At 37.8% G+C, this 59,643-nt stretch overlaps 5 protein-coding genes across 9 annotated transcripts in view; 3 read left to right on the forward strand and 2 right to left on the reverse strand.

Annotated features, from left to right (window-relative positions):
- The window catches only part of LOC111230780 (proprotein convertase subtilisin/kexin type 5-like), a 32,566-nt gene extending 18,029 nt beyond the window's left edge, over positions 1-14,537 (forward strand). The window contains exons 9-16 of the mRNA XM_022757605.1: positions 9,763-9,977; positions 10,598-10,840; positions 10,962-11,195; positions 11,342-11,522; positions 11,617-11,834; positions 12,020-12,120; positions 12,327-12,537; positions 13,008-14,537. Of these exons, the coding sequence (XP_022613326.1) occupies positions 9,763-9,977; positions 10,598-10,840; positions 10,962-11,195; positions 11,342-11,522; positions 11,617-11,834; positions 12,020-12,120; positions 12,327-12,537; positions 13,008-13,423 (1,819 nt within the window). The 3' untranslated portion in view covers positions 13,424-14,537. The remainder of the gene's footprint in view (positions 1-9,762; positions 9,978-10,597; positions 10,841-10,961; positions 11,196-11,341; positions 11,523-11,616; positions 11,835-12,019; positions 12,121-12,326; positions 12,538-13,007) is intronic.
- Positions 14,538-14,866: 329 nt separating this feature from the next.
- Positions 14,867-20,402, reverse strand: rfk (riboflavin kinase). Its single transcript, XM_022757772.1, has 4 exons — positions 19,846-20,402; positions 18,514-18,665; positions 17,422-17,524; positions 14,867-17,266 (listed from the first exon to the last, which is right to left on the reverse strand). Exons 1-4 carry the CDS (start codon positions 19,925-19,927, stop codon positions 17,094-17,096), a joined length of 510 nt encoding a protein of 169 aa, XP_022613493.1. The 5' UTR covers positions 19,928-20,402; the 3' UTR covers positions 14,867-17,093.
- Positions 20,403-23,653: 3,251 nt separating this feature from the next.
- LOC111230818 (beta-1,3-galactosyl-O-glycosyl-glycoprotein beta-1,6-N-acetylglucosaminyltransferase-like) lies at positions 23,654-38,145 on the forward strand. Of its 3 annotated transcripts, XM_022757656.1 has the most exons (6): positions 23,654-23,708; positions 26,406-27,018; positions 27,137-27,230; positions 27,407-27,811; positions 27,913-28,377; positions 38,087-38,145. In XM_022757656.1, exons 2-6 carry the CDS (start codon positions 26,711-26,713, stop codon positions 38,105-38,107), a joined length of 1,293 nt encoding a protein of 430 aa, XP_022613377.1. In that variant the 5' UTR covers positions 23,654-23,708; positions 26,406-26,710; the 3' UTR covers positions 38,108-38,145. The 3 variants fall into 3 exon arrangements, with proteins under 3 accessions (XP_022613377.1, XP_022613378.1, XP_022613379.1); XM_022757657.1 differs by lacking the exon at positions 38,087-38,145 and having other exon boundaries at positions 23,703-23,739; positions 27,913-29,159; XM_022757658.1 differs by lacking the exons at positions 23,654-23,708; positions 38,087-38,145 and adding an exon at positions 25,303-25,320 and having other exon boundaries at positions 27,913-29,159.
- LOC111230816 (beta-1,3-galactosyl-O-glycosyl-glycoprotein beta-1,6-N-acetylglucosaminyltransferase-like) lies at positions 30,957-38,128 on the forward strand. Of its 2 annotated transcripts, none has more exons than XM_022757654.1 (5): positions 30,957-31,014; positions 36,115-36,727; positions 36,846-36,939; positions 37,116-37,520; positions 37,622-38,128. In XM_022757654.1, exons 2-5 carry the CDS (start codon positions 36,420-36,422, stop codon positions 38,105-38,107), a joined length of 1,293 nt encoding a protein of 430 aa, XP_022613375.1. In that variant the 5' UTR covers positions 30,957-31,014; positions 36,115-36,419; the 3' UTR covers positions 38,108-38,128. The 2 variants fall into 2 exon arrangements, with proteins under 2 accessions (XP_022613375.1, XP_022613376.1); XM_022757655.1 differs by lacking the exon at positions 30,957-31,014 and adding an exon at positions 33,275-33,292.
- Positions 38,146-40,583: 2,438 nt separating the features above from the next.
- prune2 (prune homolog 2) lies at positions 40,584-55,246 on the reverse strand. Of its 2 annotated transcripts, XM_022757751.1 has the most exons (11): positions 55,150-55,246; positions 52,429-52,971; positions 51,305-51,393; positions 50,496-50,717; positions 50,022-50,201; positions 49,170-49,269; positions 47,295-47,426; positions 45,651-45,737; positions 45,240-45,338; positions 43,343-43,375; positions 40,584-41,850 (listed from the first exon to the last, which is right to left on the reverse strand). In XM_022757751.1, the coding sequence occupies exons 2-11, from the start codon at positions 52,959-52,961 to the stop codon at positions 41,820-41,822; spliced, it is 1,506 nt and encodes a 501-aa protein (XP_022613472.1). In that variant the 5' UTR covers positions 52,962-52,971; positions 55,150-55,246; the 3' UTR covers positions 40,584-41,819. The 2 variants fall into 2 exon arrangements, with proteins under 2 accessions (XP_022613472.1, XP_022613473.1); XM_022757752.1 differs by lacking the exon at positions 43,343-43,375.
- Positions 55,247-59,643: the final 4,397 nt, after the last annotated feature.

Genomic DNA, 59,643 nt, shown 5'->3' on the forward strand with positions numbered 1-59,643 from the left:
GTCATAAACAATGTCATAGTATAGTAAGGCATAAAAGTGATACCAAATGTGCGAAATAGTAATAGTATGGCCATAAACAGTTCATATTATATGTAAGGCATAAAAGTCACAAAAGGTCATATAGTATAGTAAGGCATGAAAAGCATCGCAGAACTGCATAGCTATAGTTATGGCAAAAACGTCATTTATAGTAAGGCATAAAAGGCATAACAAACCTCATCAGTATAGTGAAGGCATAAAAAGGCATAAGAAAACGTACATAGTATAGTGAACGCATAAAAAGTCATAAAAACGTTCATGGTATAGTTAGGGCATAAAATGTCATAGGTATAGTATGCATAAAAACGCCAATAGTACAGTTAAGGCATAAAAAGTCATAAAAAGTCATAGTAATGGTACCGGCATGAAAGTCAATATAAAAATGTCATTAGTATTAGTAAGGCATAAAAAAGTCATAAAGAATGGTCATAGTATAGTGTAAGGCATAAAAAGGCATAAAAATGTCATAGTATATCGTATGGCATAAAAAGTCATAAAAAAGTCATAGGATAGGTAGAGGCATAAAAGTCATAAAAACGTCATGTATAAATAAAGTATAAAAAGGCATAAACGTCATAGTAATATGTAAGGTATAAAATGTCATAGCATAGTATGGCATAAAAGCCATATTACAGTAAGGCATAAAAAGTCATAAAAAACGTCATAGTATGGTATGGTATGAAAGTCATAAAAACGTCATAGTATAGTAAGGCATAAAAGTCATTAAAAATGTCATAGTAATAGTATGGCATAAAAAGTCATAAAAAGTCATAGTATAGTAAGGCACAAAAGTCATAAAAACGTCATAGTATAATAAAGTAAAATAAAAGGCATAAAACGTCATAGTATAGTAAGGCATAAAAAGTCATAAAAACGTCATGGTATAGAAAGGCATAAAATGTCATGTATAGTATGGCAAAAACGCCTAGTATACAGTAAGGCTTAAAAGTCATAAAACATCATAGTATAAATAAGGCAATAAAAAGTCATAAAAACGTCATAAGTATAATAAGGTATAAAAAAGTCATAAAAACGTCATAGTATAGTAAGGCATATATCATCCTAGTATAGTGAGCCTAAAAAGTCATGAAAACGTCATAGTATCGGGGTATTGGCATGAAAAGTCATGAAAACGTCATAGTATAGGTAAGGCATAAAAACGTCATAGTATAGTAAAGGGCATAAAAAGTCACCAAAGGTCATAGTATAGGTAAGGAATGAAAAGTCACTACAATGTTATAGTAAAGTATGGGCATACTAAACGTCATGTATCAAGTAAGGCAATAAACCAGTTAGTAAGGCATAAAAAGTCATAAAAATGTCATAGTATAGTAAGGCATAAAAAGGCATAAAAACGTCATAGTATAGTAAGGCATAAAAAGGCATAAAAATGTCATAGTATAGTATGGCATAAAAAGTCATAAAAAAGTCATAGTATAGTAAGGTATAAAAAGTCATAAAAACGTCATGGTATAGAAAGGCATAAAATGTCATAGTATAGTATGGCATAAAACGCCATAGTACAGTAAGGCATAAAAAGTCATAAAAACATCATAGCATAATAAGGCATAAAAAGTAATAAAAATGATACATTATAATAAGGCATATATCCATCCTAGTATAGTGAGGCCTAAAAAGTCATGAAAACGTCATAGTATGGTATGGCATGAAAAGTCATAAAAACGTCATAGTATAGTAAGGCATAAAAATGTCATAGCATAGTAAGGCATAAAAAGTCACAAAAGGTCATAGTATAGTAAGGCATGAAAAGTCATACAAATGTCATAGTAAAGTATGGCATAAAACGTCATAGTACAGTAAGGCATAAAAAGTCATAAAAACATCATAGCATAATAAGGCATAAAAAGTAATAAAAATTATATATTATAATAAGGCATATATCCATCCTAGTATAGTGAGGCCTAAAAAGTCATGAAAACGTCATAGTATGGTATGGCATGAAAAGTCATAAAAACGTCATAGTATAGTAAGGCATAAAAACGTCATAGTATAGTAAGGCATAAAAAGTCACAAAAGGTCATACTATTGTAAGGCATGAAAAGTCATACAAATGTCATAGTATAGTATGGCATAAAACGTCATATTATAGTAAGGCATAAAAAGTCATAAAAATGTCATAGTTTAGTAAGGTATAAAAAGGCATAAAAATGTCATAGTATAGTATGGCATAAAAAGTCATAAAAAAGTCATAGTATAATAAGGCATAAAAAGTCATAAAAACGTCATAGTATAGTAAGGCATGAAAAGTGATAAAAACGTCATGGTATAGTAAGGCATAAAATGTCATAGTATAGTATGGCATATAACGCCATAGTACAGTAAGGCATAAAAAGTCATAAAAACAGTAGTAAGACATAAAAATTAATAAAAATGATATACTGTATTATACTAAGGCAGAGAAAGGTATAAAAAGTCATAGAAAATGTCATAGTATAGTAAAGCATAGAAAGTCATAAAAAAATGTCATAGTATAGTAAGACATAAAAAGTCATAAAAAATGTCATAGTAAAGTGAGGCAAAAAAAGTCATAAAAATGGCATAGTAAATATAAGGCATAAAACATCATGCTACAGTCAGGAATAAAAAGGCATCAAAACGTGATACTATAGTAAGGCATAAAAAGTAATAAAAATGATATATTATGGAAAGGCACAGAAAGGCATAAAAGGTCATAGCATAGTAAGGCATAAAATGTCATACAAAATGTCATAGAATAGTAATGCATAAAAAGTCATAAAAAAATGTCATAGTATAGTAAGGCATAAAAAGTCATAAAAAAATGTCATAGCATAGTAAGGCATAAAAGGTCATAAAAAACGTAATAGTATAGTAAGGCATAAAAAGTCACACAAAATGTCATAGTATAGTAAGGCATAAAAAGTCATAAAAAATGTTATCGTATAGTGAGGCATAAAAAGTCATAAAAAAACATCATAGCGTAGTAAGGCATATAAAACATCATTGTATAGGAAGGAATAAAAAGTCATGAAAACTAAAAAGTATGGTAATGCATAGAATGTCATAAAAATGTCATAGTATATTAAAGCATAAAAACGTCATAGTATAGTAAGACATAAAAAGTCACCGTAACGTCATAGTATATTAAGGCGTAAAAAACGTCATAAAACGACATAGTATATAGTAAGGCATAAAAAGTCATAAAAAAGACATAGTATAATATGGTGTATATGGTGTATAATATCATAAAAACGTCAAGTAGGTTTTTCAACATACAGGGAATTTTATTTGGTGTTTTGGTGCATGACAATAAACATATTAAAGAGAAAAGAAATACAAATAAAGATGAAACAAGCAAATACTGCAGGTCAGATATGCTAGATTTAAATAAAAAATTTTAATAATAAGATAAAATATTTACAATAAGAAGTGAAGAAATATTATAGAAAAGAATAAATATAAATATAAATATAAATAAAATATAAATATAAATATAAATACTAATATAAATATAAATATAAATATAAATACAAATATATACAGTGACAGTGGGGGTCTTTAGCCTTGGTAATGAGGCCAACTGCAGTAGGGAAGAAGTTGTTCTTGTGGCGGGAGGTTTTGGTCCTAATGGACCACAGCCTCCTGCCAGAGGGCAGTGGCTCAAACAGTTTGTGTCCAGGGTGGGCTACAATCATTCCTGCTTGCCTCAAGGTCCTGGAGGGGTACATGTCCTGGAGGTTTGCCAGATTGCAGTCAATCACCTTCTCAGCAGAGTGAATACAGATACACTGCAGTCTGCTGTTGTCCTTGGCAGTGCCAGCAGCCTACCTGGTGGTGATGGAAGAGGTGAGGATGGACTCGATGACAGTGGTGCCCAGGAAGTGGAAGTACTCCACTGTGTCCACGGGGGAGTCACACAGGTTGATGGGGTGGGTCGGGCTGGGTTGTCAAACGTCATAGTATAGTAAGGCGTAAAATGTCATAAAAAATGTCGTAGTATAGTCAGGCATAAAAAGTCCTAAAAAATGTCATAGTATAGTAAGGCATAAAAAGGCATGAAAACATCATAGTACAGTAAGGCATAAGGCATAAAAGTCCTAAAAAATGTTGTAGTATAGTAAGGCATAAAATGTCATAAAAAATGTCATAGTATGGTAAGTCATAAAAAAACGTTATAATATAGTAAAGCAAAAAAAGTCATAATATAATAAGGCCTTAAAAATGTAATGCTATAGTAAGGCATAAAAAGTCATGACAAATTTCATAGTATAGTAAGGTATAAAAAATGTCATAATAAGGCATAAAAAACGTCATAGTATATTAAGGCATAAAAAGTCATAAAAAATGTCATAGTATAGTAAGGCATAAAATCTCATAAAAAATGTCATAGTATATTAAGGCATGAAAAGTAATGAAAACGCCATAGTATGGTGAGTCATAAAAAAATGTCATAATATAGTAAGGCAAAAGAAGTCAAAATATAGTAAGGCCTTAAAAATGTCATAGCATAGTAAGGCATAAAAAGTCATTAAAAAAAGGTCATAGTATAGTAAGGCATAAAAAGTCATGAAAAATGTCATAGTATAGTAAGGCATAAAAAGTAATGAAAACGCCATAGTGTGTTAGTCATAAAAAGTCATAAAAAAATGTCATAGTATAGCAAGGCATAAAAAGTCATAAAAAATGTCATATTATAGTAAGGCATAAAAGTCATAAAAAATGTCACAGTATAGTAAGGCATAAAAAACGTCATAGTATAGTAAGTCATAAAAAGTCCTAAAAAATGTCATAGTATAGTAAGGGTTAAAAGTCCTAATAAATGTTGTAGTATAGTAAGGCATAAAATGTCATAAAAAATGTTATAGTATAGTAAGGCCTAAAAAGGCATAAAAACATCATAGTACAGTAAGCATAAGGCATAAAAGTCCTACAAAATGTTGTAGTATAGTAAGGCATAAAATGTCAAAAAAATGTCATAGTATGGTAAGTCATAAAAAAACATCATAATATAGTAAAGCAAAAAAAGTCATAGTATAGTAAGGCCTTAAAAATGTCATGCTATAGTAAGGCATAAAAAGTCATAAAACAAATGTCATAGTATAGTAAGGCATAAAAAGTCATGAAAAATGTCATTGTATAGTAAGGCATAAAATGTCATAAAAAATGTAATTGCTTAGGAAGGCATAAAATGTCATAAAAAAATATAGTATAGTAAGGTATAAAAAATGTCATAATAAGGCATAAAAAACGTCATAGTATAGTAAGGCATAAAATGTCATAAAAAATGTAATTGCTTAGGAAGGCATAAAATGTCATAAAAAATGTAATTGCTTAGGAAGGCATAAAATGTCATAAAAAATGTAATTGCTTAGGAAGGCATAAAATGTCATAAAAAATGTAATTGCTTAGGAAGGCATAAAATGTCATAAAAAATGTAATTGCTTAGGAAGGCATAAAATGTCATAAAAAATGTAATTGCTTAGGAAGGCATAAAATGTCATAAAAAATGTAATTGCTTAGGAAGGCATAAAATGTCATAAAAAATGTAATTGCTTAGGAAGGCATAAAATGTCATAAAAAATGTAATTGCTTAGGAAGGCATAAAATGTCATAAAAAATGTAATTGCTTAGGAAGGCATAAAATGTCATAAAAAATGTAATTGCTTAGGAAGGCATAAAATGTCATAAAAAATGTAATTGCTTAGGAAGGCATAAAATGTCATAAAAAATGTAATTGCTTAGGAAGGCATAAAATGTCATAAAAAATGTAATTGCTTAGGAAGGCATAAAATGTCATAAAAAATGTAATTGCTTAGGAAGGCATAAAATGTCATAAAAAATGTAATTGCTTAGGAAGGCATAAAATGTCATAAAAAATGTAATTGCTTAGGAAGGCATAAAATGTCATAAAAAATGTAATTGCTTAGGAAGGCATAAAATGTCATAAAAAATGTAATTGCTTAGGAAGGCATAAAATGTCATAAAAAATGTAATTGCTTAGGAAGGCATAAAATGTCATAAAAAATGTAATTGCTTAGGAAGGCATAAAATGTCATAAAAAAATAGAGTATAGTAAGGTATAAAAAATGGCATAATAAGGCATAAAAAACGTCATAGAATAGTAAGGCATGAAAAGTCATACAAATGTCATAGTATAGTATGGCATAAAATGTCATTATAGTAAGGCATAAAAAGTGATAAAAATGTCATAGTTTAGTAAGGCATAAAAAGGCATAAAAACGTCATAGTATAGTAAGGCATAAAAAGGCATAAAAATGTCATAGTATAGTATGGCATAAAAAGTCATAAAAAAGTCATAGTATAGTAAGGCATAAAAAGTCATAAAAACGTCATAGTATACTAAGGCATAAAAAGTAATGAAAACGCCATAGTATGGTAAGTCATAAAAAATTTCATAGTAAAGCATAAAAAACGTCATTTTATAGTAAGGCATAAAAAATGTCATAGTAAGGCATAAAAAAATGTCATAGTAAAGTAAGGCATAAAAAGTCACAAAAAAATGTCATATTATAGTGAGGCACAAAATGTCATAAAAAATTTCACCGTATTGGAAGGCATAAAATGTCATAAAAAAATGTCATAGTATAGTAAGGTTTAAAAAATGTTATAGTAAGGCATAAAAAACGTCATAAAAAATTTCATAGTATAGTAAGGCATAAAAAGTCATTAAAAAAAGGTCATAGTATAGTAAGGCATAAAAAGTCATGAAAAATTACATAGTATAGTAAGGCATAAAAAGTAATGAAAACGCCATAGTATGGTAAGTCATAAAAAAACGTCATAATATAGTAAGGCAAAAAAAGTCATAGTATAGTAAGGTCTTTAAAAATGTCATGCTATAGTAAGGCATAAAAAGTCATAAAAAATGTCATACTATAGAAAGGCATAAAATCTCATAAAAAATGTTATAATATAGAAAGGCATAAAAAGTTAAAAAAAAATGTCATACTAAAGTAAGGCATAAAAGGTCATAAAAAATGTTATAGTATAATAAGGCATAAAATGTCATAAAAAAATGTCAAAGTATATTAAGGCATAAAAGTCTTAAAAAATGTCATAGTATAGTAAGGCTTAAATACCTCATAATGTCATATGAAAACGTCATCATATAATATGGCATAAACAAGTCATAGTATGGTAAAGCATAAAAAACGTCATAGTATAGTAAGGCATAAAAAAGTCATAAAAATGTCATACTATAGTAAGACATAAAAAGTAATAAAAATGATATATTATAGTATGGCACAGTAAGGCATAAAAAGTCATGAAAAATGTCATAGTATAGCAAGGCATAAAATGTCATAAAATATGTCATAGTATAGGAAGTCATGAAAAATGTCATAAAAAATGTCATTGTATAGTAAGGCATAAAATGTCATAAAAAATGTCATAGTAAAGTAAGGCATAAAAAGTCATAAAAAATGTCATAGTATAGTAAGGCATAAAAAGTCATAAAAAAATGTTTTAGTATAGTAAGGCATAAAAAATATCATAGTATAGTAAGGCATAAAATGTAATACAAACATCACAGTATAATAAGGCATAGAAAGTAAATAAATGTCATAGTATTGTAAGGCAGAGAATGGCATAAAAAATAGTCATAGTATAGGATGGAATAAAAAGTCATAAAAACGACATAGTATGGTAAGGCATAAAAACGTCCTAGTAACGTACGACATAAAAAGTCATCATAACGTCATAGTACTGTATATTAAGGCGTAAAAAATGTCAGAAAAACAACATAGTATATACTGAGGCATAAAAAGTCATAAAAATGTCAAAGTATAGTAGAGGGTAAAAAACATCATAGTATAGTAGGGTGTAAAAAACTTCATACTATAGTATGGCATAAAAGGCATCATATAAATGATATAGTATATTCTCGCATAAAAAACTTAAAATCGACCTAGTATAGTAATACGTAAGAACTTCATAATGACGTCATGGTATAGTAAGGCATAAAAAAGTCACCATAACGTCATAGTATATTAAGGCGTAAAAAACATCATAAAACGACATAGTATATAGTAAGGCATAAAAAGTCATAAAAAAGACATAGTATAATATGGTGTATATGGTGTATAATGTCATTAAACCGTCATAGAATCTGGTTTATTGGTTTATTGCCAAGTAGGTTTTTCAACATACAGGGAATTTTGTTTGGTGTTTTGGTGTATGACAGTAAACATAATAAGAAGAAAAGAAATATAAACAAAAATGAAACAAGTACTGCAAGTCTGATATGTTAGATTTAAATAGACAATTTTAATAATAAGATAAAATATTTACAATAAAAAGTGAAGAAATATTATAGAAAAGAATAACTATAAATATAAATATATACAATGACAGTGGGGGTCATTAGCCTTGGTAATGAGGCCAACTGCAGTAGGGAAGAAGTTGTTCATGTGGCGGGAGGTTTTGGTCCTGATGGACCATAGCCTCCTGCCAGAGGGCAGTGACTCAAACAGTTTGTGTCCAGGGTGGGAGGGGTCGGCTACAATCTTTCCTGTTTGCCTCAGACACAGCCTTTGGGGGATCCGGTGCTGATGGTCCGGGTGCCGGATATATGCTTCCCCAGCTTTACGTGCTGCTACCTATCGGACAGGAACTCAGTGATCCACCTGCAGGTGGAGTCAGGCATGCTCAGCTGGAGACAACTGGTCAGCACAGTGCTTCAGGGTGGATGTAGAGACAGGTCCTTTTTCTTTGGGGGGTTATTTTATACTTAGGCATAAAAAACATCATAAAAACGTCATAGTATAGTAAGGCGTAAACAACGTTATAAAAACTACATAGTATAATAAGGCATAAAAACTTCATAAAAACGACATAGTATAGTTAGGCTATAGTGAGAATTAAAAAAGTAATAATATAGTAAGGCATTAGAGTGTTAATTAACCTAATGTGCATGTCTTTGGAGGGTGGGTGGGAGGAAGCCGGAGTACCCGGAGAGAACCCACGCAGACACAGGGGGAATATGTGAATTCTGCACAATAATGCACCAGGCCCAGGGTTTAATCTCAAAACCTTCTCACTCCTAGGCGACATTGCTAAGCAATGCACTACCAGTCCGTCCCATACAAAACAATCATAGTATACTAAGGCATTAAAACATCATAGTATAGTAAGACATAGTAATGTCATAGTATAGTAAGTCATAAGAAATGTCATAGTATTCATGCTGACATTTTCATAGGATTTTTCGATGGAGATTAAACTCATACTTTGATATATCCATGATTTAATTTTTACACCTTCTAGCAATCTGACTGCTAGCCTACAGAATACAGAAGCCAGGGTTAGCTTGCTAACACTAACTGCTGTTAACAGTAGCTCATATGGTTAAATAACATCAGTTAACATTTTTCTGGTAAAGTTAGGTACCACTGTGATGTTCCAACATGACGTGAGCCTTCCGATAGGCCCCGCCCTTTTAGTCAATCAAATGCTAGCAAGCCTAAATCGGTTGTCTTGGAGACATAGCCTCTTGGAGGCCACATTGGAATTATCTAATTTTACTTCAATCCAAACAGTGCAAACGACTTCACTCAAATATTGGTAGGGACAATTCTCTCCTCCCAAAATATTAGTAGGGACATGTCCCTACTGTCCGTATGCAAACCTATGCCCTTGCATAAAAGATACCTCATTTACTCCTCTCACTCTAGGTTCCCTTTAGGATTAATAAAGTGTTATCTTATCTCATTACCTCTTTTCCAGAGGGTTTCCTCAAGGTGGCAAATGCCAGCCATGTGCCCCAGAGTGTGCATCCTGCCAGGAAGATTCCTCTCACTGTCTGAGCTGTGAGAAGCAGAACTTCCTGCTGAACCACTCCTGTAGGTCACACTGTCCAGATGGCTATTATACCACAGAGACAGAATGCCGTCGCTGTCCAGCTCACTGTGAAGAATGTAATCATGATGGCCTCTGTAAGAGTAAGTACGATCAGTGTAGCAGTGTTAGTGTTAGCATTGATATGACATAAATAATGATTTTTTATAAATGATGATGTACAGGTGATTTGATTATGTCAGTGTCAGTTGTGTGATTACTACTGAGGTTAAACATAAACAAGCCTCTTATAAGCCAGTGTGGGGAATAGGAAGTGAGGGCTGAGGGGAACAAGGGAAACAGGAAAAAAGGTGACATTTTATAATTTTATGTATAATTTACATAAAATAAATTCATCCTAACTTTCATTCATCATTTTGGAAATCACAACCAGTCATGTAATTGGGCTATGTACATGAAAAGTGAAAAACAAAACAAAAAAACACAGTTAAAAGGCTACTTTTAATACTTAACATATACACACAAATATATTTTAAGTTGAATGGTTCAGTTGAATAAAAATTTCAACTAACATTCATTAAAAATTCATTATTTTTTTAATGATTCATCATAGATTATAACAGTAATTGAAAAAGTCCAGTTTGGAATATTAATAATTTTCACTAACTAGCTTAGATTCCACTACTTGCACTGTGTAAATGATGTAAACAACAGTGTTTTGCCCTTCTTATCTTGCATTACTCTTCATATCTCCCTCTCCCAGAATGTGCTGATTACTACTTCCGCCATGAGGATAAGTGTGTGGATGATTGTCCTGATGGCTACTTTGCCAGCGAGAAGCAACAGGAGTGTGTGCGTTGCCATGCTGATTGTGCCTCGTGTGAAGGACCGGGCTTTGATGACTGTGATGTGTGTCGCAACTCAAAAGCTGTCCGTTACAATGGAGAGTGTCTGGCTCATTGTCCTATGAACGCTTACTATGATAAGACTATCAATGAATGTAGAGGTAAGCAAGTTGGAAACTTAATGTGATATTAAACAAATCAGAAAAAAAATGCAACCATTACAGGATTTTCTACCTTTGCCATGGTTCTAGTTGGCTGTGTCTAATGACTTTATTTTCCCAGAATGTGACAGGTCATGTTTGACCTGCTCAGGCCATGAGCCCTCATCCTGTCTCAGCTGTGACCCCAGCAGGCATAAAGATGCCAGCGGACACTGTGTGTGGTTAAATCAGTGCTCTCTGCGCTCATACATGGACCAGAATGGGAAGTGCCAACAGTGTTACAAACTCTGTCAGCAGTGTTCTGGGCCGGGCAAAGACAACTGCCTCCGCTGCAACGAGCCACACTTCCTACTGAGTAAATAATCAAACTAAGCCAGAATTAGTAGAAAATATTTGATTATTTTATTATATTATTTAATTTTTATATTAAATGTTGTGCTGCTTATCAATCTAAAGCAAACTTCTCCTTTAGTGTTTTTACTCTGTGCCTGTTTCCATCAGACAGCACATGTGTGAAGGAGTGTCCTGTGGGTTACTATGCCGAGGACAAGGATGAACGTGTGTGTGAGCGCTGTCACTTCAGCTGTAAGTCGTGTGTTGGCAGTCACAGTGTGCAGTGTACCACCTGTAAACCTGGATTCTTTAGGCAGGGGAGCAGCTGCGTTGAAACCTGTTCAGAAAGGTAAGATGAACACACAGATACTCACCGATTTATAGATATTCTCCTCTCCTCCCCTAGAGGAATAAACTGAATTGATACCCTCTCTCCTTTTCAGTCACTTTGGCAACACCATCACCATGGTTTGCGAGCACTGTGACCCTTCTTGCAGTCAGTGTTGGGGTCATGGTAACAGAAAGTGCCTGAGTTGCCGGGGGGACTACTTGTATCTGAGCCATTGGGGACAATGCCTGAAGAGCTGCCCTCCGAACTACTACCACGACAGCTGGTCCAAGAACTGTCACAGGTGTCATCCAACCTGCAAGACCTGTAGTGGTAAAGAAAACATGTCATGGCTTATTTCTGTCATATGTTGTTGTTTTTTTCCGACTGTATTTTTGTATGACACACATCAGACAGACAGGATGGAAACTGCTATTTTACTGGTTGATCGAAAGCTCAGCTATGTAATGACATATGACACTATTTCCTATTGTTCCTCTCTGTCTCTCCTCTTCCAGATAAGGGCGCTCTGGCCTGTCAGTCCTGTTATGAAGGCTTCACTTTAATGAGTAGCAGCTGTCAATCCAAGTGTATTATAGGCTTCTATGCTGCTTCTCAGGTGACAGACAGCTTGACAACATTTCACTTCATTTACAAAGAGTGTTTTTGTTTATATTCAACTAACCTTTCATATTTTCCTAATGAAAAAAAACACATAGCTACAACATTTTAGAGCGTTAGCTGCAGTTTGGCATGGCTGTTCAGAGATAAATGTATAAAAGTGATACTTAGACTGCTGTATAACTAATACTTCTGTTGCTCTAGGCCTCTGAGTCCAAAAACGATGAGACAAACTGCCAGGCGTGTGACTCGTCCTGCCTGGACTGCAGAGGTCCCAGCATGTGGAACTGTACTGTGTGCCATGCACGCCAGCTCTTGTCTGATGATGGCCGCTGCTTGAGTTGCTGCGGGAATGAGACACGCCGCGATAATAAGCCAATACCCAGGGAGTGCTGTGACTGCAGTGCCCTAGAAGGTAAAAAAAGAGTGCACACTGGAGGACAGACTTTCCACAAACACACAAAGACCTCTCATGTCATTTTGTCAATGCAAATTGCTCCTCTTGATTTCAGAATACATACTTGTATTCATACTTGTACCTGGAAAATAATGTTTATGTGTATGTGCGTCATCAGTCAGTCTTTCAGGGCATCTGCCATTTGTAATGGTTGCCCTGTATAGTTGATCTAATTAACAGCTTTCCTTCTGTGTAGAGCTAAGTTTCATCTTCTTGCCAAACAGGGGTTTGCAGTATTTTAGAATGATGCTAAATATGTTTCCCGTACCGAGAAATTTCCAAGCTTGTTTGGTCTCTAGCCATCGTAGACAAGACTGCATTTCATTGGAACTAGCATGTTGTAAAATGCACATTGATCAGAAACAATCCCAGTATACAGATAACATTAGTCTAGTGTAATCTAATGGTCTGCTCTATCTCCTTCTCAGATGAGTGCATCATGGGTGTAAACTTTGTGTTGGGGGAAGCCAAGGATTTAGAGGCTCAAGGCCGCACCGCCAAACTCTTTGTTACTGCTTGTGTTCTACTTGTTGTCTCTGTGGGTGGAGGGATATTCCTCTTCCTCAATGCCCGATCTAAATCCCTCACCATTGCACCCACAACCAAAGCAGGTGGCTATGAGAAACTGGACACAAATGGAGGTGTTACCTCACAGCCCACCACCTCCTCATTTAGCGAGTACAGCGACCGGATCATTGGATGTGAGGATGATGAGGAAGACGAGGATGATATTGTCATTGTCATGGGAAAAGATGGGACAGTGTATCACAAGTTCAAGTACGGACTCTTGGATGAAGATGAGATTGAGCTAGAGTACGATGATGAGAGCTACTCGTACAGATGAAAGCATTCAAGTCCTTGACTGGAGAGAAAAAGCTCTTCCTTATGTATCATTGAAGTATAAATAAAAATAAAATCATATTAGTTACAATTTGCAGGTGCAGACTTTATATCAACAGAACTTTGATTTTTCAGAGACAAAACACTCCATACAGCACATTGACCCCTTCAGGTTTCCCAAAGTTTCTCTTAGAATATTTTCTTCTAGTTGTGATTTAATGTTTTGACTTCACTGCTGCACATCTGGCTTGTATCGTCTCACTGAGATAATAGTAGGTCTGCATCGCACTAACTTGTAAGTGTGAAGAGCAAATAATCAGTATTTTTCTCTGTAACCGGTTGAAGTGAAATGTGGTGTGAATGATTGTTTCATAATAAAGTTGGATTTTGATCTGTACTTTGTGAGTGTGCAGTCAAGTTATGAATTAACCTGCAGATGTGTTGTATCGCACGCAAACCAACACAATAACTGAGCTCAGTAATATGTTGAAATTGGCTCTGCTGTATGATTGGGTTATGTAAGAAATCGGGACTATGCTAATTTATAATAAATGCAGTTAATTTTTGAGCCTATTTTGACATATGCAAGTTCGGTATTAATTTAAGTGGCTCCTGATCTGTGTCATAAGTGGGTATACATTTACATTGTGATAGCCAACAAACATACTGGTCTATTTAATATTCAGTAGTCTCACACAAACTGAAAATGAAGTCCCTTTGGAGATATGTTGGAACTATAACCTTTACACTGAACCCCCAGTGGAACAAGTTGAATCCAGCGTCTTATCTCATACTAGACTGAACAAATAGACACAACATTGACTCAGGGACATCTGCCACTGTCCCTCCTTCATACGTTGGTTTAACATCAGCTTGACATTGGCTTTCCCTTCCTGAGCCTTATCATGTAAAGCTACCGCTTCAGGCCTCAGGGCTTGTTGGTGCAGTAGCATTGCGACACCTATAAACAAATTCACATACCCAGTGTGACTGAAGTATGATTTTCAGACCAGATGCATTATAAGGCCTAATCTGAAATTACAGGAAAATATGACATTTACAGAAAATATGAGCCTTAGGCATGCAGCATTCATCAATTTTTGAGGGATTTACTTAACTTTCAGTATTTTACAACACAATAGTTTTAAGTGGAAACAGGGTAGAATGTTAGTTCTGATATAATTTTTTTTAAATTCTTAATTAAATAATTGTTAAGAAATTATTGAATACAGCCAAGTATTTTTTTTTAATCTGTGCATATTTGCAGAAGCTGATATTAGGACAATAAAAACATTCAGGTAGGTATCAGCCAACGATGTCCAAAAAAGAAAAAGGCCAGTCACATGAATATCCTTTTATATAGTTTGCTGGTTTTTAGGTGTTTTTAACATAAATTGTATTTCCATTACCTTTATATGTGAAAATAAAAAATATGACCTTAGAAATATATTTTGATCAAATGATTTATTTGATTAAATTATATAAAACACATGAATGAAAACATAAAGGAGGTCTTGAACCTTTAACTCTACATGCAGTAACCCTGGTCCCAATGTAAACTAGAATAATTACTTGCAACAGCCTGGAAAACATTTCAGCTTCCCTACTAAAATTTTTGATAGGTTTTAAGATGCAGCAACTTCTAGTTACAGTGAGATTTCTACTGCAGAATAAGTGCTTTCGCAGATCAACATAATGGATTATATAGTATACAATATGAAACAAAGGTTTTACATAACTGGGAATCTGTCAATATAATTACAGTGAAGTATTGCTTGCAGGATTTTGGTTCATTCATGCTTTCAGCTAACAATTTTCAAGCTCTACTAAAGAAACTGAACTGATTAAAATGAAATGTAAAAAGACGATCAGACTGAGAATGGGAACGGTTCTGGCAAAAACAGTGACACGCTTCCTGTGAAAGGTTCACAGCTACTGGTACACGGTAAATATCAACATTCATAAAACGCACTCATATATTTTACTCCTGAATAACACTTTAATAAACTAAAATAAAATACGGACTTAAAATCCAAAATCACATAGCTGGACTCATAGAAGTCACTCATTTAAAACAATTATTTACAACGGTTCAAATAATTGTATACACTTAGTAGTTAAATGTTTGACTGTTTCATGTAATTTCCTTTGTAAAGGCTTAACAGACACAGACACACACACACACACAGACACAGACACACACACACACACACACACACACACACTTAAAAACACTGTAAAGGGGTACTCCTCTTACAGGATTTGTCAACAGTTTTTGAAAATATTTAATTGAACTGAATAAATGAAACTGTAATATGTGTATATAGATATGAAGAATTTTATGCATTATATCTTATTATGCATAGGTTTTTCTCTTCAAACTTCTGCATGAGTGTTTGTGTCATATAAATTTGTGCTCAACACTTCAAATGACTGTTGCCCTCTATAAATATCAGAGTAGGGAAGAGGAGGTGTGGACGTTATTCTTCTTCATCTCATCTCACCTATCAATGTTTTACTATCTGTAACAAACCCCACGGAGACTAGTGGACTGTAGGTCTGAGCATCAGGTAAGATGCAGTCCAAAAAAAGAAAAACTTACGAACATGCATAAGAACTTGCTTGCTTCTTTGGCCTTAGTGTTCCTCAGATCATCTGAATATGAATATGAACATGTGAATATGTTGAAATTTAAAAAGCCTATGCTTAAAACAATAATAATAATAAAAATTAAATAAATAACTGTTGCTGGTTATTCAGTCATTCCAATTTACGAGCATTCAGATTTTTTTCTGCATAATGCATCAAAAACCCCAAATTCAATGGTAAAGGGTCATTCATCTATAGGGCAGTGATAAACTGTACAAGACTGGTGTCACACTGGAAAGGAAAGACATTTTCTCAAGAGCAAAATTAAAGAACAAAGGAAGGATACTTTTAACACCTTTTACATAATTTCATTATTTAATCTCCCTGTCTTCATACAGATGCCTTGCACTTAGCCACATTGTTGCATAAAGTCAACTAACTGTGCTACCCGTGTTTTTGTTACAGATAATGATGCCCAGACTGTTTCTCTAACCATCTGACACATAAATGAATCTCAACAGAAAATGACTCAATAAGTGACATATTTACAACCTTGGCTAAATAGTGTTCATAGAGCTGAGTATATACTTGTGTCGTTCCTGAAATACAGATTATTATTACAGCTGTTTGTATTTTCTGGTCACCCTCATCCCAAGATCTGTATTTCATTTTATGTACCTTCTCACACAAAAGATTCCAAACATACAGGAGGAGCAGTCATATTCAAGAGCTGCATGCAGCAATCTGGTGTGAATATAAACAAATGAACATCATCTATTAAGTGACTGTCTGCAACTAACCAGTAGAGGAAGTAAAAAATAAAATTTAAACACAGAATGACTAACAAAGTAAAAGAAAAAAACACAATAAAAAAGATGGTTTGTTTATGATGATGTCTATGTGCAGCCATGACGACAGCTGAGAGATCTCAGAATGAGGCTGTGCATTCTAATGAATAAAAATACACAAACCTGTGTGTATACAGATATCAGTGTGTGTGTGTGTGTGTGTGTGTATGTGTGTGTGTGTTGTGTGTGTGTCTGTGTGTGTGTGTGTACACAAACTGAGGCAGTCACAGCCAGCTGTCAGTGACCATTCATAATAGTCTGTGACGTAGATGCTGTGGTGGAGGGCAGGGCTGAAGATGAGCTGGGAGAGCTGGTGAAGAAGTTGTCGTCTCTCAGTTTGAGATGCTCTGGCAGCTCCAGCTTGACCTTGGCCTCCTCAATGTCGTTGTTGATTGCTGCAATGAGGGCTTCTGTTCAGATATAGATGAAGAAATTAGATCAAATCTGGGAGTATGAAAAAACTTATCATTGAAACTAGGCACACAAAGTTGGTGTGTGTGTGTGTGTGTGTATGTGTGTGTGAGATAGAGAGAGAGAGAGAGAGAGAGAGAGAAAGGTGTCATACCAAGAGAGTCATAGCTTCTCTCTGGTCGGATGTAGCCCACCATGACAACACTGAGAATCTCCCCATAAAAGTCCTCTTTGAACATATGAATCACATGGGTCTCCTAGAATCAAAAACATATTTACATTTATTTTCACAAGAGAACAATAAATGTCAAAATTTACTGCTTTGCTCTTAGTATGTTATCAAGACAGAACGTATAAGAATGGCTTGCCTTGCCTCTGCACCAGAAATGTATAGAATTAAGGATTCCCAAATAAATGCTGAAAATGTGTTATATTGCTGGCTTTAGCCACTACTCTGTTTTCAACACAAAGAGTATTCATTTTATAGTGGACTTTGCACGTTTGCATTGAGATACCATACCTCCATATGTCAAACTGAACCCTGAACTCATTTTGTCTTCTAGCGTCAACTCAACACTGCTTTTTCATTCTTGTACTGTGATAAAAAGCAAAGGTACCCTGTGCAGGTTGTAATTCTTAAAATAATGATGGTATCAAAAAAAATTGGGAAATTAACATTTGTATTTTTTATCAAAATATATTACAATATTGACTGTTACTACAGTACTACTACTACTACAGTTTTCACCGTACAAAAAATTGCTTTTCTCAATATTTTGTCAGCTTTTCTCACAGCAGTCTTTTTGACTCATGTTGCCATGCTTAAATGCTGTGGAGTTGATCACAAGAGTTATAAACAAATTAGACTATTTAATTCAATTTGTTCCAACATTTTTCTCTGTGTTGGTCCTCTGAAAAGACCAATTCAGAGTGACATTTAGACCCCTGGAAACATTGGGCAACCAGCATTCATGTGCAATCATGAATGAAACCACACTGACTTGTCATTCACACTTTAATGAATGCACACATTCATTTAGGATTCTCTTTAGATGTGTGTAGTACAATATAACTTCAACTTTGGTTATTAAATCTTTCTTTTTCTAAATTTGATTTCTATCCAAAGCTGTGGAGGAAGAAGTGGGCTCAACTATGTGACATCTTATAAATAGATTTTAAACTTGTACATTTAATCAAAACAAAACCCCAGACAGTTTGCAGTGAATGGCGCTTTTCTTGAACTTACCATGGACTTCTTGGTATTTTTGTAGTAAGGGTTCCAGCCAATGCTCATCACCATTTTGTGGACATCCCCATTACCCACGCAGGCCCAGCCATAGTAGATTCCTGTGCTGATATCTGTTGGAAGATTGTCCACCACTGAGTCTGGGAAGTTGGCTAAAGATGGGAAGGAGATAGGAAAGAAAAAGATTAGTATGTAAGGTCAGCTAGAGAATTGCTCTGTCTGATATTAAGTCAGTTTCTGCTCAATGGCACTTTTTTAAACCAGAGAACACTATCTATTGGAGAAACCAACTAGCTGTGAAGATAACCAGTGCAAGAAATTCATGCACAAAATGTTCTATTGTATTGTGAGAGATTCATTTGTTACAGTTCTCACTTTTCATGGATACTAGAGGAAAACGTCTTGACCATCCAAAGCTCTGCATGGTTACAAACAATCATCTTTTATAAAGCTGATCTTTTTTTCCAAAAAATGGTTTTATATGGTCTTTCTATATTCAGTGGACTTCTCTGTTCATCTTTCCGGGTATAAATCAAGCGACCTGTCTCTGTTTAAAAGGGATCTTTGTGAATTATTTCAATCAGCAAATAGTGATCACGAACATGGCACTTAGGCAAACTTTCCTTGTGCATCAATAATGTTTGTAGATAATGTTTCAATATCATAAATGAAATTTGAATTATATATAAAATATTCTGAAGCACTATCACAAGGGGTAAAACACACTCTGTGTGAACGGACAACTACTTTCAGTCACTAGTTTAAGGCTTCCCCCTACCAAATGCCTTTAAATACTGCATGTACTATCCGAGGGTAAATGTCAGGGTCATGAAGAGAATAATGGCGATATATTATTAATCATTACAAGTTTAAGATTTGCTTTTCATTGATTTGACAAGGTGGTGACAACGTCGGACAATTAAATTATGCAATATTTATTTGCATATTTTCATCGATAAGATATGCGGCTACTACACATTTCTGGAACAGCCATCGTTACATAATAGCTATTATTTGAGTAAATAACAGTGCTTTCATTATCTGTCAAGTTCAGTTACTCAACTCACATTTACCGCAAAAAAAAAAAAAAAAAAAACATGCGCGCTCATTGCGTAAAAGGCGTCTTCAAGTCATCAATACTGTAAAACCGTTGGGTAGTTAGGAACTAACTAGTTTGCCAGACTGCCAGTGCTGTGTTTATTATCTTACCTCGTCTATCTCCACGTTAATAAGAGTGATTCAGACTGACCTAACGTTATCTACGTAAGATAGGGTACAGTCGTACATGTTACAAAAAAACTACTACAGATTAATGGCACATGATCAACTCACCTGTGGGAATTCCCAGTTCTTTGCTTCCTCTCCCGAAGCCTCTGATGACCTCTCCCCGGCAGAAGAATGGAAGACTTTTCATGACCGATAATAGTTAGCTGTCTTAGATGTACGCTACAGAATGACCTCGAACGACACAAGGAAGTCGGACTGGCTAATCAAACCCCGCTGTACTGACTGCTAGCACCTCGCTGACAGCTAGCAACACTGAAATCTGACCCTTGTGGAGTTCAAAGTACGTCCTTGTATTTGGCTGTAGCTTGACCCGCCTGAATAGTTTCCTCGAGTTGAATAAAGTTCAACCTTAATCACAAAACAGTGGTGGTAACAGTTGAACTATGCTAGCTAAGCTAACTACTGTTAGCTTCATCAGATGCACCCTGTTCCTAAAACGGTTTTAGCCAAATGTGTTGGTTATATAGTACTTGAGAATGACAGTCCCAGTTTCTCTCAGGTCCACTCGCAGTATGACGGTAAAAAATGAAGCCCCGCTGCTCGTAGAGAACCAGTGATGTTTCATGTGTTGAGCTCATCTGCGTCCGAAACGCTTCTGCTGATGTCATTGATCACGTGACCAAAGCCGGACGGGAGTAACGTGTTGCCTTCAAATGTTGTAGGAAATGTAGATATTACAAAATGGTGCATTCCTGACCTACATAAGGAAAGGCGACGCAAATTTACAGCTAGATGATTTAAGAGCCCAAGTTTTGCTCTCGGGGGTGTGAACTAACCTATTTATTGAGTACATTTATTGTATTTTGCTTTTTTTTCAATAAAATATGAGGTCATTCTTTATCAGTCCACAAATTTTCTTATTATAATCATAATATAATATTGAATTGACGGTATAGCCACCCCGTGGATATATCAAGCCTTTTATTGGTTATACCAACAACGCCCATTATTGGTTGTACCAATTACGGGCTAGGTTTGTTGGTATCTTCCTTTGGTGTTTGACTCTAACCAGAAGAGGGTGACATATCCTTTCCCAAGCAACCAAACCATGGCCCAGACAGCCCCTGGATCCCTCCTTATCTTAAAAGAAAGCGTACACAATATCAAAAGACAACATCAGTCACACACATAAGCTACATATGAAACATTGAGAAAACAAAACAGAAAGGGTGTCAAACAGAAAAAGACAAGACAGTTGAAACAAATCTAAAGTAAAATAAATAAAGTAAAAATAAAGAGTGAGTATATGACAATAATTTCATTTAAAAACTTTACAAAATATTAGATACATTCAACGTTTTGATTGCTTTTTTGTTTTGGGAGAGGGAGTAATCATTCCTTCATGCTGTTCTATTTCCTTTATAAATACAAAGAATTTAGTTTTTGTTTGTAAATGTGTTTATGAATGTGGAATTTGGTGAGAAGTTAAATTATATCAAAGGGGTGGTCTATATCACTAGGCTATAGCAACCAAATCAAGTTTCAGGAGTAATTCAGTTTCAAGATGTAATTCAAAGAAAGAGCAGTATAAGTTACTGTTGTTAAGTGTTACTGAATAAAATTTGTAAACTTAGGATCTTCCCGTTTTTGTGTTTTCTGCAAAACGTTGGTTATTATGATGAAGAGTGAAAGATTGGGATATGGGATACTCAAGTATACTATTCCTCAACTAATAATAATTTTATTCTGAAAATCCTGTTAGCAGCAGCCTGAGCAACACAGACAGGTGAGGTGCAGGCTCTCAGGTGAGCTATGATGTCCTAGTGAAAGATCTTGCCATAAGTCCAGGAGCTGAATGAAAATAAAATATATGTTGATGTAGATGAGTTTGAGAGCATTGTTATGACTCTGTCATGAAACTCTTAAATTGTGATGCCAAAATCAGTCTCCAGAATCTAATGTGAGCAGAGAGTTGGTTAAAACACACCATCCATAGGTATGAATTAAAAAATATATATATATATACACACACACACACACACACACACACACACACACACACACACACACACACACACACACACACACACAAACACAAACACACACACATACATGCATATGGTAGTTTCTTGCTCCTTTCATCCAGGCCCAGAGCTGGTGACAGCCGCCACATTGATCTGGCTGGAAAACCTCTGCAGCTGATCTCCACAGGGAAAAGCCATGCCTAACATCCTTATTCCCCGCACTCCTGGACTGAGGGCTGGTACTTGAGGGCCTTTCTCTTGTGAGCTTTAGCAAGAAAACCCATGTAGTTAAACGATTTGGATTTCAAAATAAAAGTGTCTAAAAAATTGTAACGCTCCTGTTAGTGATGTAGCCTACTTATCCCTGTAGCCTAAATAAATAAAAAACTTGCAGGGAAATGCACTGTATTTGTGTGTTTTGCAAATTACAAAACATTTCTTTAAGACATTCTTATGATATTTCGGGGCTATTTGCAGGAGCAGATTTGAGCAAATCTCACGCTTGTTTCACTCTTTAAATAAGTGTGAAACAGATTATTTTTCTCCTCCATTCTTTGTTTAATAAACTCTTTGTTAATCTTTACCAGGCTTAGGTGGATGGTAAATAGTTTTACTTTGAAAAATGCTGACAGGAAGTAGCCTAATGTACCTACTGTACCCCCCTTTGACCATGGATGTATTATAAGAACTGCATACCGGATCAAAAATGGCGCCCGTTCATTTCTATAGAAGTTGCTCGCGTGGCGCATACGCCAAAAAAGTTTCTGGCCTCCGAGTTACTTCAGCATTATACGGCCCACTGAATATGCGCAGGAGTGTCACGCCCATCGTGCCCTTCTGCTATGAGAACGAGCAAACGGCGTACTGGATCTGGCGCTGCGCGTTCATAAATGCTATGCAACCTAGCGGAGTTCATGGAGGAGTAATAAGACTTCTACAGGACTTGCTCGGGGCCTGAAATCATCAATTTATACAAATGACAACAGCAACAAACAATAAAGATAATGTTCTGAAAAGTAAGATTGTGTTAAACCTGCGATCGTTGATATCACGGAAAATTCGTGTTGACAGTTAATTGTGATGTTAAAGGCAAAACGAGTCATTCAGTTAAAAGCTTCAGAGCTTAAAATCACTTTAGATTCAACACAATAAATCATAATCGGACAAAAATATTTAGTTTGAGCTGTTTTCTTTTAGCATTTTTATTAGAAATTGATGCTGCATGTAACAGATATTACAACTTGTCAGATATAATTAGGACTTTCTTACCTTTTTATATTGAAGCATATTCATTTGGCACGTCTTCTAAGTATTCTTATAGGCCTACCACTTATTTATAGTGCAGCATATCAAAATGTGTTGATTTTGGTCATTTTTTATAATGAGATTTTGTCCATGGTGATGTGTTTTTCATGGTCTTACCACTTTGATCCACCAAAGCCTTTTCCGTTTTACTCGTATTTAAATGTGACTGTTATTTCATATTGCATATATAAAATTAGTGCCAGGCTGCATGGTGTGACTCTTTGTTATGAAATAGTTCCATATAATACAATATATCCACAACACTGCAGAATTTCAACGTCCACAAATGTAGCTGTCACAGAAACCAGGTATTTTCAGTACATTACTGTCCCAGATATTTGATTATTTGCAGGAAATAAAATAAAAGCATTTTTTTTAAGATTTCATTTAAATGATAATGAATGCCATTGAACATTTAACATACTGCATACTGAACACAAAATGACGACGTTGGGATTAAGAAGATTAAGAAGACTGTGTTTATAGTCACGCCAAACCAGTTAGTCCATTTATACACCCCCTTTGACATAACAGGTTCAACCAGCTGATCTTAAATCATCAGAGAGCAACAAAGGAAGAAACAGAAAAAGAGATGAAGTGGGAATACTTGAATCTGATCTGCTGCGTGTAAATTCACAGGTAGGGAGCATTTATCTGTTGTGCTGTTTAGGTGAGCAAAAGTTATTATTCAATATTTCAATATTTATGCCAAAATAATGATGCTCTCATTGAATGCCTGTTATTTAACCTCACAGATTTGTCTTGATTTTGTTTAAAGAAAGAAGAGGCATTAGTTTTATTTTCAAGTAGAGGTGGACAAAGTACACAAATCCATTATTTGAGGCAGAGTACAGATACTCCTGGTCAAATATTAGCTACTGCAATACAAGTGAAAGTTGTTCAGTCAAATACCGTACTGGAGTAGGCTACTTGCTTTTAAAAATACTAATGTATTCGAAAGTTTTTTTTTATGTCAACATATTGTTGTATTGTTCCACAGTCCATTTACAAAAACTAATAACTATGGAAAAACCCACTATATGCTGACTTATGCTGAACAGACCTATTCAACTGGCGGCCCGTGGGCCAAATGTTTAATTACAAATACATTTTTTATCCGATAAATCCTCTATACCACATAGAGGCACTAATAACGGAGTAGCATTCTTGGTAAATAGTGTCACCAGTCCTGCGCAGTGACAGCAGTGTCTGTTGTCAAAAATTAAACCAGGTATTAAACGGCCGTTAGTAGGCTATCTATAAGGTACAACGTCTCTCTCTGAAATCTGAAATGGCAAGAGCATCTTGAACTTTTTCATTCTCATGGCTCTTCTGTTGTTTTCCTCTTTTTGTCACTCAAAAAAAGATGTGATGTAGCTTTGTAAGAGATGTCAAAATTAACCAAATTACATCTAAGACAGCTGAAATGATGTGTTGTAGAAAAATGCAGCAAGCACAACATGGCTGACAGCATAGGAGTTGGCTGTGATTGTATTTTCTCCTGTGACGAATTCCTTCATTCATTTCGCTAACTAAAAGCTTTGCTTCAAAGTAAGGAGTACTTCATAGAAATGTAGTGGAGTCAAAGGCACAATATTTGTCTTTTGAGTGTAGTGGAGTAATAGTCATTAGTTTCCAAAACAAATAACACTCAACATATTCTGAAAAAATATACATAAGTACAGTACTCAAGTAAAAGTACTTCATTACTGCCAACCCCTGACTATACAACAATAAATTCTGTTCTGTTATTACATACCCTCACCAAGCACTTTATTAGGAACACTTGTACACTTACTAATTCATGCAATTGTCCAATCTGCCACTAATGTGACAGCAGTACAATGCATAAGATCATGCAGATACAGGTCAGGAACTTCAGTTAATGTTTATATTTCACATGATTATTGGTGCCAGATGGGCTGGTTTGAATATTCCTGCCACTGAATTCTGAAACTTGAGTTTATGCAGAATGGTGCAACAAAAACAAAAAACATCCAGTGAGCGGTAGTTCTGCAGAAGGAAACATCTTGTTGAGGAGAGGGGTCAGAGGAGAATGGCCAGACTGGTCCGAGCTGACAGAAAGGCTACAATAACTCAGATAACCACAGTTGAAGACAGTAAAAACATATCCTGGTGTGATGAATCCGGATTTCTGCTGAGGCACAAAGATGCTAGTGTTAGAAACTTGGCATCAACAGCAGGAAGCAATTGTCCCAACCTTGCCCCAGGTGGTGGGTGTTGTTTAAAGGTGTGGTTTTCTTGGTACCTTGACGCAAATCAGCCATTGCTCGAATTGTTTTCTCAAACTCGTCAACATCAGTTAGTTCTTTGTACTTCACCTCATCAGAATCCAACAAGTTACAGGTGTAATAGATCAGCAGTGGAAGGACAGGTTCTGACATCTTGTGGAATGCTACAGCTCAACTGAGTATTGTTGTCACAAACCTTTCCATGAACATTGTGGTTAATTCAGTGTACTTTCGTAGCCTCCCCAGTCACCTCACCTGAATCCAATAGAACAAATTTGGGATAGATCAGGAGATTGGCAGTACGAATGTACAGGTGACAAGTGAGTAGAAATTATATCTCGTAGGACGGTTTCCAACAACTTGTAGAATCTATGAAGAGTTGAGGCTATTTGAACAAAGGGAGGTCCTACTCAGTATTAGTGTGGTAAGTCTCAGGGCCATAGTGAAATATAGGGAAACTTTCTAAATGTTTTTTATAAAGACAAAAACATCAGCCTTAGAATCCGGTTGAATTTGTATCAATGTGTCTTGGGCTAGAAAACAGAGGTCCAGCAGTTTCAAAGTCCCTTTTAAATATTAAGTTAATATAACTGTTGACAAAAACAGAAGGATTCAAGATATTTAATCTTTTTCTCTTTTTTTCACCTTCTCACAAACATAACAAATCCCTTCAAATGTATTAGCTACTACATTTGCAGAAATTATGTATTATGTTTGTAGTAGGCAACTGCTATTACGTTTGTGAGAAATTTATTATGTTTGTGGTTTATTACGTTGGTGGGTATAACAATTACCTGTACAGATAAAAGACTATTAATAGGAACATTTCTAGTTAATTCATGGCAACAATATCTATAGGGAAACATGTGTTTTATGGTGACTTTTACATTTTACACACAGTTGTCATAGGTGGCACCTGCCAGTTTTACATCCTTATACCTGAAATATAAAATATGACAACAGGCATGGCAACACATGGAACAGGAACTTTGCTTTAAGGCCACTTTTGAATTTTACACTTTGAAATTGTATTTCTGGCTAAAGAATGGATGTATTCATATCTCTTCTCTTATCTTGTTTCCAGGGGCAATAAAATGTAAAGCAACTAATCTGCCTGGATCCAGAAAGACAGGAACTTATCTACACACTGTAAAACATTACTCTATGAAAATCAGTGCAGTAAAGTACAGAATGGAGCAATAACTAGAAAAATGTTTGGTTTATTGTAATGATGACAGGCCTTAATAATTTCAGACGCATAATGTTTCAATGGCAGAAAAAAGTAAATCAGTGAGTATTTGAAAGAAACATAAAGGTGAAGTGCAGGTGAACTACATACAGAACTCACACAGTAAAAGCTCCCTATAGTTAAGTTCCTCCTCTCAAATAATGAGGCTACTGAAAGGAGGTAGGCTTCTACTGTTGCTGAAGATCACTCTTGGACTGGGATCACTATGGATGCTTTCCTTACTCAGTCGCCCAAAAACAAGCTGGGATCCTACCTACTTTCTCAGCTACAGCTGGTTGGAGTATACAGATGCTGATGGCGGCCCAGAGACAGCGTGCAACTGTTCAGAGATCCTGCGTGGAGAGAGGCAGGCACTGGAACAAGCCAAATTACTGACTCTCACTGAAGACTTCCGCAAGAGTGTTCACATCCCTGATGAGTATTACATTAATGCAACCAAAGACTGTAGGTGTGTTGCTTTAAACTACAAGTTTTAGTCATTGTATAATTTTAACTACTATTTAAATGGACTGAATTTAACAGATATTCATTCCTTTTGTTATTTGTTCAATATTGTGTATTTACAGGGAATTCAAGTTAAGCAGAAAATACTTAACACTCCCGTTAAGCCAGGAGGAAGAGGACTTCCCTCTGGCTTACTCTATAGTTGTTCATCATAAGGTATGTAAATTCTAAAGCCTCACTTTAAATTCAAATACATGTTCAAACAGTGTAGTAGGTCTAAACAATTTAATTAAGTCATTAATTAAAAAGGGCATTTCATCAATTTTACAAATGAAATTCAGTTCAGTTGATGTATACACAAAAAGGATCATTTATTTTTTCATATACTCTAGGTGCAGAACTTTGAGCGACTGCTGCGAGCCATCTATGTACCTCATAATATATATTGTATCCATGTGGACAAAAAATCAGATCCCTCAATCTTCTCTACCATTATGGCAATTACTTCCTGTTTCCCGAATATCTTCATGGTCAGCAAGCCTGTGAGCGTGGTCTATGCTGCCTGGCCGCGTGTCCAGGCTGACCTTAACTGTATGGCTGACCTCTATGAAGCCAGCACAAAATGGAAATACTTCATCAACCTTTGTGGCCAGGATTTCCCCCTGAAAACCAACTTGGAGATGGTGAGGATGTTGCGTTCATTGAAGGGCGGGAACAGCTTAGAGTCAGAAAAAATGCCTGAGGGAAAGAAGTCAAGAGTGACAAAATCTTACAAGATAGTTGATGGAAACATCCAGGTACTTCTTTTGAATATCAAAAATTACATATTGATTATTTGCAAATCTTTCTATTCAGATTGACCATAATGAACATAACATAACTGTTTCAACTGTCTCAGGGGTCAGGAAAAGCGAAGGAGCCACCTCCCTTCAACCTGCCCATTCTGTCAGGAAATGCCTATATTGTGGTTAGCCGAGGCTACGTGCGCAGTGTGTTGGAAGACAGCCGAATACAGACACTGATTGAGTGGGCCAAAGACACCTACAGTCCTGATGAATTTCTCTGGGCAACCATTCAGCGAATCCCTGGTGTTCCTGGCTCAGCGAGGCCCCACCCCAAATATGACATGTCAGACATGCATGCCATTGCACGACTGGTGAAGTGGGATGGTCATGAGGGGTCGCTGGGTTCTGTGCACGCAGTGTACCCAGAGTGTCATGGCAACCATGTCAGGTCAATCTGTGTATATGGTGCTGGAGACCTAAAATGGATGCTTAAGCAGCATCACCTCTTTGCCAACAAGTTTGACATGGACACAGATCCCATTGCTATCTACTGCTTGGAGAAGTATCTGAGACAAAAGGTACTGGCTGAGTTGCACTAGGTGCAACTAGATGCAACTCAGCCTTACCCATCAGGGCACAGATCTGTAGAGTGAACCTCTCAAAAGCCACAGTGTCCCCTCGCCTAATGTTTGGAGAATCCATTGCTGTAGAAGAGCTTGGTGCTGTCAACTGGTAGGAGGTTCTCCAAGGTGATTTTGAGTCGTGCAAATTCGCCAGGGTCTCTACAAAATCTGGTATGGTTGGCTTTGGTCCCCGGTAGCTTCTCTTGAAACTTCTTCTTGCAGGATCTTGAAATGGTGACTCAGGGTGAGTGCTCACTCACATCGGATGCTTGCTCTGATGTGCGCTTGACCATGTCACCTTCGAAGGAGTACCTTTCGCACACCTCTATTACAGGCCCATTGGATGCATCGCACAGTTTAAGATCGTGCTCATCCTTTTCCAGTTTGGTCCAAATTTGTTTACAAAGGGTTGACTTCTTTGACTTTGGTGTTCTTTAAAATCATTTTGTTCAGTCATGGAATAACAGGTGAAATCAGTGGGGTTTTAATTGCTGAAAGTATTTAAATATGGTTCAATGATTGCTTGAATCATGTAAGTGATCATCATACACAGTGAATACTGGGTTTGCATTGGGAAACGATTTGTAAAACACAATTTGATTTAAGATGTCCAAATAGAACTGCAGATTACAAAGAGGGGAATCATCTTTGCCAATCGTGCGAATGTCTTTTCATATTGTTTCCTGGTTTTTATGTTTTTTGAAAATAAGTTGTATTTCCATTACCTAAATGTGAAAATAAAAAATATGACCTGAGAAATATATTTTGATCAAATGATTTATTTGATTAAATTATAACCAACACATGAATTAAAATATAAAGGAGATCTTGAACTTTTAACTCTACATGTAGTAACCCTGGTCCCAATGTAAACTAGAATAATTACTTGCAACAGCCTGGAAAGCATTTCACCCATGATATCTTCCCTCATGAAATCTTTGATAGGTTTGAAAATGCAGCAAATTGCAACTTCAAGTTACAGTGAGATTTCTACTGCAGAATAAGTGCTTTCGCATATCAACATAATGGATTAGATAGTATACAATATGAAATAAACACTTTATATAACTGGAAATCTGTCAATATAATTACAGTGAATTACAGCTTGCAGGATTTTGGTTCTTGCCATATAAAAACTGGACATAGCTGGGAGAGCAGTTACTTCTCTAAGATTTCACTACTCAGTTGCTGATACTCTGGTTGCCTGCCTACTTCGATCTCACTCAGTGTCTTGACTCAAACCATGAGATGTGATCTCTGGATCTACTAGATTTATTTGGCTATTTGCAAATTGTGGTGTTTGGGATTATTGATTGTCAGTCATTTGCAATCACCTGCTATAGATAGCAGTTAGCTAGTTAGCTGTGTGTTTCACATAACATAAAACAGTACATGTTCTAGCTTGGAGTCCTAAAAAACACTCATAAAGTAGGCTACCCTAGTAACAAGTCTTGAATCCTTAATGCCCCCAAATCAAAGCAGTATAGAGCAGGGCCAGCTCACAGATTAATGATAGATGAGAATCCCCAGTTCTTTGCTTTCACTCCTGAAGCCTCTGACAACCTCTCCCCAGCAGAAGGCTCAGGGTGACTTCCTAAAACGGTTTTTGTGTTGGTTATACAGTACTTGAGAATTACAGTCCCGGTTTCTCTCAGGTCCACTTGCAGTATGACGGTAATAATGAAGCCCTGGTGCTCGTAGAGAACCAGTGATGTTACATGATGAGTTGAACTGAACTGCATCACAAACGCTTCTGCTGATGCAGTGATCACTTGACCAAAGTCGGCCGGGAGTCACATGTTGCCTTCAATTGTTTTAGGAAATGTAGCAATTACAAAATTATGCATTCCCGACCCACCTAGGGAAGGGCAATACATTTATTGTAGCCCATTTCGTTTATTTTTCAATAAAATATGAGGTAATTTGTTATCAGTCCACAATTTTTCTTCTAATCATATCATAATGTTCAACATTTTAATAGCCAATATATTATAATATTGGATATACGTTGGATATATTAAGCCCGTTATTGGTTATACCTGTGAAGTTTGTTGGTAGCTGACTTTGGTCTTTGACTCCAACCACACGAGGGTGACATATCCTTTCCCAAGCAACCAAACCATGGACCAGACAGCCCCTGGACCTTTATTTCAGTCAGTATACACAGTATCAAATGAAAACATCGGGATACACACACATAGACAACAGATGAAACAATAAAAAAATAAAAAGGAAAAGGGTGTCAAACAGAAAAAAACAACAGACTGGAAACAAATATAAAGTAAAATAAATAAAGATATACAACGCGAGCAGGCTATATGACAATAAGATCACTTGAAAATTAAAAAAAAATATTGCATACATTCAATGTTTTGATAGTTCTTTGTTTTGTTGAGAGAGCATAATGATTGCCGCGTGTTGTTCTATTTCCTTCTTAAATGTAAAGAACTGAATTTTTGTAAAGAAACACCCCCTCGGGTTTATGGTCGGGTTAGTTTCTGTTCAGGTGAAGGTAAGAGGAAACACTTTCGACACAGAAAGAGACTTCGACACAACCCCGGCAGTAGCAGAGTTGGTGATGAATCTGAAACGGTCAGTAATTCCAATTTAAGGCATTAAAATGTTACAGGATTGAAATCATCTTTGAGGCTATATCCTATTTAAATGACAGTGATTAAATGTTCGCTAATTTGTGGATTGAAAGTACCTCCCAAAGCGAATTAAGACATCAGTTCTTTTTAAAGAGCACCGAAGTGTAAGTGACAGCTGAGCTCATCTAATAAGAATATTCTGTCATCATTGCAAACATGTAGGCTACCTTCTTTGAAATTAGTTGGATAAATGTGTAATATCCTCCTCCTTTCCATTATCAAGAGCAGAGTTGTTACTGCATGGGGGTCATTAAGACATAAAAACTATTTATAAAGTCAATTAGCCACCGCTTGTTCAAGGGGTTTCTTCGATAATAACAAGCATGGGAAATTGATGGGAAATTCTTGGTTAATTGTACATTGTAACTGGTGAGAAATTCTTATTAGTTACACAGTAGTCCTTCTTTAGTAAGCAACTGACTCGCTGGTATGATACCATTGTTAAACCATTTATCATAAAATTATTACTTGTCCTTATATATAATATTACAGTTGTTCCAAATATAAAATCTCTGTGGAGAGAAATTGTGCCTGTAAATCAGCGCCCATGCCAAAACAACCTGTTGATGAAAATTATACATTAATTATACAGTATATACACTCAACATAGTTATTCATTTAATTTTCAGTAAAATGTCACCAAGATATATGACAGAGGAACATCTGAAGGAATCTGGAATCAGGCATCTGTCTTTAGATAGTATGTGATATATGAATAATATAATAAAAAATAATATATGAAAAATTATGAGATTATCAAAACTGGTTACCTGTTACACTGAACCAAATTGCACCAAACCTGGGGGAGGTATGAGGCACTGTCAAAGGAAGAACCCATTCAATTTTGGTGCCCATTGGGTTAAAGGGCAGATACAGAATTTTTTTCAGTTTATCAGTATTCTTAAAATTGGGAGATAATAATGTATGGATCTTGATGTAAAAAATAATCATACGTAATCCTAGTGTGGAGATCTATGACTTTGTACAATTTGGTGCAGATTATTATCTTGATCTCACAGACAGATGTAAAATCATTTAGCCTTATAGCAGAGCTATGTCCTGTACTGACTGTCATTCCAGTGTTACAAGCTTTCAACTGCCTGAACATGTTTACCAAACAAGTACAACAACTACAGAGCAACGACGGTAAACATGTCACCCTTATAATTGGCATTAAAAAATACTGGCATGAAAAACCTGCATAGTCTGACAAGTAAAAATCACACATTAATTCCAAGTAGATTTTGGAGAATTTGGATTTCAGAATAAAAGTGTCGAAATGTAACACTCCTGGCAGCTGTAAACTTATCTCTGCAGCCTAAAAAAGTAAAACCTGCAGGGAAATGCACTGCATTTGTCTACTTTGCAAATTCAAATATATTTCATTAATATATTGATATTCAGGGATATTTGCATATTTCATCAGATATCAGGAGTGTTCACACTTTTTGTGTGAAACAGATTCTCTTTTGTCCTCCACTCTATGTTTAACAACACTGCTCATCTGTATCAGGCTGAGAATGATAAATGGTTATACTACTTATCTTGAAGCATACTGTGCCCCCATTGATATACCAGAAGAAGTCCACCCAGCCTGTTATTTCAGCTCAAAGATTTGTCTTGATCTGTTAAAAAAAAAAGATACTGACTTACTTGTAGAACCCGTAGAATAAAAAGCTTTGTTCATTGGGCCACTACCAAATTCAAATTGAGTTGGTCAAAATCCACACTCACTGGGACTCCCCCTGTATTGTCTGGGAGCCTATCAGCTGCCAGCCTGCTCATTCTGCCATACACCTGTTGGTTGTTTGCTCATTTATCCCTCAGTACTTACTATATCAGTCAGTTTGCCTTTGTTGTTTGCCAGATCGTAGTTTGTGCTCCTGGCTGCTTTGTATTTATTGCCTTTTTGGATTTTTGACCTGTGCCTGTTTACCTGATTTGAACCTTTGCCTGATGCCTCTGTGCCTCTCCTGTAGTACTGCAGAAGGAAACATCTTGTTGAGGAGAGGGGTCAGAGGAGAATGGCCAGACTGGTCCGAGCTGACAGAAAGGCTACAATAACTCAGATAACCACAGTTGAAGACAGTAAAAACATATCCTGGTGTGATGAATCCGGATTTCTGCTGAGGCACAAAGATGCTAGTGTTAGAAACTTGGCATCAACAGCAGGAAGCAATTGTCCCAACCTTGCCCCAGGTGGTGGGTGTTGTTTAAAGGTGTGGTTTTCTTGGTACCTTGATGCAAATCAGCCATTGCTCGAATTGTTTTCTCAAACTCGTCAACATCAGTTAGTTCTTTGTACTTCACCTCATCAGAATCCAACAAGTTACAGGTGTAATAGATCAGCAGTGGAAGGACAGGTTCTGACATCTTGTGGAATGCTACAGCTCAACTGAGTATTGTTGTCACAAACCTTTCCATGAACATTGTGGTTAATTCAGTGTACTTTCGTAGCCTCCCCAGTCACCTCACCTGAATCCAATAGAACAAATTTGGGATAGATCAGGAGATTGGCAGTACGAATGTACAGGTGACAAGTGAGTAGAAATTATATCTCGTAGGACGGTTTCCAACAACTTGTAGAATCTATGAAGAGTTGAGGCTATTTGAACAAAGGGAGGTCCTACTCAGTATTAGTGTGGTAAGTCTCAGGGCCATAGTGAAATATAGGGAAACTTTCTAAATGTTTTTTATAAAGACAAAAACATCAGCCTTAGAATCCGGTTGAATTTGTATCAATGTGTCTTGGGCTAGAAAACAGAGGTCCAGCAGTTCCAAAGTACCTTTTAAATATTAACCCTCCTGTTATGTTGCAGGTCAAATTGACCCATTTTAAAGTTAAAAAATAAAAAAAAAATAGTTAAAAGTATTTTTTGGGTATGAAACTTCTTCTGCTTGGCTTAATAAGTTTAATCAACATATAAAATTAAAATGGTTCATTTCGAATATTTGGCAACCCCCCCCTGCATGTTTACATTACATAGATACTGTTCGGGTCAATTTGACCCGGCAGTCAAAGTGGAGGCTAAAAGGGGTCAAAAGTGTCAAATACTATTTGTTTCTTTGCAACTGTGAGACATATTTCACCCCAATCACACACACACACGCACGCACACACACACACACACACACACACACCCTCTCCCTATTCTCTTGACCTCATCTGTAAAGTGCGAGAATGCAGGTGTTGTTATGACTTTTGACGGAAACCTTTTCTGTTCCCGTGGGCAAAGTCCACCCACATTGAGTGGACACTTAGCAGGGGAGGGGCAAAACGTATAAATATTCTCTGCAAGGGAGTCCTACCAACATTACACTCTGCAGCTACATATGATATACTCTCTGTTAGAGCTTTACAAAATGAGCAGCAGAAGTAAACAAGTGACAACCCTGGAGGCTCTGGAACTCATCTTTGATCATGACAGTGAAATAGAGGAGGATGTGTCTGAAGATGAAGACCATCTTGAGGTCAATTCTGAGTCTGATGATTCTGATTATGAACCAAATGAGGAAACTGCTATTCATATTCCTCCAAGCAAGACATTCACATCAAAAAATGGTGAAATACAGTGGTCTTCATCCCCAAATATACTTCAGGCAAAACTGTCTGCAGAAAACATAATAAAGACAGTGCCAGGGCCCACTAGAATGGCAGTGACTCGTGTGACAGACATCAAGTCAGCTTTTGAGCTGGTCATGCCCAACTCAATACAGAAAATCGTTCTCGAAATGAAAGTGGAAGGAGCAGGATAAAATGCATTTACATGCATATCTGGGGGTCCTCATCCTGGCTGGGGTCTATAAGTCAAAGGATGAATTAACAGCCAGTCTGTGGGATGCAGAGACAGGCAGGGCTATATTTCGTGCCACAATGTCTCTGGAGATTTTTCATATTTTCTCCAGAGTAATCCAATTTGATAATCGAGAGACAAGGGCTGTCAGATGGGAGAGAGACAAGAGACAAGCTGGCAGCTATCAGGACAGTGTAGGACAAGTGGGTAGAGCAACTTCCACTACTCTATAACCCAGGCCCTAATGTCACACTGGATGAAGAGAAGAGGTGTCTCGTGTTAATTTATCAACATCACTCCATAAAAAAATTCCAAAATGTAAAATAAAATTTAAAAAAAATTAATGTCATGTAAAACTCTTGTATTTTATATGTAGGTCTTTCCAAAGTACATTAAAAAAAGTTTTAACATGCATTTCTTAATGAAAAACGAGTGAATTATCCTCATTGAACCATGATCTGAGAGGTAAAGAACACCATTACACTAAATATTGATTGAAATGGTTAGTAATGGAGTTAATAATGAGATATAAACAATGTTTATTGGGATTTTTTGGTTTCTGACACTTTTGGATAATTAAACATGCCCTGGGTCAAATTGACCCAGGAACATCATTGCTGTTCCTGAGAAACACATCAGCCAAAAACAAAACATCAGCCTTAGAATCCGTTTGAATTTGTATCAATGTGTCTTGGGCTAGAAAACAGAGGTCCAGCAGTTTCAAAGTACCTTTTAAATATTAAGTTAATATAACTGTTGACAAAAACAGAAGGATTCAAGATATTTAATCTTTTTCTCTTTTTTTCACCTTCTCACAAACATAACAAATCCCTTCAAATGTATTAGCTACTACATTTGCAGAAATTATGTATTATGTTTGTAGTAGGCAACTGCTATTACGTTTGTGAGAAATTTATTATGTTTGTGGTTTATTACGTTGGTGGGTATAACAATTACCTGTACAGATAAAAGACTATTAATAGGAACATTTCTAGTTAATTCATGGCAACAATATCTATAGGGAAACATGTGTTTTATGGTGACTTTTACATTTTACACACAGTTGTCATAGGTGGCACCTGCCAGTTTTACATCCTTATACCTGAAATATAAAATATGACAACAGGCATGGCAACACATGGAACAGGAACTTTGCTTTAAGGCCACTTTTGAATTTTACACTTTGAAATTGTATTTCTGGCTAAAGAATGGATGTATTCATATCTCTTCTCTTATCTTGTTTCCAGGGGCAATAAAATGTAAAGCAACTAATCTGCCTGGATCCAGAAAGACAGGAACTTATCTACACACTGTAAAACATTACTCTATGAAAATCAGTACAGTAAAGTACAGAATGGAGCAATAACTAGAAAAATGTTTGGTTTATTGTAATGATGACAGGCCTTAATAATTTCAGACGCATAATGTTTCAATGGCAGAAAAAAGTAAATCAGTGAGTATTTGAAAGAAACATAAAGGTGAAGTGCAGGTGAACTACATACAGAACTCACACAGTAAAAGCTCCCTATAGTTAAGTTCCTCCTCTCAAATAATGAGGCTACTGAAAGGAGGTAGGCTTCTACTGTTGCTGAAGATCACTCTTGGACTGGGATCACTATGGATGCTTTCCTTACTCAGTCGCCCAAAAACAAGCTGGGATCCTACCTACTTTCTCAGCTACAGCTGGTTGGAGTATACAGATGCTGATGGCGGCCCAGAGACAGCGTGCAACTGTTCAGAGATCCTGCGTGGAGAGAGGCAGGCACTGGAACAAGCCAAATTACTGACTCTCACTGAAGACTTCCGCAAGAGTGTTCACATCCCTGATGAGTATTACATTAATGCAACCAAAGACTGTAGGTGTGTTGCTTTAAACTACAAGTTTTAGTCATTGTATAATTTTAACTACTATTTAAATGGACTGAATTTAACAGATATTCATTCCTTTTGTTATTTGTTCAATATTGTGTATTTACAGGGAATTCAAGTTAAGCAGAAAATACTTAACACTCCCGTTAAGCCAGGAGGAAGAGGACTTCCCTCTGGCTTACTCTATAGTTGTTCATCATAAGGTATGTAAATTCTAAAGCCTCACTTTAAATTCAAATACATGTTCAAACAGTGTAGTAGGTCTAAACAATTTAATTAAGTCATTAATTAAAAAGGGCATTTCATCAATTTTACAAATGAAATTCAGTTCAGTTGATGTATACACAAAAAGGATCATTTATTTTTTCATATACTCTAGGTGCAGAACTTTGAGCGACTGCTGCGAGCCATCTATGTACCTCATAATATATATTGTATCCATGTGGACAAAAAATCAGATCCCTCAATCTTCTCTACCATTATGGCAATTACTTCCTGTTTCCCGAATATCTTCATGGTCAGCAAGCCTGTGAGCGTGGTCTATGCTGCCTGGCCGCGTGTCCAGGCTGACCTTAACTGTATGGCTGACCTCTATGAAGCCAGCACAAAATGGAAATACTTCATCAACCTTTGTGGCCAGGATTTCCCCCTGAAAACCAACTTGGAGATGGTGAGGATGTTGCGTTCATTGAAGGGCGGGAACAGCTTAGAGTCAGAAAAAATGCCTGAGGGAAAGAAGTCAAGAGTGACAAAATCTTACAAGATAGTTGATGGAAACATCCAGGTACTTCTTTTGAATATTAAAAATTACATATTGATTATTTGCAAATCTTTCTATTCAGATTGACCATAATGAACATAACATAACTGTTTCAACTGTCTCAGGGGTCAGGAAAAGCGAAGGAGCCACCTCCCTTCAACCTGCCCATTCTGTCAGGAAATGCCTATATTGTGGTTAGCCGAGGCTACGGGCGCAGTGTGTTGGAAGACAGCCGAATACAGACACTGATTGAGTGGGCCAAAGACACCTACAGTCCTGATGAATTTCTCTGGGCAACCATTCAGCGAATCCCTGGTGTTCCTGGCTCAGCATGGCCCAACACTAAATATGACATGTCAGACATGAATGCAATTGCACGGCTGGTGAAGTGGCAGTGGCATGAGGGGTCACTGGGTTCACTGGAGGCAGTGTACCCAGAGTGTCATGGCAACCATGTCAGGTCAATCTGTGTATATGGTGCTGGAGACCTAAAATGGATGCTTGAGCAGCATCACCTCTTTGCCAACAAGTTTGACATGGATACAGATCCCATTGCTATTTACTGCTTGGAGAAGTATCTGAGACAAAAGGCACTGGCTGAGTTGCACTAGGTGTATTGGAGATTTTTTTTTCCTGCAAACCAAGAATAGAATCATCTGAAGCAACAGATAATTTAATTTCAAGATGTATTTAAAATTATTTAGAGATTATTTAGAAAAATCCTCTTGAGAATTTCATTTGAAAACAGCATTCTGTCAGTTCATTCACTGCATTTTGTTAATTGATGAAAATAAACTATTAACACTTCCATTTTTGAAAGCATTCTTAGTTTACAGCATTTTTTCACACCTGCCTAAAGCTTTTGCACAGTATTGTATGTATGTATGTGTATATATATATATAATGGTCTTATAATAGTGGATCTGCTTGTGGGTGAAGTGAAAGCGCATATGCAGACCATCTACAGCAACAGCAGGATTCCAGCAAAGCTTCCTGAGGGAGGAGGTAATGATGAATGTGTCCTCATCGTCTGGCATCACCAGAATGGCCACACAATGCTGTTCGCAGTACTAAGATGTCAAGGGACAGGGAAAGCAAGACCTTGCTGCTTGTTGGAAACAGGAAGAGGACCATCTACAACCACTGAGGATCTGACGTCAGCCTTTACCCTCAGTGACGAAAGCCTTGAGGGATTTGGGGGACTAGAGGTGGGGCATCCAAAGTGATGCATTAGTAACAAATCGATGTGTACAAATAATGCAGGCTTCTTGCGAGAATCGTATATTTTACATAAACACCTGTAACAAAGACATACAGTAAACCAACCGCAAATCTCATGCAGTTCCTCTGGCTGAAGATCCTGAGGCCGGACCCACAAGGCAGCAGCAGAGGATAGTTGTGGAAGGAGAAGAGATTGAAACAACCATCATCGAGGTCTTGAGGAAAGACAAGCTGACCCCGATCAAAAAGCGGGAAACATAATCGGGCAGGAGGACCACCCACTCCTGGAACTCCAGCAGGCCAGATTCAAAATGCTGAAGAGTGAATTTGGTGGAACCAGTGTGGCAGTGTTCTGCACAGGAACACCCACCTAAGCTACATTGAGATGTTGCTGCGGCCCCTTGGACGCATTGCACAGTTAAAGATCCTGTTCATCCTGTTGGTGCAAATTTGTTTTTGTTAATTCTTTTTGAAAAGGTTGATTCACTGTGACATCATAATGTTCTGCGAAAAGACTTCGGGCCATTATTCAATGCTGAGAAAAACATTATAAGTTACAGTGGGACTGGTTAGCAGAGGGGTTTACTGTTTTAATCAATAATTACCTGCCTTATATCTGATGTCCAAACTATTTGTTAAATCTGGCAGATTAAAGGAAAGCATTGTTCATGAATATATATTTTCCATCTACCAATTTAATGATTTTATCTCTCGTGTTTTTTCTAAATGTGCTGACTGGATTGGTGGCAACACTGTGATGGCTGGGGACTTTAACTGTTACTTTTGTACAGTGATGGATAGATCTCTAACATCTCTGAATCTTTGAAAGTAAACTGTGGTGTTCCACTGGGTTTGGTTCTTGGCCCAACATTATTTATTTTGTATATAAATGATCTCTGTAAAGTGTCCAAATCATTCACATCTATCTTATTTGCAGATGACACTAATTTATATTTTGTCCTGGGAAGACTTCAAATGGCATTTTGAGAAATTAAATTAAAAATTAATATCAGTCAATAGTGTTGCAAGTGTCTTACGTTTAATGTTATTCTTCACCTATATCTTAAAAATATGGGGAAATGCATGTAAAACCTATCCCTATTCAGTTTTCATATTACAAAAAAGAGCCATAAGAATTAAAACTAAAGTGGATCATAAAACTAATGGCCTGTTCACAAAACTAAAGATATTAAAACTTAACAATTTAGTTGAATATAGGGTAGGACAAATAATGTATAAAGTGTACAATAATTTGTTACCATGCAGTATTCTAAACATGTTTCTAAGAAAGACATCAAATATCATAATATGCATTTCAATAAAGGGAGTGATGGTATGGATCAGTCTTCAGGATGAATTATAAATGTGAAATACAATATATTTAAAAGCCTGTTTAAAAGTAAGGTCATAGATAAATGTAAGACACTTGTCTGATATTCCATCATAATCTGTTCGATTATGACAATGTGTGATATGGTATTATTGACTGCATCCATGGTGTGATAATGACATTTGGTAAATGTAAGGACGTGTAGCCATGTGTATATATAGTTATGGTCTGGACAGTGTTTTATAAGTCTTAATAAGGTAAAAAAGATTTGACATTTGACAAGATTTGAAGATTTGACATCAACTGATTCATTTGCTGTTACCACCTGATTCCATCAGCTCAGGGAAATAATCCAGTTCAATGAACCAGATCTCCGGCCAGTCTGCCAACAATATCCTCAACCTGATGGGTCTGTTTAAATACCTATGTGTGCTGCTACAACTGGTCCAATAATTTGCCAATTTTTAGGCTTTGTGTGCATTGTGGTGTATAGTATACATTTTTTAAGAGGAGGTTGAGGAGGAACACGTCTTTAATGAAGTAAAACATTTTACATACTTTACAACAAATGAATACCTTCCAAGCCACAAACAAATGTATATAAATATAATAAAAAAGCAAATAAAAGTAGACACATCCCAACCTGTGCAGTAGGCACTCTTTATACTGTACCTGTCAAACCATCAGTGAACATAGTATTTCCTCATCACTCCCCAAACATTTTCCTTCTCTGTCTCGCCCACACACGCACACACGAATGCAACCCAAATAAACCATGACTATAATCACAGTGGTACACAATTCTGCATTTGGGTGAGTAATCAGATCAGAGAAATCTAAAACTGTAGCAACTGAAAGCATGCAACACATTACTGCAGCTACTGATAACTGCTATTTGGCTACATCTCAAGTATTTTCACAGTGATATACAATGTCAATAAAACTGCCAACTTGTAGCCTTTCTCAAGTTTGTATGAGGTGTTGGGTAAGATTGCGACATAATGTAAAAACCCTCTATGACAGTAGTCGCCTACACCAATGTGAACTACTCAAAAACCAGCTTGGCCACTAGAAACCATTATAAACCACAGGCTTGAATAGCACAAAGATGTTTTTCACGTGTGGATCACATTTTTGTAAACCTTGACTATCTAAAATTAGAGTCTAGATAGAGTATCTGTTAACATTATAGTCTGTTGACAGAGCTACACTAACATCCCAAATGTCCAGGAACACAAATGTGTATTTGTGAGCAGATGGGCAGTAATAAAACTTCTGTTTCCATGTATGGCCTCACTATGGCTTCAGAATTAACATTCCACAATTAATATTACCATGTGTCACAAAAGGTAAATCTACTGACAGGGAAGATTAATTCATGAATGTAACAAAGCCAGTTAGTAATTCCTCCAAAGTGAAAGAAATAAGACTCAAACCATTGTTAAGATTAAAGATGAAGTCAAAGAAAACAAAAGCTACTAAATAGATAACACAATTGAATGTTGTGTAACATTAGTAGTAAAGGATAAAGCATCTTCCCTTCAGCACAGTGACAGGCTCAGTCACTGTAAATACAGGCTTGTGTTCAGCACCCTACTTCCTTCACTGAAGAAGCAACTGCCTGGTGTTTTGTACCACAACATAATCCTTTTATGACACATTGTTAGTGCTGGACACATCATGCTGCAGGCTTGCTTATATTCAAACATGCTGTGGTAGAATACAGCATATTGCAGGGAGGAGATAGGCAGGAGCCAGGTATCTTGTAATTTTCAAACAGCTGAGTTCCCCTTCTTGTCGGCTCTAAATAAGAGAGAAGATGACAGAGACAGAACTGTATTACACCTCTGTCATTGAGGCATTAGAATTAAAGCAAAGGGGATCGCCAGTGAAAACTAAAAACAGTGGTCAGATCATAAAGTTAATGGCAGTCATACCAATGCATACCTCTGCAATAACTATGCCAATAGCAGATGCACATATTTTATGACTGTAACTAGGGGTGGGCGATATGACGATATTAGATCGTGAAGGATTACAACGTGAAGACGATCTTTCAAACTGCAGAGCTCGTGGGATCGTCTAGGGCACATTCTATAAATTGCAGTTCTATGCTGATGCTCCGACGCTCCAGACGTATTGACGTCGTCAACCTGACCCACCAATCATAGCGAATTACGGGCAGTGACGCGCTTTCCTACCCGCCTCCTTGTTTCTGTGTGTAGCGGTAGCACATGAAGAGCGATGGCTGAAAGCCAAACGGAATTGGTCGCCAAAAAAAATTCCACCTCCATTATATGGAATTGGTTTGGATTTTCCGCAACTGATCAAGCGCAAGCAAATGTAATCTGCAAAGTTTGCACAGAAACCGTTCGCACGTCGGGTGGTAACACGACGACCCAGAATGTTGTTGTTGTTTACCTTAAACTTTACGTTGTTTGCACATGCGGGCAAAACTGCGACTATTTGAAATAAAATCTGTTAAGAAAGGTTCTTTGGTCTAAATTGTCTGTTTTTCTTTTTCCAATTTAAGATCGTGATAAAATCGAAATCGTGATTTTATTTTATGATATTTTTGCCATATCGCCCACCCCTTACTGTAACTGAAATGGGACATGATAAACACCTACTAGCATTAAGTATACATTAAGTTTTCCTGTTAACTGCAATACTGCAAAATCAGTATTTGTTCAGTGGCTACCAGGCCTACTCTTGAATTCATAGGTAAGATTCACTGTGGTATTTTTAAAGATGGTCTACTCTGAAAATAATAAAACTCAAGGGAAATTAGTTTGCCATGCAGCAGGTTGGTTATATGATTATCTCTTCATTCTATGGTATCAGTTATGTTTCATTCCTCATTCATAACAACAGATTAATCAAATACAACAAGGATCATTGCTTTACAGTTAGACCAAAGCCTTGGCTAGTTTATGTATGTCACAGTACACGTGAAATGATGTGCCTGTATGTGTCCATGTCTTGGGTATCTCTTTATGACTGATCAGGTGGTTTGTCTCAGGTTTAAAAACAGTTAGGTCACCAGATAAGATAAACTGCTCAGGTAACTGACTGAAAGAAAAATAGTTAAAGAGAGATTTATAGTTCACACAGACGTTTAAAATGGCATATTACAATTATACTTGCGATAAAGAATTAGGACACAGCAGTAATAAATCCACCAAACATTTTTCCTGTTTATTGAATATTGTGGATCTGAGAAGAACAGCAATTATTTCCTTCGTTGTCTCAGTTAAATTCACTCACTGACAGAAACCAATGGTGCACTACTCACTTAGCTGCTGTGTCCTGCAAATCTGTATCCAGTCTGGTTTTGCATTGGGTTGGAGGGCAAAGAAAAAGGATTAGTGAAGAAGTCAAACAAGTGCTGGTTGTGGTGAAATTGTCAGTAAACATGCAGTGGCTGGGGATTAAAAGCCTGTTTCAACAATGCCATTAGAGTTTGAATGAAGGGGAAAGGAAAACAAGCATCAGTGCTCTAAAGTGGGAGGGTTCAAGGTCAGAGGAGTGAGGCACAGATGCACTGCAATACAGGGTGCAATCATTTTCCAACAATAAAACAGTCACCAGAGTTAATTTTTACCCTTAAACACAGGCACTTTAACACTGGACATGGATGTCTGTAGTTTTCAGACTCAATCCATGCTCAGTGGCACAAGGCATGAAAGGACAAAAGTGTAAGACATGGCCTCTTGGATAATGGACAGGGTTAAAGTTAGAATAAGACATTTCCACTCTATTTCCTCTAACACACCAAAACGCGTGTGTTTTAGGGAGTCTTATGAGCTACAAACAGACCCTTTTTCTCTTTTACACAGTAAAGCTGGGTATAAATTGCTACAGTATCTTCCACAGAGACTGTCCTGACCGGAAAAAAGACAGCATTGACCATTTGCTGTCCTCTCTGAAGCAAAGTATTGTGACAACACTGTTATAGCGTAGTCCCAAGGAGGGCACTAGGGTGGATGGTTGGGTGTACAACAAAGTGTATAACTTTAAGATCAGAGTCCACAGTTTGGGTTTGATCTTGTACAGTTGGTCATTGTTGTTTTCTTTTCACCATGAAGGCTATCATTGCCTAACTTTTACCAACTGAACTTCACAACACCACAGCCACTATGTGTAAAATTTGAATTTTATTTTCATTTTGGTGCAATCTAGTAGTAGTATCAATAAAGCTGTGTAGTATTTGTGGTTGCTGTACATACTTCACCCACTTATTATTTTACACTGTGGGGATAATTTGCTGCCAATTATGAGAAAGTTTAGTCTGTGCTGCTGGTCTGTAAAGTCCCTTTACAACCATTCGTACTGATGGAGATATTTGTGTTTTCAGTCTGGTGTCAGTCCCACTATGTATTGCATGTAAATTCCTCAAGAGCAAACCATCAGACCAGCTTAGCTTTGAGGGTGACTATGTACAGTATATCTGTTGTTAGTGTAGGGTACCTAGGGGTATACTGTGTATATTCATTAGATTTCTACTAAAACGTCACAGATGAGAGGTAAAATGAATCAGTTTAAATGGAAAGCCACTTCACAGACTGGAAGAAGTAAGAAAAACAATATTGGGCTGGTTTTATGTTGGATAAGGAGACAGCCAAAGGTCAGTAAGGTTAGTCCCAGCATGAGAAAATTCACAGTAGCTTTGAAGGATTTTACAGGGAGACTTTTACACAACCAACTGATCAATACAGGCAGGTTAGGTGATTTACCTCATGCATGCAAATCTGTGTATAGACCTCTCCTCGTCATACCTTTGGGCACAGTGAGAGATGTATAAGCATGCCTAATTTGGCACTTGAAATCAAAGTTTGCACTGTGTTTGTTTCCTTTTTCCAAGGAGGATGTCAGTGTGTATTTTTTGGGTAAGTATTCTAAAAACAATTTATGTCTTTATGATGTGATTACAGCAGTTTAAACAGAGATTACAGTCATTGACTATGGCATTTAACACCTAGGAAAGGCAACACAAAACACACACAAAATATCTAAAGATACTTGAAGATCCCGCTATAGGACATACTATTTGCTACTTGAAACTGGAAAAAACTGGAATGGATAATAACAAAATTGCAGAGGATGGGAGGTAGGACAGTTCATTTGGTATCATGGTTAATATTTTGTCACTTTATGCAGACCATTGATAATTTTGATACAGGCTGACTCACTTGACGATGCTGGGTGGAATGTGGACATAGTCCATTGGGATGATTTCTCCAAGCTCCTGCAGACTATTCACATACTTGATCTTACTGCTGAACTTGGAGCTGTAGAAAACAGAAATCAGAACGATCAGAACAAATGCTTTACTACTGAAAAGAACTGATTCAACCATTGTGATGTGGTAAATTGGCTCCTGGATTTCCATTGTAATCAAACTGTCTTCTTGGAAATAATCATAATTTGTGACCTATAAGCACTTGACACCACCACAAATTAAAATGTGACAAGTCTAAATATGTCACATTTTAATTTGTGGCTGATAGGTCACAAAATGTGTGCATTTTTTGAAATTATGAACACCTCTAATGTACATCCTGTGATAAACGTCATCTCAATGTAAAGTACAAAGGTGAGACCTTATGAAGGGTCTGGTGATTCCCAGCAAAGTCCTTATGAACCAGGAAGGATGGACAATGATGAACATCTTAAGGTTTTTCTTTAGTCTGTGGGACAAGAGGAGAGGCAGAAAAGGTGTGAAAAGGGGTTAGCAAGGGTTAGCAAGATCTCCATTGATATAAGTGTAAATTATTTATAACAATCAGCAGAGCTCAAGGTTTTTCACAGTGAAGTTGTTCTGCTGTAGAGGAAAAAACAGCATGAGTGGTCTGGTGAAAGCACATCAAAAAGTAAGTATTTCAGGAGATGATGACTCCTCATTATTTTACTGTTTATTTTACTTTTTTCCAAAATCACTCCCTGTTGTATGGTGCACTATATTTACTGTCCACCCTTTTATTTGAGAGAAAAACATATGTGTTATATAATGCTACAATTTAATGCCCACAAACACTGACATAACAGAATATGGTATTGTCCATGGTATGTATACTGTAAACTATTGCTAAGAGTGAACTACTGACTGTCTTTTAAAGCGTGAATGAGGAAGTGAAACTCAGTTTATGTTGCGATGAAGAGAGGCAAATAAGATATCAATAGGCCTCTTCTATGGTGGCTGGTTTTCATAAATATTAACCAGAAGAATGAGACTATTGATAACATTTCAAGTCATCAAGTTGTGTAAAGTGATATATTATGTTTTCATTTTTCTTGTTAAAGTATCAAAGTCCTGCCACATTCATTTAGAGGAGTTATCAATTATCACAATAAAATTACAGAATATTAGCAATTAAGAGGATCAAGCCTAATCGTAAATATTAAACAGAAATCTAGGGTGATGTTAGCTCTAGTTTGGTTTGAAAACTAGTTTCACCATTTACTCATTTTATTTTAAAGTCTTGGGGTGTGTATATACTGTAGTTCTGTCACACGTTTGCCTTCCAGAGTTTACTTTTGCACAAGGAAGACACTTGTCTGAGCTGTTGTTACTAGAGTTGTGTCATACGTCTCTTTTTTTATATGCTCAAACCATGACCTGCACCCCAACAACATCTGCCCTCAATAAAACTACAGCTGAGGTATTAAGATTTTTGTCTATTGTCTCTTCTACTCCATCAACTCCCTGGAGATTCCTCACATCTCTACAACACGCAAGATTTTTTTCATACAAACGCAGCATTACATTTAGTCAGTTACACATGCACAGTGTTCTACTGATGGGCACCACAGCAATATTGAGTTGGTAATCTTTTTAATTAGCATTTTAATGGTAGGTCCTGCTGATTTATTATTTAATTCCCCCTTTCAGGGTTGATTTGGATTTTTCTTTCATTAAACAAATGTATTTGAAATTCTTCATTACAGACTGCTTTCAGTACATTACATTACTGGTTTAGACTTTCTGGAGAACAACATAACACAATGACAATAAAACTTAAAATCTATGTGATACAGTATGTAATCAAATCTGCAGCACCATGTAACCAAGTACAAGTACAAGTAACCAATACAAGTCCTGGTCAGAGAACAAAACACCAACAAGTTTTTCATAGTATAAGATTGAGAGCTTAAGATAGGTTCTTTTTCAATGTCTGTGTGGTGTGTGTTAAACATTACAGTTATACAATATTATACATACGTGCACTTGTTTGTGTGAATATTACCTTCTGTCTATCATTTGGTAGCACTTTTTCATCCAACTGAAACCTGGCATCCTCCTGCGAGGTGTGGCACCATTCAAGTAAACAATCATGTAATCATCTGCAACCATTAGTTCCAAGGTACTTATAACATACCTACACACACAGACAAAAAAAAACAGTGTTAGACTGGCAAATGTTTATACAGAAGGACAAACCAAGGGCTGCTATTTCAAGGTTTGGGCTAGGCCCCTTCATTGAAGTTAGGGAAACATTAATGCTATAGCATGTCATGATATGTTTACACAAAAGAGTGCTTGCAACTTTGCTTCTAACAGTTTGGTGAAGCCATTTTCCTATTTCAACATGATACTTTCAGGGGTGATAGTAAAAAAAAATCCTGAGCCTGAACTTTTTTCCCTGGGAGGTAAGCGGGCCCCGAAGCTAAGATATATGCCCCGATCAACGCAATTGTCAAGCGGGATCCAGGGGTGTGCTCCCCTGGGACATTTTGATAAATAGTCCATTGAATTAAATATTCTGATGACTTTTGTGGATAAAAATGTACATTACTCAGACATGAGATGAACAAACCCAATACAAGCCTATATTACAGTAGCATCTTCGTGTAGAGCACCAGAGCTCTTGGGACCCTGCATGGGCCTGGTAGGCCTGTTCAGTAATCAATCCCTGCTTTTAACTAGTCACTTACCTGCGTACTTATTGCTTGTATAGCATACTGAGACTACGGATACTACAGCCATACCAAGAAAGGTCAGTGGGTGACAATTATAATACTCAAAAGTAAACTAGGAATTGAATTGAATGAATGAATGAATGAATGAATGAACTTTTCAAGATACCCAAAGCGCTTTTACAATGGAGGGGGGACCTCACTAACCACACTTTTCACACTGCCTGCATCCTCGTCATAAAATCGGACAAGTACATTTACAATTTTATCCATGCTTTTGTCCGTGGCCTCATCAATGTTGAGTGAAAACATGTTATTCTCAAGCTTGTCACAGATTTCTTTTAAATTCTGGTGAGATGCCGTGTGTAATAAGATAGCTTGCATGCTGCCTCGAGACAGACAGATGCGTAAAGGCGAGTTTATCCTCCGCTAATTTCTGACACAAAGTGACGAGTGGATGAGCGATTGTAAACGATAGATCATACTCGGCAATGAAGGAGCACAAGCGAATTTTTAAATCAGCCACGCGATCGGTCATTGAGGGTCGGATATCTGCTGTGGCTGTTGCCCCCGGCAAACGTGAGGTATGTTGAATTGCTCGTAAAGCTGCTTGATGACTAGCGTTGAACTCGTGCCGTGGCAGCACTTTTTCCTGCTAGTTCCATATAATATTTTCCTTGCACACAAAGTGCAGAAACATGCTCCTGGTTGCCGGAGTTTTTGACACCAGCTTCCAAAGGGCTTTCCGTCTCTACTCACCTCCTCTATCCAAGACCAACGCCATTTATTCTTTATACCTTTATCGACAAGTTTGGTGTCTTCCCCTGGCTTCATAAAGCTGCACTCCATGACTTCGGCTATGTTTCGCGCTGCCAGTGTGGGAAACACATTCATAGTGTATGGGAAACACAAAACACATTCGCACGTGGGCTGACTGCTGAATCAATCTGATTGGCCAAAACCCAAGACCACCCCCTACCCTATTACCGATTGGCTTAAGTAGGCTATGCCTACTGGTGTGGTTTAGAGTGAAAGCGCCTCTCGGATCTTGGGAATTGTCAGATCACGCGAACTGAACCTGATTTTTTTTTTTTCGCAAACATCTCGGTACGCCGGAAATCCGGCGTGGCGCCGGAGCGCTATCAGCCCTGTACTTTATTTGCATGCCCATATGCGTTTGGGCCATGTAGTGAAACATGACTCACAGAAAAAGGTTTTCCATTACATAGTTGTAATTGTCACAGTCGCTGTCCGGTAGGAAACATGCTGCAAACACGATGATGGCATTCTGTTCAGCATAATAACCTGAGAATATAAAACACAAACACAAAGAGGACACTCACAGTGGGTTTCACTTGCAGTGCATATGTACAAACCTGTTTTTTTTCTTGTCTTATTTATCTAATTAATGTGACCCACAAATTCAAGGCCCATCAGTTAGCTCCATTGTTAACATGGCAGGTGCTTATTTTGTAGTCTGTAGCCATCTATGAAAGCAATCTCTGCCAATTTGAGTAACTGAAACTAAGAGCTGCTGAAGAAGCAATCATCAATACAGCACTGATAAAAGAACAAATTAAGTCACAACACAGCTAATAGAAACGTATTCAAAAGAGGATCTACTCAGCCAAATAAATTGAAGTCTAGGAATACCGACCCCCCAGAATTTAGGATCCACCCGTTTGATATAAAACACTGAACCTTTCATTATAGCAGTTTCTAATATTAAGCTGGAATATATTTACTGTAAGTTCAGTGATTCAAATGCATATTAAGATGAGAACTGTTCTGATCATGCCTCTGTAACCCACTCTCCCCCCTTTCACTGTGTAGTTACTGCTATTGTTGATATGTAGGCTAAAGTTAATGGACATTCAAATTCCTGTGCCCATTGAAATTCCATAAGCAGAATTTGAATTCGACAGGCCAAAGGTGGAGTCCAGCAGCATTGGTTCAACATGTTCAGAATATGATCAAAATGATCAAAAGCTATAACAAAACACAACAGTATAGGAGAAACTGGTAGACATGGATTTCTGGCATTTGTGCTTGCATACCTCCATGAGAAATAACTCTTTTGTATGGTTCAATGCACTTCATATCAATGCGATGCTCCTGCTCTCCTATCACCACGCTCCTCCACAATCTGCTATCCCTGCTCTCCTCAGCTGATCCATGTCCTGCGATGGCATCTCTTGAAGCTGCTCCTGCACCCAGATCAGACTCTTCTGAATCCCCTGTGTGACATCAGTGATACGAAAATTTTACAAGGTTACATGGCAGCAAACATAATGAGTATTTGTATTTTGTTTTCTATTTTATGCAGTGGAAAGAGCTACTGACAAATCCTGAGCCAAATCCAATTTGAAAATGAAAATGATGAATGCTGCCAAATCCCCATACTGTAGAAGAACACTCCAAAGCATTTTTGTACAATACAGTATGTGTTACCACGTGAGCATGTTTATGTGTCTGTCTGTCAACTCCTGTGTACATTTAGACAAGTGTATATTGTGTCTTGTTTGTCACACCGTGTCTGTTAAGCTCCAGTGAGTCAGCCTCATCAGGTGTGTCCAGCTCATCAATGTTGACATCCAGGTCATCTCCAGTATCCAAGGCCTCGTCCTCTGTGTCCAGAGCATCTTCGGAGAGGAGAGACCCCTCACTGCGGTCTAGTGACACGTTCATTGGCGGAGCTGCCAACTTTCTCCTTTGGTTAGAGCCGGCTGATAGATCTGCCGAGGAGGATGGGTCTGGTCAGAGAGAGATGGTTTGATTTTTTTTTTTTCTTTTTGTAGAGAAAGGTTGCAGATCCACTGTAATTTCCAGTTATGTAACTGTGTTTTAAGATGCCTTAATCTTATTGCCATAGATTGTTCTTACAAAATGTTATGTAGCCCCCTGGCTTATCCAGTAAAAGGGGAAAGTCTGGAAAAAATAATGATGACAGAAGATCATAAATTCAAAAGTTGGCATTTATATTATCATGTGAGCACCTCGCATGATTTTATGGCAACAGAAGGCAGAACAAGCAAGTAGAGAGTTTTTATATGAAGAAAGGAGGAGTACATTTCTACTTGTGTTAAGCATTTGTCAGTCAATCCAAGTGATCCTCCTAAATCATAATTCTTAGCTTCAGACTGCTAAAATATGCCATAAACACATAAAAAAATGTTGCTTAAACATTCACAAAACTTTTGAAACTATTGATAATATCTCAAAATATTGCTATTAAGCCTATACCTCTAAACTTTTACCTTTAGGTGCAACATAAATCACCAGCACTAAATACCCAAAGATTGAACAATATAAGTTTAGTTTATTCTTGCTGTTTATTTACCTTCTCTGTTATCGATCTCCTCAGCAGCTTCCTCACTGGAGGCCGTCTTCATCATCATTCCTGCTGCACCGTCTCTCTGTTGAGACTGTCTGCTCAGAGGCACAGAAAGACAATAATGAGCCACAACATAAATGATCATTGCCATTACCACTGCCACCATAGGCACAGCTACACATAGTATTGGGCCAAACAAGCCAAAGATAATCATCTACAGAGAACAAGAATCTAACTTTTCCCATTACATTGAATGAGGAAGAGTTTAAAATCTGTTCGTTTGACTCCAGAAATGAAAGATTACAGAAGTGACAAAGCAGACGGACAGAAAGCGACTCACTGCTTCATTCCCAGGCTGCACGTGTGGGCAGAAGAAACAATACTGAGCAGTGTTGCTACCTCCCCCCAACCAAAGCCCCACTAACAGACTCTGATTAGCATAAGGCCTGCTAACAATAGAGAGAGGCAGTGCAGAAAAACCAGTACAAATCCACATTACAGATGTAAAGAGACACATGTACATACAAGCGTTCTTCTTTTTTGTCTTTAAACACAAGCTCTGTCTTAAGACACCTACCTTTCTCTGGCTGTGTTCTCCCAGCACGAGTGACTGAACCACTCTTTCCACAATCAAATCACATGACCACTTGATTATGGAAAAGTCTGTTGAGTGTGTGCACAAACACACTCACACAGAGTAAAAGACAGGGGAGGGTTGTGTGTCCCAGAGAGGGGCCAGGTCATCAGAATTACAAAGTGGGGGAAAAGCAAGTTCCATGATGAAACTGCTAACGAGGTCCAATTAAACTTCAGCACACACATTTGCACATATACACACAGTAAATATTGAACCAAATACTGAACATGACTTTTGATTCTGACTTTTGATTGAGAAAAAACTATGTGATAAAAAAACAGTAGTGCAGCGCTTAGCCTTTGGAAAAGCAATGCTGTTCCACTGTTTATCTCTCTTTCTTTCACACATTTATAATATAGATAGAAAACATATATAATCAGGTTTCAACTTTCTAGAAAAAACAATGAAAGAAATTTTAGATCTTAGACAGTTCTAGGAAACAATGCTGGACCTGTCAAAAGGAAAAATTGAGTCTGTATGTGTGACCTCTCACCTTGACAGAAGAAAGTGAACATATCCCTCGGGCACATACCGCGCATGATCTTCTCTCTCATGGTGGACATCTGATTGATAGAATGGCTGACCTTCACGTTGGTAATGAGCATGGTCTGTCTCATACTGGCACTGGCCATCAGCTTGATACTGAGAGCACTGAAGTTCAGACACGCACATGGAGTTGGAATCCTCTCCGTACTGGCTTTCAGCTATGTACTGAAACTTGGAATCTGGATCCTCCAAACTGTACTGGGAATTAACTCCAGCTTCATAATAGCTCTCAGCCTGCTCAGACCCGTACTGTAGAGCTGTGGCATCAGTAGTAAACTCAGCATAGACATCTGTGGTGTTTTGTTGGCTGCTGGATTTAGTATCTACGCAAGCTGTGAGCATGCTCTGGCTTTCAGTTCTTTGGTCAATGTGGTGGTAGTTGTAGCCATACTGGGTTTGACCCTGAGTTACATTCTGACTTCCTGTCCACTGATATGCAGCATTCTCATTGGTTGGCAGGGACATTGGCTGGGATGTCATATCTTGGTGTCTTCGTCCAGGGGAATGGGTGATCGAGGATCAGCGCCGAGAGAAAGAGAAATTCATAAAGAATTGTGAATACAAATGGAATACAGTGAACTTCATCATGTATTTTTGAACTATACAAATCTTTTGAGTTCCACTTTAATCGGTATATCAAACACACGTTCAAACCCTTACATTAGGGGCCTTTGCTGATATCAAATTTTCATTGTACAATTGCCCCAGTTTGTTCAGCAGACTGGTGTGTTTAAATACCCCAGGCTCACAGTAAAGGTGCCCTGTGGAGTTTTTGACCACTAGTGGCACTATGGACTATTGTTTTTATGGGTGGGCCCATGTGCCATTGGTTTTCAAGCACATGCACAAGGACACACATGCATGCACATGAGCACACAGGTGATGTGATATGCATACCTGCTATTATTCCTCTAAATATATCTTTCTAAAGAAACACAACAATGTCTCAGCAAAGGCAGGGAAGAAGAGGACTGCTAGCAAGGAAAAGATGGATGTAAACAAGGCAGGTTTCAAAAGTTCCAAAAAAATATGTGTTGAAAATTATTTCTGAGGAAGGAAATGTATTCAACACATCTGTTAGGCTTTAATGATCCAAACAAAGTGTTTTGGTGAGTAACAGGTTTGTTTGTTTATAAGAAAACTCCACAGGGAACTTTAAATAATGCTTAAATCCAGGGAGAAAAAATTAAATAAGCTAGTTACACAACTCAATATAAACAATTCATTCATATAAAACCATACCTTGTAATACTTGTCTGCAGTAGTAGACAATCTGCTTCACATACAGTATATTCAAAACAATTACACAAAAGCAAACAACACAGACTTAAATACATTATGTACTCTTTGCTAATGTAAAGTTGAAAGTACATGGACAAACTTTTATTCTCTGATGCACTGGGTATTACCTATGCACACACTCACACACAGTCTTGCACGCATACACACATCCACACCTTGTAAGAGAGCTAGGGGAGCTGTTTCCATTAGCTGTGGTGGGGCTCCAGCTGTAATGAGGCAGGTAATGCATATTTAATGAGGCGTAAACAGATTTATAAACACACACACAGAGCTGCAGATGAAAGCTGGCTGCCGAACACATGAAATACATCCACAGTTTGTTTCTTACAAATGTGAATGAGCGCACGCACACACACACACACACACACACACACACACACACACACACACACACACACACAGATTGGTCTTTCTATATTTATGAGGACACTCATTGACATGATGCACTCCCTAGCCCCTTACCATAACCATCACAAATAAATGCCTAACCTTAACCCTTAGCCTCGCCCTAACCATGGCCCTGACATAAATCTCATTTCAACCTCAACCTTAAAACCAAGTCTTAACCATCAAACAGCTCTTTGATGGACCGGCTAAAATGTCTTCACAAAGATGGTGTCAAACCAAAATTGCAAAATTTGTCCACACAACCATAGAAAGACATGTACACACACACACACACACACACACACACACACACACACTTCCTCAGGAGGGCCCTCTAGCTTTATTTCGACAGTCTGTTCAACAATTTGAATATTCCTCTGACATACAAATTTTGTTGAGAAAGCTGTAGAGACTGAAAAACCCAGCAGAGAACTAAGGGAGCACAGGTGGAGGGGGTGGTTGGCACATGTGTATGCGTGCACGTGTGTGTTTGTGTGTGTGTGTGCAGGACAGACACAAGTGTGCACAGGCATGTTCATTCACTCACTTTTGATTCACTCATTCTGAGAATAGAAAGCTTGTGATGAACAAAAGCAAAAATGCTATAAGGATAGCTCTACATTTTTCACTGGAAGCCTATCAGCCCAAACAAAGTTCCCTTAACTCGCACTGTATTGGGGTGGAGGCAGAAATTTCAATCTCAAAATCTTTGAAAATCAAAGGAAAACTATCTGCATAGCAAAATATTCTGGACAAGAGATGTACATGAGAAAAGTTTTACAATTTGGGTAATCCAACCTTTTAAGATAAGTACATGGTCTAGTAACTTCCATATTATCTCTTTTTATGGAGAGATAATTCATTGGCATGTTATTAGTGTTTATGTACTTGTACTGACTTTTGAGTAACAGTAAATGTGACAGGAGAAGAACAGCAGAAAGCTTAAGACAAAGTGTATGATTTGAGATGCGTTGCTTACCTTAAAACAAGTGAATAGCTATCATGAGAAGCTTCATGGCCTCCAATCTGTTGGTCAGTGGACCATTTATCACGATCAGCAGTCCTTATAGGTTGTCCATCATAGTAATCCAATGTATTCTGTAGGACCCTGTCCCGCTTTAGTTCGAGTGTTTGTAAATCTGGTTGATGAATTGATGAACCTCCACTCAGCTCCTCAGTGAAATTTAGCAGATCAGAAGATCCCAACGGTTGTCTTTCTTGCCTCTCACTTTGTACTTCTGAAGTCCATTTTGTCGGGGAAATGTGCTCCGTAGTAGGTTCTTCCTCCTGCTCTTCCTCATCATTCTCCTCTTCCATTAAATCTCCAGAAAATGGTAATCCAAGCCCTCTGTCAGTAGAAATACCCGATTCACTTAATGGGGTGCCAGTCAAAGAGCTGGTGTGGGAGACTGAACTGTTGGTAAGCACAGGAGATTGTGTTTCAGATGTGGTTTGAGTTGTGTCCTGTCTCACTAACTGATCTCCCCAGTCCTGAATGTCACCCAAAGAAGTAGGGCATGGTGGAGGTGCAGAGGGTGACTGCCCACCCTCATCTGAGTCTTCCATTGAGATCTGTGAATGGACATACACTTCCTGTCTGGTTTTCAGGAAGTGATCTGATGGATATCTTAAGGATGGAGACACACTTCTGACAACGATGCTTGATTTATCGTCATAGTTTCCTTCTTCTACCTGTGTTTGACTGCAACCTGTTGGTCTTGAAACTGACTGATGAGAAGCTTCTGAGGTGTTTTTTGATTGGCTAGGACTAATACTTTCTGGCACCATGTGATGCTCTGTGGCATTATCCAGATTTGCTTGGTAATGAGTGGATAAGATGGCCCGATTTTGCTCTGTATCTGCACTAAGTGTACTGTCAGTACCTCCGGTCATTTGGTTTTGCCTACTTTGCTCTGTGTTCTCCTGGTGCCCCCCCTTTGCAGCTTGGGCCTGGGTTTGCAGTACTGTGGCAGCATAGAAAAGCATGCTAAATGTTTCCATGGACTTTCTTGTTCCTTTTGATTGTCTGTCATCCTGTCTAGGCCTATCATGCCACTCTCTCTCGGCTTCTTTTACTGTTCCAGACACAACAATGTACTCCATTTCTAGGCCTGAAGATGACTCTCCGTCAGAATTGGACCTGAGTTCGTCTCGACTATGTGATTGAAGGCTGTCAGGGCTACATTTCAGTGCGTCTCTCTTCCCCCCATTGCTGCAGCTCAGAGACATAGATTCTGTTATTTTGCACTCCACATTTCCATTGCTCTCTTTATTAGTCCCCACTTGGCTTTCAGTGGCAGTCCCATCTTCATTGTAGGCCATTTTGAATGGAAGATCACATGATAATGAAGCTGATTCCGAGCCGTCCCAATTCATATTACTTGGGGATAATGACTGGTCAGTCTGGATTTGAGTCTCAGTAGCTTCTCCTGGACTTGAATGATAATTTGTTGAAATTTGCTGAGTGATGGAGGATGAGTCCACCATGACAAATGGGGAGTAATTGGTGGGTTGCTCTGTCCAATCAGCCTCCTCTGATTCTTCTCTGCTTTTGTTGTCATGCTTCCTCTCAGCTGAACTTCCCCCACTCCTGGTCATGTGACCCAACTCAGTAGTTCCTTCAAACAGGAACACTTGGTTGGCTGACTGCTCTTTATCTGAAATTACTGCTCTGTGTTCAGTCTTTCCCAAAGAAGAAGCCTTCTGGTATTGATCGTGCGTCTCATCTATCTGAATAGGTTTGGTCACAGCTATAAAAGGGCTAGACTGCCCCTCTAGCTGTATCGTGTCCACCATGGGGCTAGCATAGGTCTCAGGGGAGGATGTCAGGCTCCACACACCAGCTCCCACATTGTCATATTCTGAGGTTGAGGTGACCATGCCAGGGATAGACAAGTCCCACATGTTAGTGCCTTGGCATGGGGACGTCTCATCTTCTGAATGTTCAGATGCCAAGTTCAGTATAACAGACTGTTGGCTCTGAACACTCTGCATATCATCATCCCCTGTTTCTTCACTCTGTGCTCTACCTTCTGCAGCCTCTATGACTATCTTTACATTGTGTTCAGTACATATCCAATCTGCTTCTTCAGGTGTTAGATTAGTTACTTTAGTCAAACCTCTCTCCTCCTCCATAGCATTCTCTTCTTCTGGCTGTTTTCTAGCATATGACCCTGGAGAATCACTGGCATCTGGTGATCCCATGTGACTGAGGTCCTTTCCATTTTCAGGTCCTTCGGGGCTTGTTATAGTCGAAGAGCTGTCTTCCCGTATGGTGGTGTTCCACATCTGCATTCCACCATCAGAGAATCCTGGTGGACTTTCCACAGACGTGCCACCCACAACATTGAGGTTCACACCACAGAAAGAACCTGAGTTTTCAGACAAGTTGTCAGGAGTTGTGAGTGGTGATAGACTGTCATCCCGGATTGTCATATTCCACATATCTAGTGATTCAGGGTAAGATGTGGTGGTTCCGCTATCAGATTTGAGAAATCCCTTTTGAGCCGAGTATGTCCAGAAGTCTAGGAGCTCCATCTGTTGGTCTCCTTTTTTTCCTTGGACCCCTTCCTCCTCTTCTTTAGATGTGTCTGGTGTTAAAGTGTTTAGGATTCCTTTCTTTTTCAACAAACAGGGCATTTTCTCTGTCACTCCAATGACACCAGCTTTGCATTTTGCTGTTAATTCCTCCTCAGGTGGTGTCAACTGCAGATCAGCCAAAGAAACAGGGTTCCACCGATCCTTCAGTACAGAATCTGGGTTCCAGTTTCCGTATAATTCAGTCTGCTCAGCGACCAGACTAAGCTGAGGTTCAAGGCTCTTTCCCCTCCTGTGGGTATTCTCTGACTTAGAGATCTCCTCCCTGCTTTCTTTTTCTGTCATGTCACCGATTGACTCTTTGCTTCCAACTTCCTCTACAATATTCTGTGGGCTCTCAGATTCCTTGGTCCTATTCCAGGCACTATTATCACTTGAGGACAATGCTCCTTGGGTGTCAAAGCCAAGTTCATCCCAGGTCTCTGACAAGGATGATGACACACTGTCCTTGTGCTGTAGGCCATTGATCCTTTCAGCTACATCTTCTGGGAAGAACCGGACCCCGCAACTGCTTGGTGGGCGGCTACCTACCAGGCTGTTGACTGGGGTCGGAGGAACCACAGTGTCAACCATTTCATGCCCATGGATTTGACCATGGTGGTCAATTGAAGAATCTCTACTTCCAAGCCCATTTAGTGAATTAGTAGCAGAGAAGTCCAGAAAGCTCAGTTCTTCTAGTTCTGATAAGACGGAGCTCCCTGCTCTTCTCTCTCCCTCATCTCCTCTTACTTCAGAATTTGCTAGTTCCCCTCCTGTTGGCAAAGAGTGGTCACTGCTATGTAGTGGGTCAAAACTAAACAGGTCAAAGTTGTCACTCCTATTTCTGCTAGAGCGTTGCTTCCTCCTCTCAGGTGGGACAGGAGGGGAGAGAGATAACAACCCCAGGGGAGAGGGGTTTCTCAGGAAGAGTCCTCCTGGCCCAGCTGCTGGACCTCCTCCTGCTGTAACCTCACCAACCGGACTGTCATCACTAAGGAACACTGAGCTCTCCTTGGAGGAGCGGCTGCTGCGTATGGTGGTCATACCGCTGTCAGGGCTCACTAACTCCCCACCAGCATTGACTCCTACAGCTCCTGTGTCCTCTTCACCAACTGCCATCGGCCTATTTACAGAGATAAAACAACAATCTCATTGAATTTTGTCAGTTCCTAAAATTGTGAATAAATAATATTAAATATCAAATATCTTGATTTGATGACTTTTACTGACACTGTATGAAAAAAAACATACATTCAGGTTTGCATTTAATACCTTGCTATTGCCACCACATCATTGCCTCCTTCTGGCCTCTCTATGTCAGAACCATCCATGTCATTGATACCAGATGATCCCTGGGAAAACTCCACACTGCCTGCTACTCCCTCCGTGGAAGAGGTCCTACTGCTGGGGTGGCAGGCTAAAACAGAGCTCCGTCGGTCCACAAAGTCCTTGAGGAGGCCCTGGATTTCCTCCTCCAGCAGAGATGGAGTACCAGAAGATGGGGGGGTGTTTAAAGGGATGTGGTAGACCTGGAAATTCTCCTTTGCCTCCAGTTCACCAGAAAGAGACCAGCTAGAGGACTCTTCCAACTCACAGCAGATCTGCAAAGACAGCCACTTCATCTTAACATGCTACATTTTTCTTTTTAAAATGATATTTCTGGAAACGCTAATTGACAAGAGTGAGAATGACGTAACTACACTTGTGCCAACTGGTTTCTGACCATCATCTTTTGAGCAGCATTATTAGAGGGCATTACCCCATTTAACATGCCACACCTCTCAGGAAACCTCTTGTCAAGTTGCTGCTGTTGTCCTTGGTAATTTTGTTAATGAAATATATTAATTAGGAATTGAGGTAATTTTTAAAATGGAAATTATTTCTTTACCAAAAGAAG

This window comes from Seriola dumerili, unplaced genomic scaffold, assembly GCF_002260705.1.
Source record: "Seriola dumerili isolate Sdu_G_001 unplaced genomic scaffold, Sdu_1.0 BDQW01000290.1, whole genome shotgun sequence".
NCBI classification, from domain to species: domain Eukaryota; kingdom Metazoa; phylum Chordata; class Actinopteri; order Carangiformes; family Carangidae; genus Seriola; species Seriola dumerili.

Bases quoted from the DNA above. Each gene is read 5' to 3' on its own strand.
- LOC111230818 (XM_022757656.1), top strand. From the start codon at position 26,711: ATGAGGCTACTGAAAGGAGGTAGGCTTCTACTGTTGCTGAAGATCACT. The intron at 27,231-27,406 runs GTATGTAAATTC...CATATACTCTAG, and splicing joins CTATAGTTGTTCATCATAAG to GTGCAGAACTTTGAGCGACT. The intron at 28,378-38,086 runs GTACTGGCTGAG...CTGAGACAAAAG, and splicing joins AGAAGTATCTGAGACAAAAG to GCACTGGCTGAGTTGCACTA.
- LOC111230816 (XM_022757654.1), top strand. From the start codon at position 36,420: ATGAGGCTACTGAAAGGAGGTAGGCTTCTACTGTTGCTGAAGATCACT. The intron at 36,728-36,845 runs GTGTGTTGCTTT...GTGTATTTACAG, and splicing joins AATGCAACCAAAGACTGTAG to GGAATTCAAGTTAAGCAGAA. The intron at 37,521-37,621 runs GTACTTCTTTTG...CAACTGTCTCAG, and splicing joins TAGTTGATGGAAACATCCAG to GGGTCAGGAAAAGCGAAGGA.
- prune2 (XM_022757751.1), bottom strand. From the start codon at position 52,961: ATGACATCCCAGCCAATGTCCCTGCCAACCAATGAGAATGCTGCATAT. The intron at 47,427-49,169 runs GTGAGTCATGTT...CTGTGTGTGTAG, and splicing joins GTAATGGAAAACCTTTTTCT to GTATGTTATAAGTACCTTGG. The intron at 45,339-45,650 runs GTCTCACCTTTG...TGTTTTCTACAG, and splicing joins ATCACCAGACCCTTCATAAG to CTCCAAGTTCAGCAGTAAGA.
- rfk (XM_022757772.1), bottom strand. From the start codon at position 19,927: ATGAAAAGTCTTCCATTCTTCTGCCGGGGAGAGGTCATCAGAGGCTTC. The intron at 18,666-19,845 runs GTGAGTTGATCA...TCCCATCTTTAG, and splicing joins AGAACTGGGAATTCCCACAG to CCAACTTCCCAGACTCAGTG. The intron at 17,525-18,513 runs GTAAGTTCAAGA...TTTTGATTCTAG, and splicing joins AAAATACCAAGAAGTCCATG to GAGACCCATGTGATTCATAT.